Source organism: Rhinolophus ferrumequinum, chromosome 6 (assembly GCF_004115265.2).
Source record: "Rhinolophus ferrumequinum isolate MPI-CBG mRhiFer1 chromosome 6, mRhiFer1_v1.p, whole genome shotgun sequence".
NCBI lineage: Eukaryota > Metazoa > Chordata > Mammalia > Chiroptera > Rhinolophidae > Rhinolophus > Rhinolophus ferrumequinum.
In genome coordinates this window covers 97,436,649-97,508,190 of record NC_046289.1, presented here as the reverse complement: position 1 = coordinate 97,508,190, position 71,542 = coordinate 97,436,649, and the positions used below count along the sequence as shown (strand labels likewise).

Here is a 71,542-nt window from a genome sequence, read left to right as displayed (position 1 = left end):
AGGTGTGTGCAAAAATGGTCCCAAAGGAGCTCACCGATGAACAAAAGCAAAGGAGAGCCGAAGATTGCCAAGACCTTTGGAGAGGCAAGACGGTGTTTCAGGCCATGTTATCACTGGTGATGAAACCTGGGCGTACCAAGACGATCCTGAAACAAAGCGTCAAAGTGCACAATGGAAGTCAGCCAATTCTCTACCCCAAAAAAATTTCCCTCAGTCCAAATCAAGAGTCAAAACAATGTTGCTAACCTTTTTTTGATATCAGAGGTATTATTCATTATGAATTTGTACCAATTAGAAAAACTGTTAACCAAGTTTACTATTTGGAAATGCTGAAAAGTCTTTGTGAAAAAGTTAGTCAAAAATGACCTGAAATTTTCGCCAACAATTCATGGCTCTTGCATCATGTCAATGCATGATGACAGCTCTGATGGCCATTCCAGAAAGAGTTCCAAAATTGCTTTGAAGGGTGGACTAGGCGCTGGCATTGATGCATAGCTTTCCAAGGGGAATATTTCAAAGATGACCGTAGTGATATTCAGCAATGAGGTATGTAGCACTTTTTCTAGGATGAGTTCGTGAACTTAATTGTCATTCTTCATATCTAGTGTATTATAGATACTAGTCCTTTGTATTATATGTGGTTTGTAAATATTTTCTCCAAGTCATCTGTAGCTTGTTTTGTTTTTTGTCTTCTTAATGGAGACTTTCACGAGCAAAAGTTTTTTAAATTTTCATTAGATCCAATTTATCCGTTTTTCCTTTATTGATGCTTTTGGTGTCAAATCTAAGAACTCTACCTAACCCTAGGTCCCAGTTTATATCCTAAAAGCTTTATAGTTTTACAGTTCACATTTAAGTCCATGACCCATTTTGAGTCAATTTTTGTATAAGTTGTATAATTTAGGTCAAGGTTCATTGCTTTGGCTACGAGATGTCCAATGACTCCAGGACCATTTGTTGAAATGGCTATCCTTCCTCACTTAAATAGTCCTTGCACTTTAGTTGGGTGTATTTGTGTGCATCTGTGTCTGTGTTCTCTATTCTGTTTCACTGATCTATGTATCTATCCCTCCACTAATACCATGCTGCCTTTATTATGTCGCTCTGCAGCAAGACTTAATATTACATAGAGTGATTCCTCCCACTTTTTCTTTTTCAGTTTTTACTTTTCTTTATTCTTTGGTATTTTATTATTCTTTACTATTATGAACGTACTTTGTTATACTTCCTAATTGGTTATACTGCTGATTTTTAAATTAGCTGTTGATTTTTGAATGTTACTCTTTTATTCATCCTTATAACTCAAATTCTTTTGTTAGTTTTGATGGCAAGTTGGGGAGTGAGGCAGAAGAGGAGAATGGAACAACTGACACCCTGGAATCAGGGGTGCTTCTTGCTTAGACCTTACTCCAAATGCAGGCCCTTTGAACTAGCTCAGCCATCCAGGAAGGTCTGGGGAGAATCCAAAGTCACACCTCGAACAAGAAAGCAGTGGAGCAAATACCCGCTCTTAGGGTAGAAAAGCTTTCGTAATTTCTAAAAAGAATGAGAGAGAAGAGTATCACGATGAAATGCTGTGTTTTGTCTAGTCTTCTTCTCCTGTTGCAAAGGGAACCTCTTTGCAAAATACTGCAGAGAAAATGTAACTGAGAAAACTAAATGAAACTCTTCTATAATACTAGGGGATGGACCTTTTCTATAAACTACAGTTTTAAAAACAACATTTTGAAATAATTAGGTGAGCCCGTGGATCTCCACAGGGAGACCCAGAGATGATATTGGAAGTAAGGGATTGGAAAAAGGTGAAATTTCTGTGTGTAAGAAAATGTGAGGAAAATGGATATTGCTCTGAAAAAGAATTAGGCAGCAAAAAGTAAAAGAGGACAAAGGAAAGAAGAGAAATAGGAAAGCAGGAGTTTAACACACATCTGTTAATTCATATTTACCGTGAGGAATGTCTTTTAATGCTTCCTGTCCTGCGCATCCTCTACTGTCTCTTGGTTCTTTATCTAACATTCCAGAAATTAAAATATGTCTAATGGAGATGATATTAGTTGTTGAAACCACTTTTAAAGATGACAAATTAAGGACCAGAGACTTTTATCTAACTTGTTAGAGTTACAAGCCAGCAACAATAGTAAAATAGTACAAATAGACAAAATGCTAGAATTCAGGGAGAAAAGTGACTGAGGAAGTGTGCTTTTTACTTTTTAAGAACTAAGTTGTTTATTTATTTACTTAAACATCACTTTATTTTTAGATAATGTTTTACTTTTCAATTACAGTTGACATACAATATTATGTTAGTTTCAAGTGTATGACATGGTGATTAGACATTTATGTAACTTTTGAAGTGATCACCCCAATAAGTCTAGTGCCCATCTGATAACATACATAGTTATTACGATATTATTAACTATATTCCTTATACTGCACTTTACATCCTCATGACTATTTTGTAACTACCAATATGTACTTCTTCATCCCTTCACCTTTTCCACCCACCATCCCAACCCCACTCCCATCTGACACACATCAAAATGTAAGAACGAGCTTATTAAAATACAATTTTAAGCTGTTGTGTTGTAGCTATTACTCTGTTTCCCAGACTTCAACAAAGACTTAGTGATTTTCCCCCTAGATTAAGCCTACTCTATGTTATCATTTCCTCTTTGTCCAGAATGAGCTCATTTGCATTTTACCACATCTGAGCACCTTTCTCTTAAGCCTCTAGACTGAAGTGGGTTTGCCCTGCCTTTTGTGTGCTGTTAGAACTCCTCAACCCATACTTTACGTTTCTCTTATTGTCTTTATTCCCCACTACACAGTGAACTACTTGTTAACATTCCATAAATCTGTTTAATGTTTGATGGATGGATAACGCCTGGGAAGATGGGTATGAGTAGGACAAAATGGAGGGTACAGGTTTCCAAACCAGTCAAATGTCTGTTGCCTCCATGATTTTTGGCAAATGTATAAGGGAGTTGAAATTTGTCTTTATCAATCTCCCACATTTCTTTCTACTCTTTCAGGATCCCTGACCTCCAGGTAATCAGCCCCTGCATCCTGCCCGAAAACTCTCAAAATTCTCCTGCCATCTAGACCTTCCAGTTGCAGTTTCTTCTTCTTTCTCCTCTCTCTACTATTAAAGCATCTACTTAGTAGTACTTGGCTATGTGATTATCTGATCAAGTTAAGTAATCTGAATTAAGGGATGACTAAAATTTAACTATCCCGTTAGAAATTTGTATCTTAAAACACACATCTGTTAATTCATATTTACCCCGAGGAATGTCTTTTAATGCTTCCTGTCCTGTGTATCCTCTACTGTCTCTTGGTTCCTTATCTAACGTTCCAGAAATTAAAATATGTCTAATGGAGATGATATCATTTGTTGAAACCACTTTTAAAGATGATAAATTAAGGACCAGAGACTTTATCTAACTTGTTAGAGTTACAAGCCAGCAACAATAGTAAAATAGTGACTGTTTAAAGAATTAAGAGTGGATTTTCATGGTGAACTGCTCATATTGCCAACCAAAAAACTAACTTCTGCTGTCAAAGGCCACAGTCCCTTTTGTGAAACCGTTGAAGGCCTCACGGAAATTTTCTGAGTCTAGATGGTACAGTCTCTCTCAGCGAGTCTGGGTCCTTTTGCCTTTACCCTTTTCCTTCCTTTCTAGTTCCTGGAAATAGTATAACACAGTGAGAATAACTTACATTCTTTTGTAAGATATCTAAATAAAAACTAAGAAGTGACTTGCCAGAAGTAGCATTAGAGGTAGAGAAATGAATTTACTTACTCTGACTATATTAAGTTCCCTACTAAAATAATCTGGGGTTATGTGGGCCAATTGGAATAACGTCTCTATTATTTATCATCTGTGGCCAGAAACAGCACTAGAGGAAATCTCAAAGAGTCAAGCTGGTCAATGAAGGATCGTAGGCCCAAGAAAATTAAATGTTTGTCAGAAGTCAGCCTCATTAGGGGAGTGAGGACAAAACATGAGTTTGAATTTCCAAACTCAGTGCTCTTTCTGTTCTGCTGAGATGTTTCATTGTGTGATCATGGAAAACTGGAAAGGCTTGGTGGCCTGGACAACCCCCTCTATTGTCAGCCTTTCTCAGTCACCGCACACAACACTCAGGTGGAAACTTCCTTTAATTAGCTTTCATCACTTTCGTGTGATTCTAAAGTTGTTGGTGCCTTTGACCTAAACCATGCAAATGACTTTCTTTCATCCATAATATTGACTTGTTCAGTGACAGAGGCGTGTCTAGGGAGGGTTCCACTGAGTTATTATACTGTCATCTCAGAATTACCTCTGATTCTCCTCCTTCTCTTCATACAGACCCACAAAACATCTTCAACCCTCTCTGGGCAAAGTCTCTGCTAGGCCTTTTGTTTTAAAAATATTGCTGCCCTCTGTTATCTTATATCTAAGATTAATTTATGTCTTGCCATCATCGTTTTTCTCAGCTGAATCTCTGTCCCCATTAGTCTTGTCTTCTGTCACATTGCCTAGTGCTATCTCTGCCTCAGGCCTTGGCTCAACTGTGTCAATTGGTTTTATCTCAGTAGCTACCCTGCCTGAGTTATTAACCCATCCCTTACTATGATTCTTTTCCTATGTCTGGCTCTGTCTGAGTCTTTGACTCAGCCTGGGCCTCTGGTTCCTCCTGAGTTCCTAGCGCTTTGGGGGTCTCTGGCCCTGAGTCTCTTGCTGTTGTGTGGGCCCCTGCCTCTGTTTGGGTTCTTGATTGTGCCCCTGAACTTGCCTGCCTTTCAGGTGCCTAACTCATCCATGGAGAAACACCTACATTGTCTTGGTAGACGCAATTTTACTATGGTTGAATTTCCTATCCTTGTCTTGGAGATAGGGATCATAAAGAGCTTTTGATCTGAAACCCGAGATCTTATGTGATTACACACAGAGAAGAACCCTAAGAGAAAAAGAAAAGGTACGGTGTCAGCACTATCGATTAGTAATAGATAAAATTTGAAGTTATCCAACACCCTGAAGAGTAGCACTGGCTTAATTATAATGGAATTTGATTAACAATCCATTGCTGAATATCCTGTTCATTATCTTTAGGGGCCTGGGGTTCAAAACATTGACCCCAGCTTTTCTGTAGTAGTGTTTTCCAGAGTGTGTGCATTTCAATTCATTGGAGCAAAGGAAGAAAATAGTAGTTTCTTTTTGTATTTTTAGCAAATTGTTTTAAATTCTATACCTGAGTATATTTTACAACGTAATGAAAATATTAGTGACATAACACATGTACATATTTTATAAATAATCATATATCTTTTTGGAATGCTTTCTAAAAAGTGTTTTACTAATAGGATGTGTGATGTAATGGTTTGGACACCACTGTTGTAGTTAATTAATAAAAATAAGTATGTGGCTTAGAAGGATTAAAGGAGAAGTATACACAGGCAAAACTTCTACACGGTGTGACAATTAAATTCGCGAACTTGTTGCAATGATGTTGCTAACCTTTTTTTGATATCAGAGGGATTATTCATTATGAATTTGTACCAACTGGACAATTAACCAAGTTTACTATTTGGAAATGCTGAAAAGGCTGCTTGAAAAAGAGATGAAACGACGAACTTTTTGCCAACAATTCATGGCTGTTGCATCACGACAATGCACCAGCTCACACGGCACTGTCTGTGAGGGAGTTTTTGGCCAGTAAACAAATGACTGTATTGGAACACCCTCCCTACTCACCTGATCTGGCCCCCAATGACTTCTTTCTTTACCTGAAGATGAAAGAAATATTGAAAGGAAGACATTTTGATGACATTCAGGACATCAAGGGTAATACGATTACAGCTCTGATGGCCATTCCAGAAAAAGAGTTCCAAAATTGCTTTGAAAAGTGGACTAGGCGCTGATGTTGGTACATAGCTTCCCAAGAGGAGTACTTCAAAGGTGACCGTAGTGATGATATTCAGCAATGAGGAATGTAGCACTTTTTCTAGGGTGAGTTTGTGAACTTAATTGTCCAACCTCGAGAGTTATTGCTCTGCTTAATATTGGTAATGTTTGCCTGCGTAAGAAATGTCCAAACCTCTAGAGAAGTTTAATCAGTTTACTTGAGCCAAACTGACGAAAATTGCCTGGTAGCAAAGTCTTAACGGATTAAGAAAGTGCTCTGAAATACGGTGGTTTTGCAACTTATTTTATACATTAGAATCAAAGGAGGAGGGTTACATGAAATCCATTGGTGGTAGATTAAGGGGCGGGAGAAAGCAAAGTGGGGAAATCTCTGGGATTGAATAAAAAGTAAAATGGAGAGACAGGTACTTCTTTTATATTGATGGGTACAGAATAGCTAATAGTCAGCATTTCACAGCACATAGAGATGGGAATCAGAGGACAAGAATAACAATGAGGGACTCTGTGGGAAAGGGGATTACTCTGACATCCCAAGGGTATGTCATCTTAGATGTAAAAATACGACAGGCTCACTTAAGGTAAAGATTGACCTTTGTCAAGGAAGCTACAGGCCAAGAATGTGACTACCACCCTGACCTGCTTTTTGTTAGGAATTTTATGTTCAGACCATCCTGCGTGCTTAATTTCAGTCTCTGAGATTGTGGGGCCTGCCATGTGGGCCCTGAGCTCATCAGGTTTAGTATGTGGCCCCTTTTACATCCACATATTATAGAGGAACATATGTTGACTTTTTTTTCCCAAGGTCCATAAAGATGAAGAGGATGATATGATGAAAAAATAAAAAGAAAGAAAGGGAAGAATTTATGAACTTTCTTTTGGAAGGGCAGAAGAACTATGAATAATTCATTTATGTCTTTGCTTTCTTCCTCTACTTTCTGAACCTTGCTCTTGTCTGTGCAGGGTCAGGTATCATTAGAGAAAAAATATTTTCAGTAAATAGGAAGCACTTGCTATTAAGGATTGTTCACTAACATGAAATGACTTTTGAAGAGCCCTTCCAAATCACAAGATTCAAATATACCAGACAAACAACCAAAAGGAAGAAAACAAGAGAGAGGAAAGGGCCGGCCCTGTAGAATTGCCTTTTCTCTGCTGTCACTATTTAACAGGAGCATTAACTCACCAACTATCACATAGAAGATGCTGCCCCACCAATGGAGGTGGCAGACTAGCAGGAAATGGGGCTCCAAGACATTCTCGCTGTACAATTTCACTTGCATCAGAAACCAAATGAGGCCGAGGAGTAGACAGGTGCCTGGAATTAAAATAAAAGCTGTCACAAGCCATCAGAACTCTCCTTCCCTGTCCCTCCCATTCTACCCTCCTCCCTCTCTTTGCACTTCTTTGTCACCCTCAGCCATCTCAATTATGCTGTGGAGTCTATTACATGGCAGTGATCTTGGGAAGACCCATGTGGCAATTAACCAAGATGGAAGCATGAAGAGCCTCTGTTTAGACTGAAATAAGGTTGTCAAGGTGGAGCCTATAGATAAGATGGACAGGATTGGTAGCTAACTAGCTACATAGTAATTTTCTGGTGCCAAAATGGCCTGTAAAATCTCCCCACAACCCCATTAGATAACAACTCTTAGAGATATTTTCATTGGGTTAAGCACAATCTCTTCAGTTTCCCCTTTTTAAGAGGCAATAGCCCCAGAAAGAGTGAAAGTTTATTGAAAGCTTTCCTCCCTTTGGGAAGAGACAAGAGTCCTTTGATAGCAGTATCCCTGTGGGGCTGGGGGCAATTTGGTAAAGGAAGGAGAAATGGCACAGAAGGGGAAGAAATACAGAGACAAACGTTTCCCACCTTATCATGTTGTACCTGAGATGAAACAGATGATGGATATGCCCAGATCTTTACGGGTTTTGTCTCCGGGCCCTTGGGTGAGAGAAATGCTGAACCGTGTAACAGTAATGAGGATGATGAGGGCAGAGACGAGGAACAAGGCCCTGAAGTTCTGGAGGTAGTCTGCAAGGGGAAGGGGCAACGGAGAGGCTTGGCTGGAGCAGAGGGGTCCTGCCCTTAAAGGAGGCTACACAGTGTCTAGGAAAGTGAGTGAGGGGCAAAGGAGGATGGAATCAGGGCTTATCTCAGATGCAATGGAGTCCGAGTGAGGAGCCCCCAAGTGGGTGGGTGGCCTCACAGGCACCAGTAAGGACCCTCTTCCATCTCCTCGTTGGCATGTAGAATTCCTTTTACAAGGAAAGAAATAATTTATTCCACCATGAGAGAAAAGTTGAAATTATAACTATACCCTTGACAGGTATATTAGCAGGTAACTTGCATATTGAGGTGTAAATGACTAATATTTCTTTTTCTGAGGAAAGTTTGTGAGTGCAAAAGGAAGAAATAGCACAAGGTCCCTAGGCATTAGCTTCCAATAATTAAGGGGCCGTGGCTTTTAAGTCACTGGGGGAGTCTAGTCAAGACAAACTTGGGCAAATTTACCCTGTTGGAGGAGCTGTCCCTGCATGCTTGTGACTCAGGGGAGGAAAGGGGCGGGGTTGTGGGAAGGAACTTCGGAAAGTGGGGAGCTGTGGGGGATCCCAGCAGGCCTACCAAAGGAGGGGCTGCAGGATTTGGAAAGCACTCACAAGATGCCTCTGGTGTGTGGCTCAGCAGAGATCGCGGTGGCCCTCGGCCCCGAGATCCCCCCAAAGCTTCTTCTGGTCTTTCCGCACGGTCAGCGGCACCCAGCTTAGAGGGGACCAGCACAGCCGCAGGACCAGGCTGAAGCCAAGAGGCCGGCACAGAGCAGGCGGATGGATGCAGTGCCAGGTCCTCTGCAGGAGCTGCTGCTGGTGGGCTGCCGCTGTGTGCAAGCGGCAGGGAAGAACTGGCTGTGGGGAAGAAGGAGGAGGCATCAGGAAAGAAATCTTGTCTCAGGTGTCTCCATCTCCAGTCAGACAAAAGAAAAGCCGTGGGTCCTCTACTGGGGGAATCCCTCATGCCTCCATACTCAGATCTTTTTCTCCTCTGGCTCCTGAGCCTCCAGCAGGTTATTATTATTTAGTTAGTTAGTTATTTAGTTAGTTTCAGGCGTACAAAGCAACATAATATTGAGACATTTATACCCCTCACAAGGTGATAACCCTCTTCCCCCAAGCTGCTACCCCTCTGACACCGTATATAGCTGTTACACTTCCATCGACTAGCTTCCTTATGCTGTACTCCACATCCCGTGACCATATACATACGTATACATATATATATGGCCATATATATGTATATATACGTACAATATTATTCTACTTCATACAATATTATTCTACTTCAGCTTCAATTGTACAGTGCATTGTTCAGACATCTACACAGTCTATGAAACGATTTTTTTTTATTGTTTTAATTAAAGTTTACAGGGGTGACAATTGTTAGTAAAGTTACATAGGTTTCAGCTGTACAATCCTGTAATACATCATCTATATATCACATTGTGTGTTCACCACCCAGAGTCAGTTCTCCTTCCATCACCATATATTTGATCCCCCTTACCCTCATCTCCCACCCCCCACCCCCCTTACCCTCTGATAACCACTAAACTATTGTCTGTGTCTATGAGTTTTTGTTTCTTCATTTGTTTGTCTTGTTCTTTTGTTGTTTTCAGTTTTATATCCGACATATCAGTGAAAATCTCTCAATTTTTTTTTGTCTAACTTATTTTGTTTAGCATAATAATCTCAAGATCCATCCATGTTGTCACAAATGGTCCTATTTCATCTTTTCTTACTGCCAAATAGTATTCCATTGTGTATATATACCACAACTTCTTTATCCATTCACCTACTGAAGGACATTTAGGTTGTTTACATGTCTTGGTCACCATAAATTAAACTGCAATGAAAATCAGAGCACATATATCTTTATGGATAAATGTTTTCAGAATATTGCGGTAGATCCCCAGGAGAAGTATTGCTGGGTCATATGGTAATTCTTAATTTTTTGAGGAACCTCCACACTGCCTTCCATAGCGGCTGCACCAGTCTGCATTCCCACCAACAGTGTATGAGGGTTCCTTTTTCTCCACAGCCTCTCCAACACTTGTTACTATTTGTCTTGTTGATGATAGCCATTCTGACTGGGGTGAGGTGATATCTCATTGTGGTTTTTATTTGCATTTCTCTGTGATTAGCGATGTTGAACATTTTTTAAAATGTCTATTGGCCATTTGTATGTCCTGTTTGGAGAAATGTCTCTTCAGGTCCTCTGCCCATTTTTTTTTATTGGATTATTTGTTTTTTTGTTGTTGAGTTGTAAAAGTTTCTTACATATTTTGGATATTAGCCCCTATCGGAGGCATTGTTTGCGAAAATCTCCCATTCGCTTGGTTGCCTCTTTATTTTGTCAATGGTTTCTTTTGCTGTGCAGAAGCTTTTTAGTTTGATATAGTCCCATTCATTAATTCTGGCTTATACTTCCCTTCCCTTTGAAGTCAAATTCATAAAATCCTCTTTGAACCCAAGGTCCATAAGTTTAGTACCTACATTTTCTTCTATGCAGTTTATTGTTTCAGGTATTATGTTTAGGTCTTTGATTCATTTTGAGTTAATTTTGGTACATGGTGACAGATAGCAGTCTAGTTTTATTCTTTTGCACGTGGCTTTCCAATTCTCCCAGCACCATTTATTGAAGAAGCTGTCTTTTCTCCATTGTATTAATATGTTTTTGGCTTCTTTGTTGAAAATTATCTGTCCATATTTATGTGGGTTTATTTCTGGGTTCTCAATTCTATTCCATTCATCTGTGTGTCTGTTTTTCTGCCAATACTATACTGTTTTGATTATTGTTGCCCTATAGTACAAGCTGAAGTCAGGGAGTGTGATACCTCCAGCATTGATTGTTCTTTTTTCTTAAGATTGCTTTGGCTATTCGGGGTCTTTTGTGTTCCATACAAATCTGATGATTTTTTTGTTCTATTTCTTTAAAAAATGCCACTGGGGTTTTGATGAGGATTGCATTAAATCTGTATATTGCTTTGGGTAATATGGCCATTTTAACTATGTTGAGTCTTCCAATCCACGAACGCGGAATGTCTTTCCATTTCTTTGTGTCTTTGAAGTGACTTTTTAAATAATTAACTTTATCTTAATATATTCCTGTTTCACCTGTCCCCAGTTAAAAAAAAATAGGAGTGAACTGTGCTTCTCCCTTCTTAACATTTCCCCCATGTCGTACACAAGCTGCTTCCTCCAAAAGGACTACAGCCCCTCCACAGCCTACGAAAGGCTTTCCCACCCTGCATGTTGGGCAGCCAGGTATGCTGGCATTGTAAACACTGTCGAAGGTCATAGCATTTACTTCCCTTCTTTCCATCTTAGCTTCTGGCTCTAGAACCTAACCCTTTGCTGTAGACCCCAAACCAACTGCTGTGGAACCTAACCCTCTCTGCCCTGACACCCTTTCCTGCCCCTCCCCCCACCACAGAGCTAGAACCAAAAGGAGTCAGAACACATAACATGGGTACAGTGTCTAGATCTGATCCAATCCCTTCTTCCAGACCAGGTTTCTGCTGAACTCCAGACACTTAAAGACACCTGCCAGCCGAACCTGGGTTTCTCGCAAATTCACCACACCCGAGAGGTCTTCAAGAAATTCAGTCATCTTCTTTCTCTCCATCCTGTACCCCCATTCTGTGCTTTTTTCTTATCCCCCACCAGTCAATCACAATGTGTTCTGCCAATTCCACCTCTTTAATGGTCTCAAGCCAACCTTGTATTTCTGTGTCCACTTCCGTGTAGCATTGCTTTGTCATCTCTGTCCTAGATTTCTGCAACAGCTTTTTACTTGGTCTCTGCTATAAGTCTTGCTCTTGTTCAGTTTATTCTCCACAAAGTTATCAAGATTGATGCCTCTAAAACACAAATCTGATTTTATTTCTCCTGTGCTTAAAAGACTTTGATTGCACCCCACTGCTGTGAGGTAGAGTTCTAATGGGTTAGCATGAATTGGTTACACCCAGCAAGACTGGGTTTTCGCTTGTCTCACCAGTCTCATTCACTAATTCAATGCCTCCTCCATGCCAGGTGTTGTGTTAGGTACTGAGGGTGCAGTGCTGTGTTGGACTTCTTCCACATGTCCTTCTGGATCCACTCTCTGTCCTTGTTCAAGGAGGGTGACTATTATGGGCTACGTCAATGGGTTCCCTTGCCTTTCAGGTCTGACCAATGGCAGGCATGGGCAGAAGATCAGAGGTCCAGAGATCAGTGTGGTTATTCACTGGTTCTATCTTTACCCGCGTACTAAGGGTGGTCTGAATCCCTTCACCTAAGGTGGAGCTCCTGACAGGCAGCCCTCTCCTCTGAGGCACGCTTTTCTGTTCTGGTAACTGCTCCTTTTGCTTAGTGATCAGGTTTAGGAGTGGTAATGACTTCCCATTGATAGTTTCCCCCAAGCATTTTCAATGCAAAGGGGCTTTGTAACTAGTCCCTTAACTCTCCCAGATGAACCATTTTGAGCAAGTCATCTGTTCCCTGCTGCGTGTGCTCCTTATTGGCATGAAGCAGAAAGCCTAGTGACATCTAGACTCAGTCTCTCCCTCCTTCTCTCCTCATGCTCCAATTTTTTTTTTTTGCAGTTTCTTAAACTCATCATGGTCTTCCTTTGTACGTGGTGAAAAGGGTCCCTATCTTGCACATGCTATCTGTCACACTTCCTACCTCATCTTTGTCTGGATTAACATTAATCAAGATTCATTTCAGTCTAACATTTTTTGGGGAAGCCTTCCCTGAATCCAACCCTCAATCGCTGACTTTGTGCTCCTGTAGAACTTGTGCTTATTTCTTTATACATAGTGTGCCAATTTGTCTGTATTTCTTTCTGGACTGTGAATTCCTTCAGCGGCAAGGACATATCCTATTCAGCTGTGTCTATGCAACATCTAACACAGGTTTAGACCATAATAATGATTCAGAAAATGTTTCCTGTTTGCATAAAAATTAAAAATGTCAAAAGGAAAAAGTGGACTTCTGGTTTCCAGTGTGGCATGCAAGGAGCATGGAAGTTGTCACTCCATTATAACAACAAATAAAAATCTAAAAAACTGAAAAATCAACAACAATTCTGTTTAAATTCATCTGAGAAATGAGATCACGAGGTAAATGGTGGCCCCCCATATTGGAGAGCTGTAAAACAAATATAGAGAATCACAACTTACTAGAGCAGAAACCTCTGCAGGAACCAGTGCCAGGGTAGGAAAATCTGAAGCATAACTGAGGAATTGCTGGAGGTTCTGTGTGGATGAGTCTGAGGGAATAAAAACTCTGGAGGACCCAGTCACAGGGGGGGTCTCCCCACATTAGTGAATGTTACTCCAGCAGCTTGACCAGGTTCTCACAATGAATATCAGAAAAAAATCCCCTCCTGCTTCTAGCAGAAGGAGGAGAAAAGAAATCATTTTGAAATATACCAGAGCATTCTGCTAGTTTTCTTAACAAGGCCTTCCCTGAGAGAAACTGTCTTACCAGAGCCTAAACTATTGGGGTTTTATCAAAGCTTAACTGACCTGGGGAAAAGAAACACAACTCCAGCCTGCTCTAACCATTCATGTGGGAGGAAGGAAATACCCAACTCTAGCCCACTCTATCTATCCTATCCCACCTAAGGGGGTTGGGGGGTGAGGGGTGCTGAGAAACACTTGTGAAGTTCACAGTCCAGAGCGTCACCTCACTGAAACACTGAGACCAAATCACAGGACAGTACAAGGTCTGACAATTAGATTCGTGAACTCATCCTAGAAAAAGTGCTACACACCTCACTGCTGAATATCACTATGGTCACCTTCGAAGTACTCCCCTTGAGAAGCTATGCGCCAATGCCAGCGCCTATTTCACCCTTCAAAGCAATTTTGGAACTCTTTTTCTGGAATGGCCATCAGAGCTGTCGTCGTATTACCCTTGATGTCCTGAATGTCATCAAAATGTCTTCCTTTCAATATTTCCTTTGTCTTCGGGTAAAGAAAGAAGTCACTGGGGGCCAGATCAGGTGAGTAGGGAGGGTGTTCCAATACAGTAATTTGTTTACTGGCTGAAAACTCCCTCACAGACAGTGCCGTGTGAGCTGGTGCATTGTTGTGATGCAAGAGCCATGAATTGTTGATGGAAAGTTCAGGTCGTCTAACTTTTTCACACAGCCTTTTCAGCACTTCCAAATAGTAAACTTGGTTAACCATGTGTCCAGTTGGTACAAATTCCTAATGAATCATCCCTCTGATATCAAAAAAGGTTAGCAACAGTGTTGCAACATGTTCACGAACTTAATGGTCAGCCCTCGCATGTTCTGGAGGGGTATATCGGTCAGCCACTACTGCAACAATGCCACACAAATAAACACTTCCAGTGTTCTCAGTGGCTTTCAACAGTGGATTCTCACTCACAGGTCTGCAGATCAAATGAAACTTGGCTGCTTTTGACTGGGTTTGCCTGTGTTTGGCCAGGCTAGGCGGGACTGCAGGCTTCAGGTCAAGTTCAGGTCTACTTCACATGTCTTCACGATTCTGGGACAAATTGCCTGCCTGAGACACATCCTTCCCATGGTGGGTAACAGAAGCACAAGAGAGCAATGCCTTTTAAGTGTTCAACTCAGCACTGTCACAGTCTGTTTACATTCCATTAGCTAAAGCATCCACAAGCTACACCCAATGGAGCAGAATAGTATGAGGCTTTGCAGTCACATTGTGGGGGGGCGGGGGGGCCAGTAAAGAATTGAAAATGATGATTCAATCTACCATGAGGAAGGGTGGGAGACAGAAAGTAAATATGTGTATAGATATACACATACATATATATACGTATGTGTATATATATATATATATATATATGTATATATACGTATATATATGGCAAGTTAAGGGCAACAAGAATGAAGAGAAGGACTAATCTTTTAGATACGATGGTCAAGGAAAGCTTTTATGCAAAGGTGACATTTGAGCAGCATTCTGTAGGAAGTGAAGAAACCAGGTAGTGGATTGCTGGGGTGAGAACATTCTGGGGGAAGAGAGCAGTGAATGAAAAGTGGGTGCCCAAGGTGGGCACTTGCTTGAAAGGATCGAGAAACTGCCCGTGTGGCTGGAGTAGAATAAGCAAGAGGGAACACAGTGTAAAATGAGACCCATTCTTCTGTCGATGAATATTTAAATTGTTTCTAATTTTTCACTGTAACAAAAGTGCTATGCTGACTATCCTTATAGATACCTCTTTATGCATATGATAAAATCTTTCTTTAGGGTTTATATCTAGCAATACAATTACTGAATTCATTGGGTGCACATATCTTCCAGTTTAGTAAATATTAACAAATTGCTTCCCAAAGCATTTTTTACCAATTTATACTCCCCCAGCAGTGCATAAAATTCCAATTTGCAGTTGATAATGTCAGACTTTTTAATCTAACAATAATTTTATTATGGAATTTAATTATTCATTTTATTCTAACATCGTATTAATGATGCTATCATAGTATGTGTTAGTACTAATATAATAACATTCATTACAGCATTGCTGTTTTACTTTATATTCCCCTAATTACTGGTGCAGTTGAACATCTTTTTTATGTTATTGCCACTTAGGCTTCCTTTTGTAAACTGCTTATGCAAATCCTTTGCCAATTGTTCTATTGGGTTATTTGACCCCACCTTCCTTTTTCTTTGCATAGAATTTCTTTACATATTCTGGGTACTGACACTTTGTCAGATATATATAAAATATCTTCCTACAGGTGAACTTATCTCTTTGATGACCTTCTGTTATATTTTGTAGTACTTAAGTTTTAATTATAAAACAGTCAAATTTATCAGGATTTTTCTTTGTGGTTTATAAATGTTTTTATCTTAAGAACTCCAAAGTCATAAAGCTGTTTTAATATTTTTCTTTAAGTTTTTGCTTTTAAAAAATTAATCTTTTGGGGGCGGCCAGATGGCTCAGTTGGTTAGAGTGTGAGCTCTGAACAACAGGGTTGCTGGTTCGATTCCCACATGGGCCAGTGAGCTGTGCCCTCTACAACTAGGTTGAAGAACAACTACTTAGAGCTGATTGGCCCTGGAGAAACACACTGTTCCCCAATATTTCCCAATAAAATGTTTTAAAAAATTAATCTTTTTATTTTGCTAAATCTAAAACGCAGAGAAAATTTGAGGACTAGTAAAACATCCTTGACCTATATTTGCCAACTATTGACATCTTGACAGATTTATTTTATTATTTTCTGTATATATATATATTTTCTTTTTGACAAATCATCTGAAAGTAGGGTACAGAAATTATGATGCTTCACTTTAAAATATTTCAGCATATCTCCCAAAAAACAGGTATATTCTCTTACATATCTGCAGCATCAATACTACGCCTGAGAAAAGCGACATGAAATCAATACGACCCACAATATACTCTCTATATTCAAATTTCCCAAATCATCAAAAAATGTTTATACATTAAAAAAAAATCCAGAATCAATGATTTCATCTGACTATTTTATGTCTTTAGTCTTCTTTAGTTAGACCAATCCTCTCACCTCCCTCCCTTCTTCACGATTTGAATCCTTGAATATTTTGGGTCAGTTGTCATGGAGAATGCCCTACCTTTTGGATTAGTGTGACTCTTCACTATTAGACTCAAGTCAAGCGTTTCTAGCAAAAACATTGTAAGGTGATGGTGTTTACCTCCCACTGCATCACATCGAGAAGCATGTGATGTTAAGCCATCCTCCTGCTGACAAAGCCAAGTTTGATTACTCAAGATTGTGATTGCCAAAACTTTCCATTGTAAAGGTACATTTCCCCTTTGAAATTAATAAGTGTTCAATGGAGGGATAACTTGATATCCTGTTTCCCAATGATCTTTCGCACAATGATGATATTCTGGTGATCCTTATCTGAATTATATTGGGGATTATAAAATAACAATTTTCAATTTCTATCATCATCCCTTCTGTATTTATTAGTTGGCATTCTTCTATAAAGAAAATCTGCCTCTTCTTTTTTCTCCTTTCGCTGTTTCTCTCTTTTGCTGAGCGTCATACACTGTCACAGATTTTTTTAAAAATTTGAAGTGTTGGGGGCAACCGGGTGGCTCAGTGGGTTAGAGAGCGAGCTCTTAACAACAAGGTTGTGGGTTCAATTCCCACATGGGCCAGTGAGTTGCGCCCTCCACAACTAGATTGAAAGCAACGATTTGACTTGGAGCTGAGCTGCGCCCCCCACAACTAGATTGAAAAACAACGACTTGACATCCTGGAAAAACACACTGTTTGCTAATATTCCACAATTAAAAAAAAAAGAAAGAAAGAAAAATTTGAAGTATTATAATCTATTGCTATCATTCTTTTTGATGTTCAAATTTCCTCCAGATGGGCCAGTGGAGGTCTCTAGAGTTTTTTGCTTTTCACATTTGGGTCTTTAATCTATGTGGATTTCTCTTTTTAAAATACGATCATGGAAAAAGAATCTTTCTTCCCTATTTAACCAAAATACACCAGCCCTACTTAATGATTTCAACTACTAGTTGAACAGTCCGTAGTTTCGTCATTCATTTTTTTAATACTACCATTATCATACATCAAATTTCTACATATGCCTGTGTCTATTTTTAGATTTTCTATTCTGTTACATTTGTTTTTTTAAACGTGTGCCAATATCACATGTTTTGATTACAATAGCTTGACAAGTCAACTCCATATCAGTTAGGGTAAATGTCTCCATCTTCTTATTTTTCAAAATTATCTTGGCTCTTTGGCCTTTTGCAAAGAGAAAATAATGAATTGTCATAATTTTAAGACTGCTTGTCATTCTCCATAAAAAAACAAACAAACAAACAAAAGAAAACTGTTAGATTTTGTTTGGAATTACATTGAATCCGCAGATTAATTGGATATTTGATATCTTATTGGTTCAAAATATTAAGTAGACACTGATAAGAATACAAGGGAAAAAAATGAGAAAAATCTAAAGCCATTGTGGGTGATTTTAACAGAGAAACAAAGCACAAAGATGGTAAAGAAACACAAAATTTAAACAGTAAAATATATTCAAATAACACATATATGTATGTATATACATATGCATATAAGTAATATGTATTATATAAACTTTAGTATATATTCCTTCTCTCTTTTCTTTCTTAATTAGATTTGCTTGTAGTTTGTCTTTTATTTCATTTTTTCCCAAAGAATTAGATTTTAAGTTATTGTTGAACCTAAAGACATTTTCATATCTTACTAATGTTTACTTTAAATTTTTTTGTTTCTTCTCCTTTTGGTTTATCTAGTTATTCTTTTTCAGGTTCATTTGTTTTCAATAAATGCACTTATGGGTTTAGATTGTTACAATTCTTTTATTGTTGTTCAGTTCTAAATATTTGGTCATTTCCATTGTGATTTTCTTTTTACCCATGAATTTTAGGGAGCATTTTTTAGTTCTCAAAAATATAAAGAAGTTTTAAAAATTGTTCTCTTTTTATTGAATTCTAATTTAATTTCATTGTGGTCAAGAAACATAGGTTGATTGAGAGCCTTTATTGAACCTTTTTTAGTTTATTGAAACTTTCTTAACAGACATAGTATTTGGTCAATTTTTGCAAATATTCTATTTTCTCTTTGTTGAGTGTACTATCTAGATTTTATCCTATCAATTGTATTTTTTATTTCAATGGCTATATATTTTTGAAATAATTTTCATATTTTTCAATTACAGTTGACATACGAGATCCTACAATTAAGTTTGCGAACTTGTTGCAACAATGTTGCTAACCTTTTTTGATATCAGAGGGATTATTCATTATGAATTTGTACCAACTAGACAAACACCTAACCAAGTTAACTATTTGGAAGTGCTAGAAAGGCTGCGTGAAAAAGTTAGACGACCTGAACTTTTCGCCAACAATTCATGGCTCTTGCATCACGACAATGCACCAGCTCACAGGGCACTGTCTGTGAGGGAGTTTTTAGCCAGTAAACAAATAACTGTATTTGTCCCTACTCACCTGATCTGGCCCCCAATGACTTCTTTCTTTATCCTAACATAAAGGAAATCTTGAAAGGAAGACATTTTGATGACATTCAGGACATCAAGGGTAATATGATGATAGCTCTGATGGCCATTCCAGAAAAAGAGTTCCAAAATTGCTTTGAAAGATGGACTAGACGCTGGCTTGCGTGAAGAGCTTCCCAAGGGGAGTACTTTGAAGGTGACCATAGTGATATTCAGCAATGAGGTATGTAGCACCTTTTCTAGATTGAGTTCATGAATTTAATTGTCTGACCTCGTACAATATTATATTAAGTTCATGTGTACAGCATACTGATTAGACATTTATAGAACTTATGAAATGATCACCCCTGATAAGTCTAGTACCTATCTGACACCATACATAGTTATTACTATATTATTGACTATATTCCCTATGACAATAGCTATATTTTTTATTTCTGTGATATCTAATTGGGTCTTTTTCATTTAACCTTTTCTTGTTTTATTTCTGTTTTTTGTTTCATAGTTCTGGGGGGTTTTTTTTGTGGGTTTTTTTTTGCAATCTATGATTCCATCATATATCTCTTTGTGCATCCTAAGAATACTTATTCTTTATCATACTATAACCCAAGTAATCTGAAATAAATTTATTTTCTGATTGTTGACTTTGAGGTTTTTTCTGAACTTTTTTTTTTACATGTTTTGTATGCACAGATTTTTTGTTGTTGTTGCCTTTTTTGTTTCTTTCTCTCCATCTATGCTTATGCCATCCGGTAGTTTTGGGGTTTCCTTATTTTGGCCAAAGGCCCCAGTCCAGGGTCAAGTCTCATCATATGGTATTTCAGATTTCCTATTGAGTTATGCTATCAGGGACAGCATATGCTGTCACAGACCCAGTTCATGAGTCAATGAATTGCTTGGTTAAACAAGGTATTTGTCTCCTTTGGGTCTGTAGTTCCAAAGAAGCTACAGCCCCAGTCCGTGCTTGGCAGTAGGTTTTGTTACATTTCTTTTTGTAAGGCCCTAGTTTGAACTAGAGGTGTGAAGCTGGCTCTAGCCTATATCTTGAGAAGCACTGTTAATCCTTTCCACTCCACAGGAGCTGTCTTCTGTTCACCTCTGCTTGCCTTTCAACTCAGAGCCCATTAAGTTTATGGCTTACCTTGAATCATGGCCTTTTTGTTGTTTTTGTTATTTTTCTGGTCAGTGAAAATGCTTGTCTTGTTTTGACCTGGATTAATATAATACTCACTCCCTCTCCTCCAACTCATCTATCATGCACTGTATTTAGAGCAAAGGAGATGTATCAAAAGGTCATTTACTAAACTATCTTATTGGAAATCCACTTCAGCTTTTTAAGGAATTCTCTACAAGCAAAGAAAGAGAGAAAAAGAAAATGGAGGGAGCATTCAGTTTCTAAAGGAGCAATGAAAGGTTGTCTCTGCTTGTAAGATCATTCTCTGCTAGCAAAGTAGAAAACTTAGGTATAATTACTGACTGTTCTCCCCTAACAGCCAGGGTCTTTATCATTACTTCCTTATTATCTAGCATCTTCCACTCTTAGACCTGCTTCCTACTCACCGCACTTCAAACTTCCGTTTCCTGAAGAGTCATCAGGACTCAGCTCCCCATCAAATTAGTCATGTAATTAAAACATTCAAACTGAATTATAAACAAAGCTTATGAACCCAGTGAGTCCTTCATTAGTTAATATGTGGGCTATACTTCGTGTGTGAATGGTGACAGGAGGACAGGGAGTTAGACTTGACTTGACTACATGTCTATTCTTACAAGCAGAGAAAGGCCCAGGAACAGCCTCTGAAATGAAGCAGCTTGGAGTAAGGAGGCACCATTCATTCTGCCCTGGCTGGGATCTCCTGCTACGATGAGGAGCCAACATGGGGAGGAGGGTTTTCTCCAGCAGAGCCAAACGAGGTGCATGCACGTATGTGTGTCTCTGTGTGTGGGTGCACACATGCTTGTGCTTCAAAACTCCTCCCCTCAGGGATAAAAGCAGAAGTATTAATCTATTGGGCTTCCAGTTACCATCTGGAAATGTTTGGGAATTACTAATCAGGGACCGGGATTATAAGAACTACGTGATTGCTCCATTTCTGTTTTGTTTGTTTTCTCCAAAGGTTACCAGTGACTATTTAAACCCCAAAGACCCAAGGGCTTAACTTTAAGAACAGCAAGGGCTGAAGCTGGGCAATGTAGTCCATTCCATTGCCAGGCGTGAGGAAGAGAAGAATGGACCTCAACAGTAGTAGTGGCAATTATGAAAGGAGTAAAAGAGACAATCAATGTCAGGGACCTTCTGCATGGAGTCTGGTCTGGGTTTGAAAGGCGTCTTTAGCCATCAAAAGATCGATGTGATTGCCGTAACCCTGCCCCTGCCCCCACTTACTCCGTCAAACAGGGTGTATAAAACATGGACAAATCTTTCAACTTGGTCCACATATGTACCAAGGCTGAAGAAAGCCCTTTAGCCTCATTTGGCTCTAAAACATAATTGATGCCTAAGGAATCAAAGGAGTCACAGGCTTGTCAAGAATATGACGGAGGCTATGGCCCTGTTCACAGAAAAGTGCAAACACAAGTTTTGTGTAGCATTTCAGAGAGTTTGTGGATGTCTGGTAAAGGTATAGCCCAGCCAAGGTAGAAGCAATGGGTCACAAAATAGACTGTACGGGTTTCAAAGTACCAGTCCTCATAGGAAATGGGACCCCATGGATTTCCCAGGACCTCTCAGCACCTTTGGTATTATCTCCATTGGTGTTCATTCCATTTATGGTAATGATATCCAATTAAGATTAAGTACTATTGTCCAAGTACCTTCCATGCATGTGTAACAAAGGAAATTTCAGAATTAGGTGGCATTTTTCTCCATGACCATGAGATCCCTGTTGCCCAAAAAGATCTCGGATCAACACACGGCCTCTATTGCTAGTTTCTTTCATTCATGACCCTAAATACTGTTGTTTTCTTATAGATTTTTTTCTTCACTGAGTTTTCATTACTTTTTTTTATGACTATCATACATATTTTGGATCCAACACACACAAAGGACATTTCATCAGCTTTAATGCTGTCTCCTTCAGTAATATGGACATGATATTAGGAGGGTGTTTTTTTTAGAATCTGCACAATCATTTCCAACTCAGTTAGCTTCTCCCCAGTTGTTAAGGCAAGCAATAGTTGAGTTTCCTATCACCATCACATTTCTGCATCTGGTAGGTCTGCATCTGGTAGGTCTGCATTTGGTAGGTCTGTATCTGGTAGGTCTGCATCTGGTAGGTCTGCATCTGGTAGGTCTGCATTTGGTAGATTCTCCTCTCTGTCACTTGCATATTCCATGTCAGGCCTTGACCCTTCATCTTCAGCAGGTGAAACTGTAGTCACTGGACCAATCCCTAGCCTTGACCGCTCTGTGGGAATCACAGTGACGTTTTGATCAAGGGGAGGAGATCTGAAAGTTATGTAGTTGACAAAGGAGATGATCCCTAAGGGAAGAGAAGAATTTCAGGTTTGTTTCAACGGACACATGGTCTTTGGCTTTTAAAATTCTTACTCATCCTTTAAATACTCAGGTGAAAAGGCCTCTTTTCAGTGATGCCAACCCTTCTCTCCCCAGCAGGGTTCCTTACCCTCCCGTGTTCCCACTCCATTATAGTATTTCTCACATGGTTAGGACAAAGCTTGAACTTCCTGGATTCAAGTCAGAGCTCCACTACTTTCTGTATGGTCTTAGGCGAATCACTCAAGCTGTCTATGGCTCACTTAGTGGTGGAACAGATTACTAATTCCCGGTTCTCAGTGTCATACCATACTTCCTCTTGGTGTATAAATGTTCTATATAGGAACAGTCAGTGTTTCTATTTCTCCTAGATTCTACCTCCCTTTCAAGAAGTGATTTCCCCTCGGATCCTTCTAGCATAAGGCGGGGGACTGACTCACCAGAAAACATGTATAAGAAGTCACTCCACCAATTAATATGATAGGCCCATAGGAGAGCTGACTCCATGGCATTCCTGGTATGCCCGTGAACCTGTGCCAGAAATAGGATGAGGCAGAGGAGCAAGCAGATGGCTAGGACCAGAAGAAAAGATGTCACAACCCATCAGTGTCTTCAGTCTGCTTTGACTACCACCCCCAACTCTTTTTCTTCTTCTTCCAGATGCCATATGTATGGCAGGATCAGAATGTGGGGATTGACCAAAAGGGGAGAGAGAAAGGGGCTTTTACCTCTCCCCTGGTATAAGTTACCTAAAGTATGTTTTATATAATAAGACAGGGCCAGTAACTGGCAGCCTGATGTGGTACTAAAGAAAAGGGACCAAAAAAATATTGGGATGAAAGCGCCACAGAGAAGCTTTGTTCCCTTGACAATTTTACCCTGGCATCACCCTGCCTGTCTATGTTTGTACCTGAGATGAAGCTGAGCATGGAGACCTTCAGATCCAAGTTGGTGGTCACGCTTCCTCTTCTGGGGAGGCAAGCGCTGAAGAGCCAGCCAAGGCTGATGAGTATGGTGAGGACAGAGATGAGGTAGAAGGCCCTGGAATACTGGAGATAATCTGCCAAGGAGAAGGAGAAAGGAAAGGCTTGGTTAGTCCAGCAGGCAACCTCTCTCAAGACAACAGATAGAGTCTCCGAGAAGGCAGTGAAGACTAAGGAAGATGAAGCTGAACTTGTTATGTTGCATCCACAGCACAACTAAGGATTGTCTTTCTCAGCTCTTCACTGATACTTGGGATTTCTTTACTGTGAAGGCAAAGCCTTTACTGTAAAACCAAAGATAATATACACCTAGTTCTGGGTAGGTTAACATGTTAACGTAGATGTAAAGTAGCTTGTAAGAGGTATGACTCTAACATCACAACAAAGATTCAAATTTTTTCTTGTTCCTAATCCTAATTTTAATAAGTAATATATGTTCAATATATAAGCATTGGAAAGACTACAAAAGCATCAAAAATCAAGAAGAAAATCAGCCACAATCCCACTACCCAGAGGCAACCACTGTTAACATTTTATTTCTTTCTAGAATTTTCCTATTTTCTGTGCAGTAGATATGATACTCAGTATCATGTGATTTTTTTCTAAGATTATATAGTAAGATATTTCCCAGATCACACACTGTAAACATCATTTTGAATGGCTAGAAAACAGTATGTTAACACATTTTGCTGAATAATTAAACCATTGCTGGACTTGGAGTTTCTTTCTGTTCTTTTCTCTTTCAAACGTATCTGGCAGGTGTAGGCCTTTGTCAGCCTGTGACTACAAAATGAAGTCACATTTATTTTAACTCCTATATTATAATGATTTCAAGCCCTTGATTTACTGGATTTCAGGGATTTAACACCCCAAAAGTATCTCCCTTTCTCTTCCTGAAATTCCCTCTATGTCCTATCTCACAATTGTTCAAGGAGAGGCCTGCTAAAATTCGTTTGCTCCAAAGCCCTTGCCCAAGTGCCATATACTCCTTCTTCCCTCATCTCTTGGCTCCCGATCTCTGTTCTCTTTGGCTCTGGATGTTGGTAAGAGAGAAGAGGGGCCATGCTAAACCTTACTTTTTGCTGCCACACCCCTACCATGGAACAAATCCTTCCTGAGCTCACAGCAATGTTTTAAGAAATAGAGAGGTTAACTTGTCATTGCAAGTTGATATGGCTTTTCTGAGCTACCACAGACTCAGCAATTTCTTCAGCATCCTTGGAAGGGTGACTCCTTGTCTAGCTTCTTTCCTGTCTCAATGTAGCAGGGGCCAGCTCATCTCCACCACTGAAAGTTCTCTAAGCATTTGTACGCCTAAGAATCCCAATCCAGCTTCCAAGTAATACAGAGAGACAAAATTATGTACCAATGTTATCCCAGTGGAAGATCTGCCTCTAAAGTTTTATTTTGTTCTCTAGAACTTACCATCAATAACGGTGATGTCCATGAAACCACACCCCGACTCACAGAGGTGAGTTGTTCTGCAAGTTAGCCACATTGAAACATAATAACCTAAGAGCAGCACATTTTATGAAAACTGAGTCATTCAGAATTGGTAGTCATTCAGAATATGTAGCTAGTGAGAACCCCCAGCCCAGACTGAGCTGTGTGAAGCTCAGTGTCATAGGCATCTCAGCCCACAATCCCCCTCAGGCCCTAGCAGCCATTGTCTAGGCTCTGGACTCTGGCTGATTGGACCAAGGAAGGGGACCTGATTCATGCGGGACCAATCTGATTCTTATGGTTGGAAATTTGGATTTGGAACTGATTCATGTCAATTTCCTCTTTTGCTTGCTTGAATCAAGAAGATATAAAACTAGGGGCCGGCCTGGTGGCTCAGGCGGTTGGAGCTCCATGCTCCTAACTCTGAAGGCTGCCGGTTCGATTCCCACATGGGCCAGTGGGCTCTCTACCACAAGGTTGCTGGTTCAACTCCTCGAGTCCCACAAGGGATGGTGGGCAGTGCCCCCTGCAACTAGAAATGGCATCTGGACTTGGAGCTGAGCTGCGTCCTCCACAACCAAGACTGAAAGGACAACAACTTGAAGCTGAATGGCACCCTCCACAACTAAGATTGAAAGGACAACAACTTGACTTGGAAAAAAGGCCTGGAAGTACACACTGTTCCCCAATAAAGTCCTGTTCCCCTTCCCCAATAAAATCTTTTTTTAAAAAAAAAAAGAAGATATAAAACTAGACTGGGATATCACTTTTGGGGCACTTATACACTAATAAGCAGGGAAAAGTGAGCTGTAGAGATAAGACAAAGCTGAAACAAAGATGAGTGACAAAGCAAACCTAGAGACCCTGAGTGAGGTGGGCTTGTTTCCAGTCTCCTCTGGAATCCTCAAAGGTCCAGCAAACTTCCTGCCTTTGGGAGTCTGTGAGATTCTCCTGAATCTTTATAAATACATTTACTCTTTAGCTGACGCTAGTTCAAATTGGTTCTGATATTTAAAACACAAAACTGCATTGTCTGAGATAGCCAGTCCAACTCCTGTGTCAGGCATGTCACAGTACAATCTTTCTTCTACCCTGAGGGGAGACTGTGCCCTCATGTTCTTCATACCTTTTCTGTCTTAGTGCCTCATCTCCTGACAACTACATAAACAGGATCACTCACTACTCCAAATAAACAGCTAAACATTCACGCATAGAACTCTCTAACTTTTCAAAGGAATCAAGTCTACTAGTCATAACCATACACAACAAATTGCCCAACTAAACACTTTGCGTCAAAATCTAAAACAGCTGCATTTGGTTACCTTCATAGTTTTTAAAAATTCATTTAACAAAACAAAGGTCCCAAAGCTGCTATATCTCCTGTAAGACAAAAAGAAAAACCTATTTCACCTGTATCCAAATATTTCTGAAGCTTCCCTTAATGATATGCTGCGATGAGGACTTAGGGGGCAGGAATAGCAAGGCAAGCCTTTCCCAGTTTACTGAAGGTGACAAAGCTGACACACTGGCGAGACAGGGGCCGTCCCTCCCAACGGGAAGACAAAGAAGTCCGAATCACTTGAAAAACGTGGCAAGACCCTTGCTGGCATTCTCAGGACCATTGCATTCAGTGATTCTGCACTCCACAGCCGTCAGGTAAGAGGTCACTTTACCAGGCCTGGGAGGGACACTACCCAACCAGAAGACAGTAGTGCTTCTCAGCCAGTTGAGACCTCGTGGAGAACTCACACCGTTTGGCCGATTGTCACTGATGGGCAGGGTCCCCTACTGCTATGAAAGGAAAACTTTGCCTGGGAGGGTTTGGGAAGTGAGGGGGGCGCTGTAAGCCACCCACTCGTGTGAACAAATAGGCTCAGTTCACAGTAGATGCCCTCCTCCTTTCTAGCTGTCGACGGCCCTGGAAGGAAGCAGGGGGGAAGCCGAGATGACAGGAGAAGAAAGAAGCCATGAGAGGAGAGAAGCCAGCACGTGGTGCTCTCTGTTCCAAAGAAACGCGGTGGTGGGACTCCCTCTACACACCCTGCGTCCTCCAGCAGAAATCGCAGTCCGGGTAGTAGGCAGTGCTCCGCACGGATCTCGGCCTTTTTCACTGTGAAGGAGCTGGACTGGATGCGTGGGCGTGGGGTGTGGAGATGGGTTTTGAGGCTGAAGGCAGTACTGCTGGAGGCAAGCTGGGGAATCAGCCACTTACTCAGCCAAGTCTCAACCCCGACGCTGCTGCCACGGTGCCTTCACTCCAGGCACGCAAGGCCAAGGCAGAAGGTCCCCACACTCAGGGGAAGCGCACGGGACGTGGTTTGAGAATGGAAAAGATCCCGGATGGAGATGTAGCACCCTGGAGGGGAGGCAGTGAAATCCGCTCAGTAGTTGGGTTCCCTGGTGACCCAGTTGGAGGGCCAGAATAAAGCACTTCCCACAACTTGGTGATGTTTAATGCATGGTGGTTCCCGGGGCCCTGGCTCTGGAGTGCCCAGTGTCTGGAATAAAAGACCAAGCCTTTCTCTCCCACCCTCTACAAAACAGATCAAGTTACTGCCCGTGAGAACACATTCCTTCACACTACATTGCAATCCCACTTATGCTATGAGGGAATTAACAGAAAGGTCCGCTCCACACTTGAGACCTAGTGAAAGACGGGAAAGATGGTCTCCTCTACTCCCCGCCCCTTCCTTGTTCTGTCATCACCGGCTACAGCAGAGAGGCTTCCGTCATCTAGAACAAGGTGAAGTCAGAGGCAAGGCACAGTGGTCTGGAGTGGGTCCAGGGCCCAAGAACCTCAGCACACACGTTCCTGAGCCCACCTGAGACAGCCCCTGTGAAACGGTCAGAAACGACTGAGGATGGCATACGAGCAAGGCCCAAATTCTTGCAATCCAGTAGATAAAAGTTTAAAGTTCTTGAATTTGGGCAATAACAACCTATGATTGTCTCAGGCTGATAAAGCCTGTACTTACCGATTCCATTTTGGGAATTCCTTATGAGATCTGTATTACAGACTGATTACTGCACCTAGAATTAGCACGAGTTAGTGTTGGAAATCGGGTGGGTAATTAACTTACATTTGTGTACGTAGGGGACTCACGTAACTGACTCTCTCTAAACCATTAACAGTTGGCCTCATAGGTGAATACAAGGCTCCAAAAAAATAAACTATTTGCTATTTTAAGTGACAAAATTTCAAGGTTCTGACTCAAAGATTTAAATAATCTCAAGTCCTGAGTTTAAGCCCAGGAATAGAGTTTACATAAATATAATTACAGCTTAACTTGATGCCAATGTCTTTTATCTCATTTCTCTAGAAATGGAATTAGTGAGTGTAAATCTCTGGATCCACTTAAGCGTATTGCTCGGCTTATACCCATGTACATTGTCCTCAGTGCGTATGGAGGTGTGCAGCATTGTATATTACCATTTAAAAATCTGTTAATGTCATGGTTGAAAAATTCTTTCTCATTGTCATTTAATTTGCCTTTCTTTAATGACTGATTGAGGTTAAAATTGTTTTTCCTATGTTCACTAGACATTTGTCATTTCTCTTTTGTGAATTGTCTGTTTACAAAGAATTTATGTGGGTATTTATCTTTTTCTAATAATTTGAATACATTTTTATGTATCAAGGTCATTAATCTTTTATGTTTCATATTTGTTGCAAGTATTTTTCCTAGTTTTTCTTAGTTGAAGATGCAATTGATTTGTCTGCCTGCCTTTGATTTCAGTTTCTACCCACGATCTTGCAGTACCTTCCTGCCCCTTAGCTCCAAATGCCGCGGCCCATGGTCAAATAACAGATGCTCCACCTCAGCGTTGGGCCCAGGCGTCCCCATGCCCCCAGCATCTGGGGTGCCTCAGTCTCTGACAAGGAGAAATAAATGCTTTACTCATGTATGTTTTCTTTCACAATATCTTTGTGTAAATGTTATCTCTTGCGGATGAGAAGCAAAGTGTTTGGTTTAGTTATGTCTTTCCTCTAAGTCTTGGTTCTGATTGAAAAACTCATGCATATGGTATCTTCTAGCCTAGAAGCTTATTTTTAAGTTTTTTGTGTTGCATTTTCAGTTTACTTAAATTCACATAACATTGACATTAATAACTCACTCTAAATAGCTGGCATTTGTTAAACTACAGATCTGACATGCATTTAAGCTCTCTCCTACTGTTAGCAGACCAACAAGTTGACCTTGAAAGTTAAATCTGATGGAGGCTGAGATGCTTTGCTTTATCTCCCAGCTATGATCACTCATTTCTTTTCTGTTTCTGCATTAGAATACCAATCACAGTAACAGCTTGTAAATGACAAGAGTTCTTCCCAGAGAGTAAACAGGGTATCAACTCATAATTGGGAAAGGAAACAACCTGGAGTACGAGGGAGAAAGGACACCAAAGAAAAGGATGGCTATATTTACAATCTGGCCGAGATCCATCCTGGACTTGGAGACATGAAGGCCAAAGATCTTGGAGGAAGAAAGATGAAGGCCAGTGTGGCAGAAAGCTCTGGAACTGTGGGGCCTGCAGCATTTTAGTAGCACTCACAGGGTGGCTTGGGTGTGTGGCTCCAGCATAGCTCATGGCTGCATGAGATCCAGAGTCCTGCGTAGAGTTCAAGGCCATTCTTGATCACCAGGAACTGCACCCAATTCAGTGGGGACACGCAGATCAGCATTAGGAGGCTAAAACCACACAGGCTGCCACAGAACATTCGGATGTAGATGTGTGTCTGATCCACATGCTGCTGCCGCCTCTGGGGTGGCATCGAGGCACTCGGATGTTTGTTGGTGGGGAGGGTAGGCTACAAGGATGAGGGAAACATTGCCTACCCAAAAACATACCCCTACCCCCAGGGTCGCCTACTCTTCTCTACCTGGAGAGTCCCCATGTGGCTTTGATTTGTGGATATCTATCCCGACCCCTTCTACAAAACACAAAAGGGTGATCTTTTCTCTATCCTTACGAAACGCTGTCTGGGCCTGCCTTTCAGTCACGTCCTCTTCCTCCCATCTGACCTGCAATTAGGTACCTCCTCACCCTTTGGTATTTCCGGTTCCCCTTAAATTTGGGGACCTCAGGACTGTAGAAGGTCAAAACTAATTGGTCCCTCCTCTCCATCTCAGCAGCCAGTTCACCTTCTAACTGCCACGGAATTTGTCTCAGCACCTCCTCACACATGCAGGCAGAATCCAAAGGGACCCAGAGCCCAAGGCGCCGAGCCCATTTCTGTTTCATATTCCAGGTTTGGTCAGATCAGGAAGAGATCATTACATTTTAAGCAGGTGCCTGTATGTGTGAGGCTCCCCAGCCTTCTTCCTCCGACTCCACCCAACTCCTTTATTAAATAAATCCACAAGTGTTTCGTCAGCTGTTGTTGTGTGTCAGACTTTGTGTTAGGTCCTGAGACATAAAGATGAATAAGACACAGTTCCTTAATAGCAAATAAAAAAAGTGATGAGGTGGTGAGCACACAATGTGATATACAGATGATGTATTATAGAAATGTATGCTTGAAACCTATGTAATTTTACCAACCACTGTCACCCCAATAAATTTAATTTTAAAAAGTAAAAAAAAAAATTTTATATGATCGTGATTTACTGATATCTGCACACACACACACACACACACACACATCATTAGCCCAGAATTCATGCTCTTACCCTAGCTCTAAGTGGAAGGCCCCAGATGTATCTCAACAGGCTCATGAACCCGTCTGTCAGCCATAGTCCTTCATGCAACATCCACCCTTTTCTGGTTCCCTCTTGTGGGGACAGAGCCAGAAGTGCAGTTTCCAGACTCGGCCTCATGTGGAAAGCTGTTGGCTCGGGTAGTAAATGGGCATCAACTGTGATTGGATGGCCATCAGCTGTGGCTAGTTGGCCGTCAGCTGTAACCAGTGAGCCATTGGCCACTAATATAACTGCCGTGTCTACGCTAGCAGAAAATGGGGGCCAGCAAGAAGGTGGTGGCTGAGCTAGCAAGTGCGAATTGCAGTTAGCACGGCGGGTTGCAGATAGTAAGTGGGGTTGGTTGGCAGAGAAGCGGATGGCAGGTTGTGGATCGTGAGGCTCCTGCTTCCGGTGTCTCCAAACGAGCCACCAGTGAGACTGTAGTGGTATGACTCCCCTATCTATGGCTCCGTGGGTGTTCCTTTTTGTCCTCACCATGTCCTGTGTTCTTATGTGGGGAGCGGGAGCTGAGACCCCGCATGACACCCTGCATGACACCTCTCTTTAATTCCCTCTGCTCGTGAAGCCATTGAAGGGTGCTACCCCCCTGCCACTGCCACTGCCCACTGTGAAAATGCCAGTATCCTAGCCCAGGGGCTACTAGCCAATGCGCTGAAAGCTACCGTTGAATACACTGCAGCAGTGTTGGGCTTTGCGCGTACGTGAGAACGGCCTTCCCCTGCTTCCACAGCCAGCACTTGTGCACAGAGTATCTTAAAGCCTCCTTTTCAAACAACTCAGAGTTGGTCCTAACTCCTGTCCCTACAAAATCAGTCTAAGATGCTGAACAGATGCCATCCTGTTCCATCGCATGAATGTTTATTCAGATAAATACTCAGGTGGATCCCCAGCTCATTTTCTGCAAACAGTTAAACTTTGATTCCTAAGGGTGGGCTGACTCAGAATGCCCCTACCCCACCCACCCCAACTTGACACCTACTCTTTATTTCAGTGGTGGGAACTCCTGGAAGTTCAAAGTCTATAGAGTCCTCCTTCTGCAAAATGGTATTTAACCCTCTGTCTCTTCATATTTAGCCCAGTGCCTGGCAAAAACAGTATTTACTGTTGAATGAATGAGTGAGAGAGACATTTTTATGGAAAGGACAAAGGTAAATGGTTAACATTGTCAGAGGAAAATTAGGGAAGGTTTACTGGAAGAGATGATGTCTTGGCCGGATTTTAAAGGAATCTGCCAGGTAATCAAGGTAGAAGGAAATAAGACCTACCCTGAAAATAAGACCGGGTCTTATACTGTATTTCCCCGAAAATAAGACTGGGTCTTATATTAATTTTTGCTCCAAAAGACGCATTAGGATGTATTTTCAAGGGATGTCATATTTTTTAATGTACACAATCTACATTTATTCAAATATAGTCATGTCATCTTCTTCCGGAACATCGTCATAACGTACTAAATGCGTCCATCTGGCTGAGGATCTTAACTGGGGCTTATTTTCAGGGTAGGTCTTATTTTCGGGGAAACACGGTATGTGTCGAGGCCGGAAGCCATGAACAGCATGAGGTTCTCAGGGCACGAGAAGCAGTGTGGTTCTGCGAGGCACAAAATCAAAGGGAAGGGTTGAGGGTTGCCGATGTAGCTAAGGGTTAGGTCACAAAGAGTCTTTTATATCACACTACGCGATTATATTGTCAAGTTCAATTGCTGGAATACTCTAGCCCTACTGGCATGATTGCAGCAAACTGGCTTGTACAGCATAATGATTAGATACACATGTTGGCTACAGAGCTAGATATAGACTTTCAGTCAAGAGGCCAGCGTTTCAATCTTGGTTCTAATACTTACTTAGTTCCAACACTTATTAGCTAGGTTCCTTTGGGAAATTTCCTTAATCTCACTGACCCTCAGTTTCTTCATCTCTAAAACTGGGATAATAATCATTCCTGCCTCATAGAAGTTTTGTGAAGATTAAATAAGATAATACACATAAAGCTCTTAACACAGTGCCTTAAGTACTCAACAAATTCTATTATTGATGGATATTGATATTATTTATTTTTTTTAAAGATTTTATTGGGGAAGGGGAACAGGACTTTATTGGGGAACAGTGTGTACTTCCAGGCCTGTTTTCCAAGTCAAGTTGTTGTCCTTTCAATCTTAGTTGTGGAGGGTGCCGTTCAGCTTCAAGTTGTTGTCCTTTCAGTCTTAGTTGTGTCGGGCGCAGCTCAGCTCCAGGTCCAGTTGCTGTTGCTAGTTGCAGGGGGCGGAGCCCACCATCCCTTGCGGGAGTCGAGGAATCGAACTGGCAACCTTGTGGTTGAGAGCCCACTGGCCCATGTGGGAATCGAACCGGCAGCCTTCAGAGTTAGGAGCATGGAGCTCTAACCACCCGAGCCACCGGGCCGGCCCCAATATTGATATTATTGATAAATGTGTTATCTATAGCAACCAATGAATAAGTGCTCAGTAAATATTGTCTTATTATTTTTTAAACTGTCTTGCCAAGTTTGCTTGAGCATGGCCTTGGTACAGGCCACCTTGAGATCGATAAAGCACTAATGTGAATGGAAAGAATGTGTTACCCCTTCTCCCTTCAGTGGTGGCACTGATCAAGTACATTACCAAGGAGGTAATTTTGCTGTAAGGTGGGCTAACAAGTCATTTTGTGGACAGTGTCTGATTTGGTAAATGATGTAACCCTCTAGCTATTAAAGGAACAGGTCAGGCACCATTCAACTCTCAGACCTACCAAAAGGTAGGAGAGATGTCAGTCCTGCTGGGAACTTGCTAAGTCCTGTCCTGTAATACATATGACAAAACAAGCATTTATTCATACCTGGTGGTTGTGTATATTGCCATTCACCCACTTTAATAAGCAATCTGGGGTTCCCGGCAACCTGTGTAGTGACCCGGTACTTCCAGCGCTGAGCCGACACTGCCTGCAGCTGCTGCAGAAACGAGACTGTGACGGCTATTTATGCTCCCTGCAGAATCCCAGGGCTCTGCTTCTGCACTGAGGCCCTTCATGTGGAACTGGCTCAGGCTGGTTAAGGATTCGATCTCTGAGAAAACAACTGAACTGATGCAATTGCAGTTTGGGAAAAAAATGGTGGACAATATATACCGTAACAATACACCACGTCAGCCTGTGGCCATTGAACCATGGAATGTCTGTGCACCCCCAGAGCCTGGCCCTGTTTCTGGGCCCCAGATTGACATCCCCAGGGAGGATGAAAAGCCAAGCCCCTTATGCAGGGTACTGAGAAGAAAAAGTGAAAGGTAAACTTCTGTCAAAAGACATAATCTGACTAAAAGATGGCTCATGAAAAACACTGATGTAGGAGAAAAAAATTTGGATGACAAAGTATATCATAATATCCAGGAACTGGAAAGTTATGCTGAAAACACACAGAACTCTGTCCTTTATTTAACACTAGTAATATTGGGTATGAAGGATCTTCATGTAGGTGATGACACAAGTCACATTGGGAAAGCATGAGGCATGGCCCCATTCCCGAGAGCCATGCCCTATCACACTTGCAAACGGTGTTCCTTCCCTGGGATATTTGTATGTTTGACAAATACAACACCAGGTGTTTCACAAGAGGATTTTCTATGCAAGAACCAAGAATAAAATGTGAGCGACCCAATATATGTCATTGCAAGTTAGCTAGGCACACTTGCTCTTAAAGAAAATTCAACAAGTGGATTTTGATATATTCCATCCATCTTTACAGCAGAAGAAGACATTACTTCCATTATCTTTGTATATTCAGTCATGGAGAAAAAGATACTAAAATAATTTCATGGCACTGGGAAAAAAAACAATTTGGTTAGAAGAAAACAGAGTAACATCTTTATGATCTTGAAGTAGGACAAGATTTTTGTAATAACAGAATTTCTGTTCACCAGAAGATACCACTGAAAGAGTAAAAAGGCAATCCACAGAATGGGTAAGATATTTGTAATCTGTATCTAACAAAGGACTTGTAGCAAGAATATATAAAGAACTCATGAGTCAATGGGATAGACAACCTAACAGAAGAATGAGTAAAGAGAGGAGTGTCCACACGTCCACCAAAAGGCACGTACTACAATGCTCACAGCAGCAGTTTTCATAATAGCCCCAAATTGGAAACTACCCAGTTGCCCATCAACAAGAATGGAAAATTGTGGTACATTCATACAATGAAATACTAGACAGCAGTATGAATAATCTGCAAGCACACTAGCAATATGGATGATTCTCATAAACATAATGCTGAGCCAAAGAAGCCAGACGAAAAAGAGTACATATGCATGATTCCATTCATGCGGAATACAAAACAGGCAAAACCAATTTGTGTTGGCAGAAGACAGAAGACACCCTTGGGAGGAGATTACTAGGGATTGGGAGAGGACACACAAGGATTTCTTGGGTGCTGAAAGTGTTCTGTTTCTTGATCTAGGCACTGATTACCAGAGTTCTACATGTATATTATAACTTAATAAAAAGTTAAAAGATTAACCTGGATATATAAATCAAGAATCTTAAAATGTATCCTTTGTCTTGGTAATTTCACCTCTAGTTATCTATAAAATCAATATTATTATTACATCGTATTTATATAACCTCTTATCTATTAGGAATTGTGCTAAATGTTTTACATATATTAATTTGCTTTTGTGAATCAAATTTTTCCATTTCATTTTCTAATTTGTTATTGCTAACACAAATAAGCTATTTTTTTCTATGTATTTCTCTTTCATCTCGTTACTTGACTCCCTGTATTGCTTTTTGTTTCGTATGTATATTCATTTTTGTGTGGAAGAAGTTTCTTACTATTTCTATTTTATCAGGATTTTAAGTTTAGAATGGCTGTATCAAATTCCTTTCTAACCTCTACAATATGGGGTTACTCCTTTAATCTATTTAATGCAAACATTGCCCTAATACATTTGCTAATGTTTATTTAATTTTGCATTCCTGTAATAAAATGTATTTGGACAGAATACATTATTCTTCTGATACATTGTTAGGAGTACTTGTTTTTATAATTGACCCAAGAATTATTTAGAATTTTAAAAATTTATTCACATATTTAGATTTCCCCCCCAGTTTTGATAGATTATAGTCAAAGAACATGTCCTCTAAGAATTCTACTTTTTGCTTCTGATCACAAGAAAAAATAATTTTGTAACTATGTATGGTGATGGATGTTAGCAGAATTATTGTGGTGATCATTTTGTAATATGTGCAAGTATTGAATCATTATATTTTGCACCTAAATTAATATTATATACTATTCTATGTCAATTACCGCGTTTCCCTGAAAATAAGACCTAGCTGGACAATCAGCTCTGATGCATCTTTTGGAGCAAAAATTAATATAAGACCTGGTATTATATTATATTATATTATAGTATAGTATATTATATTATGTTATATTATATTATAAAGACCCAGTCTTATATAATGTTATATAATATAAGACCTAGTCTTATAGTAAAATAGTAAAATAAGACTGGGTCTTATATTAATTTTTGCTCCAAAAGACGCATTAGAGCTGATTGTCTGGCTAGGTCTTATTTTGGGGGAAACGGTATAACTCAATAAAAAGAAATTTATATTTTGGGATTTGGGAATATTTGTCTTTTTCCAGTTTTTCTCAATGTCCCATGGGCATTTAAAAACAATATATTCAAAGTTTTAAATATATTTGTGTAGGATATAAGATTATAAATCTATAATATTCAAATTATTAATTACATTATGCAAAATGTTCCTGTTCTTATTTATTTTTTTGCACTTGTTAAATTAGTCTCAGAGAAATGTTAATATTACTCACTATGATTATAATTTTTTCTTTTCCCTTACCTTTCTTCCAATTTTTGCTTTATATACATATATTTGTTTCTTTGTTGTTAGGTGGATAATGGTTCAGGATGTCTATCCTCTTTGTGAATTGTACCTTTTATCATTAAAAATATTCATCTTTGTTCCTCGTAAATTTTTTGCCTTGGGTTCTGCCATATGTTAATAAATGCTTCACTTGCTCTCTTTTTGTTTGCATCCTCCTGATATATCTTTGATATACCATTCTTTTACTGTCATCATTTTGCATCATTTTAAATGTTTTTTATGGACAACACTTAGACTGTTCTTTTGTCAATCTGACAGTCTTTGTCTTTTAATGGGGGAATTTAACCTATTTACATGTAGTGTGATAGTTCAGATAGACTGCGCTTATTCTTATACTCCTATTCTCTGTATTTTCTGTTAATTATATATCCTTGTTGCTTCCTCTCCTCTCCCTCTTATTTTGTCAGAATAATCCAGTTTTCTTTGGTCCTTTTCTTTTCTACGATGATGTGGAGGTCATGTATTCTGTTTCTGTCTTGCTGGAGCTTGTGCATCAATTTTATTAGCTATATCTTTTTAAAAATTAATTTCAAGGCATCAATAGTAGCAACGAAAAAATAATAGTAACGTTGAAGGAGAGTAATGAAATGGACATTTTCACACATTATTGGTGGGATTGTACATTTTTAACCTATGTTTCCAAGTGTTTAGATGGGTGAGGAAAATAGCCCTGATTACATGGCTTAAGCCAGGGAGGACCTGTGGCCATGGTCAATCTCATCCAAGCTACAAAACTAAAGGCTGAAATTTCCAAGTGAAAAACAAGGTATCAATGGTGAGGAAGGGTGAAAATAGATGCTACTGTGTGGCAACCAATATCCTCTATAATGGTCATTGTAGTATTGTTTATCACTGAGAAAATTTGGAAGAAACCTAAATGCACATTAATAGGGAATTGGGTGAATAAAAGATGGAACATCCACAATATTCCAGCTATCTATGTAATCTTGGGGCAAGTTAGTTAACCCCTCAATTCTGATTTCCTATTATCTAATAAATAGAAATAATAAGAGCACCTATATCGCTTATAAACTTATTGGGAGGCTTAAATAAATTAACATATGTAGAGCCCTCGTAATAGTATCTGGCACATGATAAGTGCACAATAAATGTTAGCTATCACTATTATTATTATTATTATTCAGCTTTTAAAAACAGAATATTATCGGGGAGGAGAGGAGCTAGGAGGAAGGTGGTCAAAAGGCACAAACTTCCAGTTACAAGACAAATAAGTACTAGGGATGTAATGTACAACATGATGACTATAGCTGACACTGCTGTATGATGTACATGAAAGTTGTTAAGAGTAGACCTTCAGAGTTCTAGTAACAAGGATACACAGAGGGTACCAAAAAAATGTATACACATTTTAAGAAAAGAAAACTATTAAAATTGTAATATTCAATATATACTGACAACAAAAGATGAATACAAATCCTATTTGACTTCTGAAATTATAAGAGGTGCTCAAAGTGGTTACCATCAGCATCCAGACATTTCTGATGATGGTGAACTACTGCTTGAGCAAAATTGACCCAAGTGTCCACTTGTATACATTTTTTGGCACCCCGGTATATATGTGTGTGTGTGTGTGTGTGTGTGTGTGTGTGTGTGTGTGTGTGTATTTGTATCTATATGAGATGACTGATGTTAATTAACTTATTGTGGTAATCATTGCATGATATATGTAAGTCAATCATTATGCTTATTTGACTTACATATACAATGCAATGATTGCCTAAACTTGCACAGTGCTGTATGTGAATTATATCTTTATAAAACTGGAAAAAATAGAATATTAACTTTTTTACACAATATGTTAACTGAAAAATTTGCAGAATACTGATTATTTCATCCTCTAAATTTTTGTTGTTAAAGATTATAGATGTGTGCATACTGACAACGGTCATACACAGAAATGACCATACATACTATGTCATACATACATCGTATTTATGCATAGAAAAATATGTGCTAAAGTGACAGTAGTCTATCTTTCTGCTTTTATGTGGTTCCTTGGCACTGTAAAAGGCTCAAAAGTGTGAAGGAAGCCCAGGGAAGGATGTAAACATCAGAAAGGACGATGGTGACGTTTCCTTGTAAACTCAGCAGATCAGGGGCTTGGGTCATGAAGGTAGAAAATATTCTGGAAAACAAAGTTGCAATTCCTGTATAGCCAAGTGAACTGGCATCATAACTTCTACATGCAAAATGGTGTTCTTTGACTTTTTCAAATCCAATATGTATTGATTTCATAATAAAGAAATGGCAGTCATTGACTCCCCACATATTCCCTTCTAAGTGAATCCATTCCCTCACTAGCAGCTGTTCCATCTCTTCTTAGCTGGGTTAATCATTCTCTCTCTGGAGACTTTGAAACTGGAATATGAAAGGACTAAATTAGGAAGAGCAAGAGAACAAAGCAGATGCAGGGGTGGGGATGAGAGACTAAGGAGTGACCTTGATTCCTAACACATATCCCAGCCCATTTGACCCTGGCTGTAATTAGCTTCTTGTGTCTAGATGCTTGTGAAGATGATAAACTCCCCACTCTTGAAGCTAATTGGGATTCTCTTCATAGTAACTAAGATGTCTCTGACAAGAGTATCGGGTGTTTAACCTTTTGCACCTAGAACATGAAGGATCTTTTTCATTTCTAAAGCATTTTTATCTTACATATAATCACTCAAAGTGAGAGGAAGGATCACTGTTTCTTTGTCCTTTATCTCCAGGGTTAGAGTTCTAATTACCTCATAATTATCTGTGTGTTCACTTGTTGGCTCTGAACAATTCTTTTTCCTTCTACTGGCCTCCTGCCACTATTTGGCTGATGTAGACTCAAGGAAGGTTAACAGATTTTAATATTTTCCTAAGCAAAATTTCTTTAGGAAGATTAGTCAGCTACTGCCAAGGGAGAAAAGCATAGGCCAAACACAGTGACTTTTAGATTATTTGCATCATTGCTTCATAGTTCTAAAGTTAATTGAGAGTTGGCCATGCACATTCAAATCCAGCGATCATTCCTTTCTAGAAGTCAGCAGGCTAAGAAAAAGATGTAGGCCCACTGGGCTCCATGATCAAACCCATGATCAATCTCAAAGAGACTAGATGACTGCAGGTATTTCCAGAAGCACAATCCAGTGAAACAGGGAAACTCCTGGTCAGGAAGGTCACACATCTGTAGTCTATTTCCAGCCTTACCTCTCTCTGGCTATAGTCACACTTGGTTGAATAACTTCAATGTCAAAATTTATCGGTGTGTCTACTGCATGCAAGGCACTGTTCTATGTGTAGCAAGGAATGAATTTAGTCATTTGACAATCATTTATCGAATACCCACTATGTACCTGGCACTATGCTCAATATTGGAAGTATCACAAAGAATAATATCCTATTCTTGCTTTTGAGGAACGCACTTCACTTCTCTTGTTCTCAGTTCTCTTATTTTAAATAAGAGAAGTGAACTACATAATTGCTAAGATCACATCTAGGTCTATACTCATATGATTCTCAAAAATTTCCCCTAGATTTTTGTACCCCTTTGGGGGAGGGGTGTTTTGTTGTGGTTTTAGTTCAAGCAGAAGTTTATAATAGAGGATCAAACAAAGTTTTCAAACATACATTACAAACAGCATATATTGGTTTGAGTTCAGTAGTATAATGTTTCTCCCTACATCTTTGTTAGAGGTTAATCCTTTCGCTATGGAATTTTATGGATGCTTGATCTTTATTCAGGATTGTATGAGGCCAGGAACAGAATCTTCAAACAATTGAATTCTGACCAACTGCCTAATGTGGCTATAACCCTGCCAGATTTTTGTGGGAGAGAGATGCTAAGGACAGTCCAGGCCAAAAAGCACTATAAAAGAGGTGATCAAACAATGTGTTTAAATAAAACATGAATGTTTAAATAAAAAAATGTATTACAGTAAAAGACACATTGCCATTAATCCCCCTCAAAATACTCCTCCTTGCTTCAAACACACTTATCCCATCATTCTTGCCACTTTCTGAAGCAGTTCTGGAATTCTTCTTTTGTGAATGTCTTTAGTTGAGCTGTCGTGGCTGCCTCGATGTTCTGAATCGATTCAAAGTGTTTATCTTTCATGGTCATTTTGACTTTGGGGAAGAGCCAAAAGTTACACAGTGCCTGATCCAGTGAATAAGGTGGATGAGGACACACCATAATGTTTTTATTTGACAGAAATTGCCGTACCAGAGGCAACATGTGACACGGAGCCTTTTCGTTGTAATCACAAAAATACAGTGAATGCTGCTGCCAAGGGCCATCCAGTGAAAAAGGAGGGATCTTCAATACAGGAAGCAGCGCGTCGAAACTTAGTAACAGTGTGTGACAAGTTTCAACTTGTTCAGTGCAGTCAGTGGGGTGTGAGCTACGATTGAGAGAAGATATGTTTTAAAAGTGTGCTGTAAATCATCCTCCATCATGACAACACTCCGTATCATACATCACTTCTAGTATATGGCAATTTCTGTCACATAAAAACATTACACTGTGTTCTCATCCACCTTATTCACTGGATCCCATGTGACTTCTGGCTCTTCCCCAGTCAAAATGATTCCAGGCATTGAGGCAGCCACGACAGTGCAACTAAAGACACACATGAAAGATAATTACCAGAACTGCTTCAGAAAGTGGCAAGAATAATGGGATAAGTGTGTTCAAAGCAAAGGGGAGTATTTTGAAGGGGATTAATGACAGTGTGTCTTTTACTGTAATAATTTTTTTAATTTAAACATTCACCATATTGTTTGATCACATCTCATAGCTGAGACCTTGACCCAGACCTCAAATGAATACTCTGTAGGGTGAGCTAGGTATCACCACACTGGGTGCCACAGGGACTCCTGCCTGGACTACATTTTGGTCCAGCCTCGCTTCTTCTGGACACCTCCTGCCTCCTCTCCCAAGTGGGAGGAAGCTCTGGGACATTTTCTTTGATACCACATGGGAAACAAGATGTAAGAGGGGTAGTCAACTCCAACATGAAGAAAAGGAGTCCAAGAGAAAGATCTAAAAGGTGCTGCCAATAGAAATAAGACATTTTAACTGGAGTTCTTAGCACCACGATGTCCAGCTGTAACATCAGTGAAATTGGACATTTTGGAAACCTGTTTCACAGTAATATGCCGCTAATGTTTCCTGAAGCCAAATGTTAACAGATGGCCAAAAACAAAAAAGCTGAAGGAATCTGTGCTCTGGTGTCCCTGGAGGCTGTAGCTTCATTATTAGTCATGGAAGGAAAGTAAGTATGGAGGACCCAGGCAGGAGGAGACTGGGAGGAAGGCAAGGAATGAGTGGTAAATCTTTCTGGGCCAACTGGGGAAATCTAGGGGCAATATTGCAGGGTCTGAATGATTTTCTGTAAAGGACTTACTTATATACTCAGATTAAGGTTTCATTGACGTTCCACCTCCCTTAAGGGGTTTCAAATTATTTCTGCAGTTTGGCCAGCGTGAGCATTTATAACCATTAAGGCTAAAGGCATGGAGGCCAAAGAGCTCAGACCAGAGCCCAGATAATCCTCGTCCAGAGCAGCCATCGGGATGTCTGCAGCAGGATGTAGTTTAAGGCCCTATGAAAAGGGCCTTAAACATACATAACTGTCCTAACTATCTATATAATTTTTCTCTTTTGTGGTCTAAAAATCCCAACATCAGAGGCCCTGGACTGATGGTCTAACCCTGGATAGGATTTCTCATGTTTTTCTACAAGTTTATCTGACTTAGATGTAAGCTTAAAGTAGGCAAGGGCCTTAATTAAACAGCTCTTATGGTAAAAAAGAGATATTAACATGATTTTCATCAGTATTTCTCTTCATGCACTATTGGTTCTAGACAAATAGAATTGCCCACTTCCCTGGTATAACTTCAGATTCTTCAGAGATCTGTGCCGAGTTTCGTTTGCCATTTCATTCTATTTATCCAAAAAGATTCACTGTCCGTGTGCCAGAAGACTAGGACCTGTGGATCCTAAAGTGAACAAGTTAGATGGAGGTTTCCTTCTGATTTGTAATCCTTCTCCATGGACCACTCTTTTCCTCCACACATTGAAATTCTGACTGTATTTAAAATTGTAATACAAACGCTTCCTCATTCATGCATTAGTTCAACAAATACTTGTTGGACTCTTACTGTGTGCAGAGTCCTGGCTCAGACAATAAGGATACAACTGTGAAACAAGATACTATTCATTCAGCATGTTGTCTGTGGGGGGGCGTAGACAGGTAAAGAGGCCACATGAGGGTGCCATGAAGAAGCACCCAAAAGGAGGTGACGTCTAAAGGCTTCTCAAAGTTGCTCACATCACAACAATTTAGGGGATTGCTGTTGGCTGGAGGTGGCTGGCCAGGATGTCTAGCTGCCCAGCCTCTGCCTGGTCACCCTAAGGATTAAGGGATCATTGTCTCAGCACACCTGGACTCCATTCTCAGCATACTTGTTGGTCTGCTTTGGGCTAAGACCTGAAGGATAAATATATGCTAACTAGGAGAAGAGATATTCAGAGCCCTTCACTCAGTCTTCACTTAGCAAGTCTTCATTGAGCGTCGACCATGCGCCAGATAGTGTGCCAGGGGTTAGGACTACTACAGTGAAGACAGAATCTGTCCTGAGGAGCTTTTACTCTAGTGGAGAAGACAGACAAATGGACAGGCAATTATGCTACTATGAGATAAGTGCTCTGATGGAGATAAACTCAAAGGAATATGTGATTTTATCCAAGTTTGAGAAATCAGGGATTTACAGGGTGGTAAAATAAAAGTTTAGGCTGTCAGGTATGTGGTGGGAATGGAAGTGGAGGTGGGAAAGGCATTCCAGGGAGAAGGGACTATGGTGAGATAATCATGGCACATCTCTTTGTGCTCTCCCATAAACCTTATGCTCATTATGCCATTTTCTTTCACACCTCTGTATTTCACCTGTGCTCCTCTTCCCTGACTGGTTAACAAAGCTCAAAAGTCACCTCCTTTGTGAAAGACTTCCCCAAGCAAAATTCGTCATTCCCTCTTCTCTGCATCTACAGTGATGACACATTATCTGACGGTGAATTCTTTTTCTGGTATGTACACCAATTTATTGGAAGCTATGGGAATTAGATCATGTTTTATTCATTTCATAAGCTCTTTAATAAAAGGAAAAATAGAGAAAACAATCAAATATTATATTCATTATTTTTGTTATTCATCATCCCTCAAATTTGATGGTAATGTTATGTAATACTAATTTAAAGAATTCTTATTGTTAAGTGTTTAATTTTAAAATGTCCTACTGTCTATGCTAGTCTCTGAATATTTATTTGGATTATGATGATTTTTTAAAAACTTTTAATGGTCATTCATTACTTTTCTGATTCTGTGATATACTGGTCAGAGAGGGTAATTGGAATAGTATGTTTGGAATAGTCTCTCATCGAAAATCTCTAAGAATTTTCATTAATAATTTCTCCAATCTCTTTATTCAAGCCCAGCTCCTTCATTAAGTAAATGACTCCCCTCCCCGTAATAGGGAGAGTATCCCATGAGGGGTGCCTGGGCGCATGCTCAGTCCTGAAACCCTACTTTGACATACTGCCTGACATACATCCCTTTGAACTGCTCTGAACCCTCCCAAAACTATTGGTCTCGTGGGACAGAACCCTGATTATAAATTGGCTCTTCTGACGATAATTCTTGGATCCTTTCCCTTGGTACCTTGGGTAATGTACCTCCCAAATGGGTGAGTACCCACTAACTGGTGCTGATACAATTTAGGTTTAAACAATGTAGGAATTAGTGTAAATATGCAATCTTAGGGTCTGAAACTGTGATTTTGAGATCTAATTTCTACTTTTTTTGTTATGAGCTCCATGCTAGCATAATCAACCTTCTAAGAGTAATTTGATGAATCCAGGGAAGTTACAGAAGTGAGAGATGATGTTTCTCTATCTGATTTCCCATTATGAGCCATGTATATACAACTATTAAATTAGGTACCTTAATATAAGTTACTGTGATTTTAGGAGGCTTTTATTTTTAAAAGTTAATTTTTCTGATCTTCACACTTAATACTAACATGTAATTTTATGTTTTAAAAAATTACCTACTAGTCAAATAATGCCACATGATGGCATTATTTTTATCTCCTTTTGCAGTCGGGGATTCAAGTACGCTCCGATAATACAGTGGTGACCAAGGAAAGAAGGGTCCCTGACTCAAGTATCTGTGGAGTTCTCATTGCTCAGCCCTCCAGTGTCTCTTATATAAACCCCGGTGCTTCTGGATACCCACTATTTCCTGGATCTACATACAGTTCTCTTCCTTCCCCACTGCTGTAGTTCCAGTTCTCATTATCTTCCACCTCCTAATTGATTTCTTATCCATTCAACTATTCAACATGAGATTTCTGAAATGCAAATATTTGGGGTGATTTTCAATTGCCCCCAGAATAAAGTCTTGGACTTCTATGCAAGCCTCCTGCAGGACCAAGTCTCTGTCTTATCTCTGAGCATTCTCCATCTTGCACTCAAAGTGCAATCAATGTCTTACTATTTGCAGTAGGTATATACCCCATTTTTTGAAGTTTTCCTCTCGGGGAGAGGATTTGGGGGCAGTTACCAGGAGTTTATCAACTATCAAGGGAAGAGCTCATAGCAGAAGCAGGAATTGGGAAAACTTGAACTTGCTCTGAAAGTACACATTTTTCCCCCAGCCGTAAGTAGATCACATTTTTCTGTGACCTTGTGATGCCCTCTGTGGAAGAGCCAGACGACCTACCCCTGGCCCTTCCCACCCCACAGCATTTCACATCACAGCGACCTGTGGCTTTAATCCCCTTCTTTCCTGCTTCTGAAAGTCCCGGGGCCTGGACGTCTGTTACCTCCCAGGCAGGCCTGACGAACTCTTATTCCCCGTTCAAGATTCAGCCCAGAAGTCCTCAGTCTGGGGACTTGCCCGCTCCCCACCGGGCGCTTCCAGTCTGGTGCGCTCACAGCTCTGCACTGGCAGGCATGGCATCTGCGGTGGGCATGAGCTCCTGGGCCACCAGGCCCGCGAGCGGCCCGCACCGGCCCCATCGCCGAGGCCCCGCACCCTGCGCCCCACGCGCAGGAGCTCCGGGTTCCCGCCCGCTCAGGAGGTCTGTGCTCCCGGGTCGCGGGCGGGGAGCCGCGCCGGGTCACGTGACCCGCCGGTTGTCACGCGGGCGCCGCTCAGCTGACCGGGCGGTCACGTGGCCCGGCCCACTGGGACGGGGGCGTCCGGCGGGCCATGGCAGGCTCCGGGCTCTGGTTTTCGCTGCTGCTGGCGGCAGCGTTCGCTGGGCGGGCCGTGGCCCTGTGGCCTTGGCCGCAGTCCATCCGGACCTCCAACTGGTTCTACACCATCTCCCCGCACAGCTTCCAGTTCAAGTACCACGCCAGTTCGGCAGCGCAGCCCGGCTGCTCCGTCCTGGACGAGGCTTTCCAGCGCTACCGTGGCGTGCTCTTCGGCTCCGAGGTCTGGCCCGGTCCTGCCCGCACAGGTGAGCCGGACGCGCCCCGCCTTGTTCCAGGCTCCGGGACAGCCGGCCTTGGGGCAACTCCCTAGACTTCCTGAGACGCCCTTCTTTCGGCGGAGCCGCACCCTCGTCTCACCACCCTCCCGTCTGTCTCCACTTCCCTCGGCCCTTTGACTCCGGCTGTTGTCTCAGCCTCCCCAGGGGTTAACGCCCGACCGCCATTCACTTCATGGAACTGACTCCTGGGGCCAGGATTTACGTGGAATCCTGGCCTCGGGCTCTATGTCACCCAAAATGCCTGCTATAGGACTGCAGTCCAGTCAGGATGTCTAATTAATGAAAATGCTGTGCCTAGAGGCCTCTACGGTGATCCCTCTTATCACGTTCAAGTGTCACAGGGTCCTAGTGAAGCTGTGACCCGGGCTGGGTAGAGGAGGGACAGCTAACACCCACAATTGGTTAAGACAAAACGTGAGAAATGCATTGACCTACGCAAAGTTACATGAAAGGATCTGACACCCTTAGTATGTTCCGTAAATGTTTCAACTGTGAGACAAATCATAGAACACTTTCCATAAAGAAAGGAGTTTTGAGCGGCCACTCACAGTGAGGTGGTGAACAGAAGGGGCCAGGATTGAAAGGCTCTTCCGGGAAAGACAAAAGACGTGAGCAGAGGCACGAAGGGTTATGATTGAGCTCAAAGTGCTGGGCTGGTGTGTGTGATGAGGACGGGGGCTAGAGAGAGGGGAGGGGAGAAGTTGGGGGCCGCGTAGGATTCAATGAAAAGCCTAGGTGCTTGGGATACTGGTTTCATCTAAATGAGCAGGGGCTGGCAATATTCTGTAAGGCAGCTGCTGGAAATGGTGTTTGACGATTGTTATTTCAAAGCAAATTGAGGAGTGGAGTCAGCAACACAGAGGAATAAAATTCTACTTGGAGTTTTCGTGCAAATCTGGAATCTAGTTCTCTGGTTATGATGTGTGGGTGTTTATGAGTGGAAGCCCTATTTATGGTTGGGCCAGATGATAACAGTTTCTATGATGTTTCAACTGCTTAAATTACTTTCACGAATGTTCTCATTTAATATATAGAATCAAAAGGATTTAATTAAACAGATGGCACTTAGAAAGTGACAGAGAGTCTCAGCATCAAGGTGGTTCTTAAGGTATAAAATGTATTAGGCTGGGAAGACAAAAAGCCTGCTATTGTGTGTGTGGTAGATCACATATTTCTCTGACTCCTTCATGACAAATAATAGAATACCTTATACCTGATTGATGCTCAGAATATGTTTATTTTGGTATAAAACAGTTAGGGCCTGGCTTGTGCAAAATAACAATCTATCATCTAATTGGTATGTGCCTATCCCTGTGCTGGGCGCTCTGGAGGTTACCTTAGCTACTGGAGATAACAAGAAAAGTATAAGACCTAGGCCCAAGCTTTGCAGTCCAATTTGGGAAATATGAAACAAAAGGACACAATGTATCATAAAATGCTTAAAAGATTATGAGAGTGTTTACTACCATTGTGTAAATTAGGATAATTCCCATACTTCTAAATTAAGTCTTTACCTCCGTTGCTGTAGGACTACAGTTTAATCAAGAAAATAGAAATGGGGTGGCTACGTGGCAGTGCGGTGCTATACATTCCTAATGAAAGATTTAGAGACAGATAAGAAACTAAATAAGATATTTATTGCAGATTATTACCTTCCTGTGAGTGAATTTGCTCTGTTAGTTGAGGGATTCTTGTCCATTGAAAAAGAACGACGACTGGTTTGGAGGAACACTGTCAAAGACGTACGAGTAACTTCCTTTTCTGTTCTTCCCATGGAGCTTTCCCTTAGGAACGCAGTTTTCTGGGGAGGCTTTCAGATGACTTGAGCTATAATCCTATTTCTGCAAAACAAACAAACAAAAGGATGAATTGACAGAGGGGAAAACAACATCAACAAGGCCCAAACCAGGGTATATTTCTCTATAGGGCTGATTTTAGTAAAGAAAACATATGCCAGTTAAATCTTAGCTGACAGCTTTTCGTCCCATTCCTCCAAGTAACTTCCGTATAGGTGCTGGGCCAGAGTTTTCCTTAATGCAGCATAACTTCTGCTTTTGAGCTGAACCTGGAATTCAGTGGAATTCATGTTTTCCTTTTCTGAGAAATAAATCTAGTACTGAGGTTCCATTCTATTCTGAATTCACCTTTAAGGTTTAGCCATAGTCCTACCAATCGCTAAATGGTCTGTGGAGGTGCTTCATATTTGCTCCCTTTCTCGGTCATTGAGATGTATTTCTGCCAACTGGAGGGTGTGTGTTACATGTTGTTAAACCTGTTAAATGGAATTATTTTAGGCTCTAGATATTTGAATGAACCTAGTTCTCTGTTTTGATTATTAAGCCACATCCTGTTTGCAAATCAAGGGTTTGATCATTTGGGATGGCACCCATCTAATGTGGCCCAAATACTTTTTGAGTGCTTGATGGAGCTGATGAAGCCCTGATTTTTCAGGTCAAGTGACTAAATCTGATTTTGTCGTTTGACTGCCTTCTTCTTGGCTTTTCCTGAAACTAGTTGATTGAAGCCGTAGTACTTAATGGCTATTACATGTTCCCATCCTGTTCTGATGTCCACACAAATAGCCCTACTGTATTTCCCTGAAAATAAGACCGGGTCTTATATTAATTTTTACTCCAAAAGATGCATTAGGGCTTATGTTCAGGGGATGTCATCCTGAAAATCACACTAGGGCTTATTTTCCAGTTATGAGTTACTTAGATTACACGGTATGAGTTGTTAAGGTTACCGTCATCCCTGAACAGAATAATCCCCACGCTTTTCCCAGTCCTTTTATTCTAGAATGGAAGGAAGGTTATTATATGAGAGTCTGGATTCTTCTGCAGTCGTTATCAATATTTGATTTGCTTGTCCTCAGATATCAAACAAGTGACTAAGTTAATAAGTGGCATAATTCATTATAATCTGAATCTCCTAAAATACCTCCTTTGGCTATTCCTTCTATAATTATGCCTGAGACATAGTAGATACTTAATTATGTGTTGGATATATTCACTTAAAAGGGTTACTTTGTATAAAAGTCTGAGCCCGGTTTATGAAAAATTGGAGTCTTATTTCCTTGAGCTGCTGTTGCTTCCCCCACCTTGGGCATTCTGGTTGGAGACCAGTATGCAATGGTGGACTCAGGGTCTGGGACATGGTGTCTTCAGGAGTCAGCCAGAGGATGTTTATTAGTCACTGGTTCAACTATGTGCCCTCAGGCAAATTGCCTAATTTTCAAGCAGCTCCTGCTGCTTTTTGTAAAAAAAAAAAATCTGTATTTCAAGCATTTCTGAAGATAACAAGGAGATGGTGATGAAAGTCTTTACAATCTTTGAAGGAGGGTATGTAGAAGGAAGAAGTTGGTGATTTAAAAGTTGAACAATAAAAATTAAAAGTCTGAGCCCCAGTGGCGTCCTTCCTTCCATCTTCCTCCACCCCCCACCCCGCTTCCTCACCGCCAAACAGAAGAGTAAAGCAGGGCAGTATAGGTTTTTGGTTGCTGATACCCTCTTTTTTGGTTTGTTTTTGGTTTTAATAGCAGGTGTGGGCTCCCCCCCCCATAGCTACACAGTCTCTTGCTGGGGCATGTTGTCCCTTTCTTAGCCTGTTAGAGGCATAAAATTCAATTCTTTTCCTGTTGTTATACAGAGGGAAAGTTTCACTGCCGAACCTCTACTTCTTTTAGAAATGGAGGAGGTCACCGTTATGTTTCTGCATTTTTGTAAATTTCCTCTGCTGGTCCTGGAAATACATGATAAGATTGAGTCCATGTGCATCCTCAAGAGGGTAGACCAGTTGGATTAGGTAGGACCTTTCTCCCACCTGTGAGGCCACTGACAGCAAGGTCAGCTGAAGAGAGGAGGTTGCGTCTCTAGAGGTCAGAACGACAAATGTGTGAAGGGTTTTCTGTGATTTGCCTTAAGGTTTACAGGTCTGTAGTCTGTTGTAATAGAGAAATGGATTTGCTTTGCTTCTCTATTCCTGGCTGTAGCGAAGAAGACCCATTACAGAGTCAGGAACTTCTCTCTTTCATTTCCCTTCTGCTTTAAGCTTCTGTTAAATTGCTTAAGCTTCCTGGCCGTGCGCTCAACCCTGATCTCTAGCCAATAACAATGTCCTTACTATCTTTGAGTCCACGTCTGAGGTTGGCTGGGGTTTGGCTATGGCACAGAGTGCTTTCCTCTGGAAGTGTGCACTCGGATGCAGAAGTCAGGGCGCTTGTCAGCTCGGGTGGTGGTCAGCAGCCTCCCCTTCTTTTGTGACACTTTGGGATCGGAAGGGAGATGGCTTACTAGGTACACTAGATGAAAAGTTTAAATTCTGTCCCATCGACCTTGTCCCAGTGGTAACTACTGGCACCCCACTTATGGCTTTGGTCTTTTGCCTGGGGCCACAATCCTAGTTTGAGGCAAATGCAGAGTTCTACGCTTATGTCCCTTTTATATGTTTGGTGTCAGCCTGCTTGCCATACAGGATGGTACCACACAGTAGTGGATTCTTCAGGCTCCAATCAGAAGTTCATGAAAAACCTCGGGGAAGCTGCCCCCATGGTGTTTATTCCACAAAGTCGCCACCCCTGGGCTCCTCCAGCCAAGTAGCCAAACTAAACTCGTAGGAAAAAGGAAGTGGAAAATGAAAGGAAACTAGCATTTATTGAGTGTCTGGCACTTGCTATATGTTATGCTCTATAATCTAAATAATAGCTCTGTGAAGTTGGTGTTGCCCCATCCTTCAGAACTGAGACTCACAGAGGCTAAGCCTCCTGTCCAGGTTTACACAGCCAGGGGTGGTGGAGCAGAAACTCCAGACAGGTCTGTTTGTCTACAGAGATTTTTATTGTGCCATCTTGAAGATAAGTATCTTCATCGAGCAATACACCAATTAGCGATTTGGAAACCACTGGCTGGTAGGGTTAAGCCCTGATCACACTTCAAGTGTTAATTACTTCAAATAATAACTTCTAACATCTAATTTCTTAATCAATAGCATTCAGGTTGGGAATATTTTGATACCTGGCCCATTGTTATCGGATTCCAGTAGTGTTTCTGGCTGGCTTCCTTCTTTCCATCCATTCTTAGTACAAGTAGTATTTATTAAGTAACTCTAATTTGTCAGTAGCACTGGTCCAAAGAATATTAATTGAACTGCTCCCATCCTTAAAGAATTTACACTCTCTGGAAGTGGAAATATAGACACACAATAAAGTGTGATTTTTGCTGGTAGTTGAAGTATAAGGTGTTTTGGGAGCACTTGACCCAAGTGTGTGCGTGTGCGTGTGCAGGGGTACATTTTGAGAGACTCCCATAAAGAGCTGTCTAGTCATGTCTGAAAGTAAGAGTTGGTGGGTATGGAGGTGGTGACCTGCATAGCAAGAGCTGCATGTGGGAAAGGCCTTTGGGGAAGAAGCCTCCATGCCATATTCAAGAAAGCCAAGGTCCATGTGGCTGACGCAGACAGCTCTAGGTTGGGTCAGCAAGTTCTGAAGCCAGAGAGGTAGTAGACCCGAGTCATCTGGGGGTGACTGCAAATTTATGACTTAGCAATTTGAATGTTTCCTGCAGCCATTCACACAGATAGGGAAAATAGCAGGAGAGGAAGGGAAGGAAGGGATGGAATGAAAAGAGAGAAAGATGGAGACATTAATTAAGAGGTTAGAGGTGGGATGAGAATTATAAAAAGTAAGTTTGATCGTGGACCTGCTGAGTGTGGTATCTAGTGTCTGGCAAACAGTTAGCTATATGGTGCTGAAGCTTGAGAGAATGAGTTTGAACACTTCCTGGGACAAGAAGGTCCAAGAGGTGAGCGTGGGAGGATGTTGAGGAGGAGGAAGATGAACTTGGATAACTGGTAAGCCAGAGCGTGGGCTACTTCTTCCTCTTGAGTGTTGAAACCATCTAGGACGGTAGCCAGCCTTGAGCTGGAGAGGAAGACAGGGAACAGGATCCAAAGTCTCGGGTAAATAACGAAGTGACCAGGAAGTTGCAAAGTGTTGTGACAAGGAGAGGCTCAAGATTTTACAGCTGGACAACATGAGCCACAGACGAGAGGACGTGGGAAGGAGCTGCCTCCCAGAGTATGTTTTAGGGGAAGTAGCATTCCTGGGGAGAGTCAGGCTTCAGTTAAGGAGGAAGTAGATGGGACTGAGGCTTTTCGTAGTTAAATAACCATAGAACAAGATTCCAGGCGGTTTGTGGGGGTGGGTGACTTATAGTACAGGTGGTTTGTGGAGGAGGGGAAACACTTACAGGAATGGGAGCGTGGGTCCAGAAATGAGCAGAGGCATTTATATATTGGACAGAGTGACAAAAGATGATAGAAATATGACATGGTAGATTTCCCTGACTGTAAGACTGCGAGGAAAATAAGTTCCAGAGATAAGCAAGAATTCATATACACATGAGAATTTAATATATGATGAAGTATTTCACATCAAAAGTGAGAAGATATATTAGTCAATATATTAGTCAGTGGGTAGGGATGGCTTGTTATCCATTTGGAAAAGATTTAAATTAAATCTTTACCTCATAGCAATCACAAAAGTAAATACCAGATGGATTAAAGATTTAAAGATAGAAGGTGTGCCATAAAAATATTAGAAAGAAATAAAGGAAACCGTGCCTATACCTAGGGGTAGAAGAGACCTTTCTAAGCCAGTAAATAAAGGAACCATAAAGGAAGAAACTAATAGATTTCACTTCATAAAAAGTAAAGTTTAAGAACCCATAGGTTCAAAAATAAAGGACAAAATGGGGCAAATATGTGCATCCTTAAAAAACAAGTTTAAAATCTAGAAAAAGCTCTACAAATCAATAAAAGAACATTAATCCCAAAAAAAGTACAAAGAATATAGCCAGTAAATGCAAAACAATGCTCAAATCCATTCATTATTAAAGAAGTATAAATTAAAACAATGGTATATTTCTTTATCAGGCTAGCACTGTTGAAAAAGAATTGAGGTGGTCTAGTTTTAGAAGCATGTGGAGAGATGGGTCCATGTATGTTGGTTCAGATGACAATCAGTGCAATAATTTGGAAGAGTAATTTCGCAGTGTCAAAACCCAAAATTTTCTTCTTTGGCTAGGCATTTCCACCTCTTGGAATTTTTCTACAGAAATCTCTCGCAACTGCTTAAAAAAAATCTCTCCCAGCATATATGTATATGTATATATACTCATATATGACTATTTACTAGAGAATTGTTTATAATATCAGAAAGAAGTATTTCCAAATGTCAACAGAGAAGAGAAAAGTTAGGACTTTTAACTCTTTAAAGTATATCTCAAAAATGGAATTCTATGTAACACTCATAAATGATGTAGTCTGTATATATTGCCATTAAAAGATCTGCAAATCGTTTTGGGACGTGGGAAAAACTTACCAACTGATATGTATCAGGATCTCATTTTTGTTTTAAAAATTAATAATAAATCTGTATTTACAAAAAAATTGAAAGACTGCAAAACGTTAACCAAGGTTATCTGTTGGGATCTGTAATTATAGGGAGATGTTTTCTTTCCAGTGGGGGTGCAGGGGGAGAGGAGGAGACTAGATCAAGTTTTAAAAGTAGGGTGGAAAAAGAAAACTTTTAACTACAACTTGTGCAAAAGAAGATTGAAGGGAGAGCATTCAGGATTTATGTATGGGCTGGATCAGTTGCACTTCTGATTAGGTATTAGTCATTTCTAGAGGATGAAAAATCTTGGGACTCATGGCACGCCATGACCCAAACTGAATTCAGCAGCAGTGTGGAGGGGCTCCAGACTCTGGGCTCCAGGCTCCAGGCTCCAGGCGCGGGGCAGCTGGGTTCTCAGACTCCTGCTTTACTCGGATAAGGACTTTGACAGAGGTGACCTTCCTCTTCCCCTCCCCACAGCACTGTACTTGGGCACTGCCTGCTTCCCAGGCTTTGGAATGCCTTTTCCCCTCTTGGTAGTAGCCTGGCACCCACCAACTCAGGGTTCAAGGTTCTGCTCAGAGGTCCCCTCCGAGGTTAAGCCTGCCTCCCTCTGTGGAGGTAGCTATAATATGACTGTAGCCCTATTAGGCTGTCTTGTAATGTTTGTATTTGTCTTTCTCATTAGACTGTGAGCTCCTCAAGGGCAGGGATCAGGGCTTCTTTTTCTTTCTAACTGCCGCAGCACTTAGCACAGTTCCTGATACACAGTAAATGCTCAACATATCCTGGGTGGAATGAAGAAATGAGTGGGAAGTGAATGATTTCAAGGGTCTTTATTAGGCTGAGTATGGGGAGAGGAAGCCCGGATGTGTTGTATACAAACATGGGAGGGAGAGGGAAGAGAGTGGGCGTGGAGAAGCACAACACTGGCACGAGCCAAGGAGAGATCCAGGACGAAGGGGCCAGGCAGACCTGAAAGAGTGGGACGCTACCAAAGGCTGGGTTGACTTTCCTAGTTTCCACTCCAGAAACCAAACCCAATGGCACGTTATAACCAAACGAATATGTTTTCTCCATGCTGTTTAGATTCTGTGACTTAAACACATTGATACGGTAGAAATGTTTTGATTCGAGGAGGAGCAGGGCTGGTGGAGGGAGAGGCAATTGTGCGCTGAGGTGAAGACATCGTTTCCAGTACCCTAATGCAGCAGTGAGTTGTCCCTTCCAGAGAAGTGGAAAGACCTGAACCTTTAGATTTATGGACCCAGAGGTCTTCAGAGCAGTGCCTGAAAAGGCACTTTCTATATGCCTGGGTGTCTTCTTACCATCCCCATCCCAATCCCAGGACTTCAGAAATACTAGGTCTGGGTATATAAAAGTAATCTCTACATTAACTGTTTGCCATTAATGCCTGATTATCATGTAGCACAATCATTATGCATACATACCATTAAATATGCATTTTTTTAATTCTAGCATCATTCATTTTTTCAGCAAACATTTATTGAATGACACCGTGTGTCAGGCACTGGGAAACAAAGACACTGAGATTGGTCCCTGCTGTTGAGGAACTCACAGCCTCGGTGAGGAGATAGACAAAAACGTATATTAAAATAAATGTTACGAAAAATGTATGTATGTGTTCCTTCATGATCACATAGGATGGTCTCTTAGGAAACAGTGGGGCAAAGTTTAATGAAAGGAAAACCGGAGTTGTTTCTTAATCAGGTGAGGTGTGGAAGCAACGCAAAGTTTGTTTCAATTGGAGGAAGGAGTATGTGCAAAGAGAAGAATGGATAATGTGGCCTTTTCAGGGTTCTGTAGAGAGTTCATTGTGCTACTGTGAGAGTTCCTACATGGAACAGAGGGAGACAAGGCTGGAGTTCTTGTAATCATCCAGTGCAGGGGGGTCCAAACTGTTTTCAACGTTTTTCACCAAGGGCCATATGCGGTAAAACACACAAACAGCCGGGCCACTCACTCGAGGTGAAGTACGTATTGCCTCACCTGGTTTATTTAAGTAAACGAAATATATTTTTGGAATTTGCTGCGGGCCAATTCACAATGGATCGCGGGCCGCAGTTGGCCCGCAGGCCGCATTTTGGACACCCCTGGTCCAGTGGATCCTGGACTTTCTCCTGAAAGCTACGGGCAGACTTTGGAGGACTTTGAGCAGAGATTGTCATTACCTGATTTCCGTATTGAAAGATCACAAAGGATAGTAGATTGGGACGGAGTCTATATGGAGGCAGGGAGAGATCGGCTGGGAGACGCTGAATCAAGGCATTAACTAACCCATGGAGTGCGGACATGGTGGTGATGTTAGGAGAGAATAAGGGTTTTGTAGTTATAAGACTTAATTGGGTCTTTCTTTATTACTGTTGTAATCTCAGTGCTTGGCACGGTGTTTGACACATAGTGGACAGTCAATAAATATTGAGCAAATCAACTTGTGGGCTACTCAGAAAGGTGGGAGAAGGAGGAAGTTTCTTGTCTGGGTAAATCAATAGGTGATATGTTATCCAACTGAGAGAGAAGATCAGCCATGAAGAGGAATGAAGACTTGGTTCAGATTTGTATTTAAGATTTGACATGCTTTTGAGACATTTCAGGGGAGGTGTATGAGTCTAGAGCTCCAGAAGAAGATTTGGCATGAAAAGTTAGGTCTGAGAGTTATCAGCCTACGTGGGAGTGGGTGACAGTGTCCAGAGAGAGTGTAAGTGAGGAGAAAAAGAGAAGTTTGTGACCCTGGGGAACACCAGCACGTAGGGGTTGGTATAGGGAAAGCAGAATGAGAAAACATATTCAAGGAGTTACAAGGAAAACCAAGAGACAGCAGTGTTCCCTAAGCCAGGGGTGTTTAGTTTCAAGAAGATCTGGGATGTCAGATGCTGCCAAGGGGTCTCAGAAGGAGTGAGTGGTCGCTCGAATATTAGCTCTGTGACAGCAGGAAATTTCGTCTGTTTTGATCACTGCTGTATCCCTCGCACTTAGAACACCCAGTACACAGTAAGTGTTCAATAAATAACTGTTGTGTGAATGAACGAATGAATGAATTGAAAAGGGTCCCTTGAATTTAGTTACAGAGCCACAGGACCTTGGGGAAGGCATTTTCAGAGAAGTGGTGGAAGGAAACCAGACTGACGAGTAGATAGGATGTCAGGAAGTGGCTTCAAAGAGAGAACTAAGTATAGCCAGCTCCACAAGCACTTATCACGTGCTGGGTACTGAGCCACGCACTTCACATGCATTAACTCTTCTAATCTTCCCAATAGCCCAGAAGGTGGGCACTGCCACTGTCCCCATTTTACAGATGAGGAAACTGCAGCTCTGAGAGGGAAAAGATCTTGCCTAGGGTCCCACCGCTAGCACAAAGTGTTAGAAAGAATCAAGATTGGAACCCAGATCTGTCAGACTCTGCTCAGGTTACATTTCCTCGAGAGTTGCTTTGTAACTGGAAGGCAAATGAAAGAGTGACTGTTTGAGATGACATACAGTTGAGACTTGCAAATATTTTAATGCTGATGGGAAAGAATCACCAGAAAGAAATAATTTGAAGACTTTGGGGGAAAGGTAAATAAGTAACTTATACAAGAAGAGCCTGAGGAGAGTTGCAGAGCACAGGTGAATGGAACCCCCTCCACTGAGGTAGGAAGAGGAAAAGGTAAAGATCAGACATGTGCTGTAGGTATTTTTGTCAGAGAGGTAGAGGAAGGTGGGGATGGATGTGAGTTCCAATTGTCTGCTGAGAGTGAGGGAGGTGGTGATCAAGCTATAGACGTGAAGAAAGTGATAGAAGTTTGAACTAGCTGTTGCAGAGATTAGGGAAAAAGCAATAGTGGAGATAGAAGATTTTCAGGGCCGCATTGAGGGCCAGCCGAGATGCGAGAGCATGATTTTGTCAGTGGCACAGTCCCGCTGTTCCGTGACTTTCCCCTTTCCCTGCAGCAGAGAGGGAAGTAGTCAGGCTTGGGTGCACAGAAGGCAGATGTTAGCTTGAATTAGGATCGGGAGTTTTGCCCACTGGATGCAACAGAAGAAAAAAGAGACAGGTTGTGGAGAGTACAGAGTGTATCTGAAGTGATGGACCACATCTGGGGCTGGAGGGAAGGAAGTGAAGGTGGGAGAGGAAGGAAATGGAAGAGTTCTGGTACTGGCATCTGGGGAAGGTTCCACAGTGGGACTGGGGTGCTCAGGCTTCTCAGAGGTCCCCGTCCAGCAGATGTATCTGTGATGAATACAGCTAATTATGCTGCAGGCGCACACAAGAGTAGAAAACTTCAGAGAGGGGGTAAAGGAGGGATACCTAAGTTCTGTTTGAAGTTCTTCAACTTTTTAAATTAGAAAAAAACCAAAAAGCTTTTTAGTGGCCCCAAGAAGATCAACTTCACATGAAAGCAGGGAGTGAGGGAACTGCGGAGACAGGAGGCCGTCATGGAGGGGCCTGACTACACGGTCTGCGCTGTGTGTGGGCCACACCGTGCCAGCTCAGAGGAGGGAGGACGGAGGACAGCTCGGAGGAGGGAGGATGGAGGACAGAGGATGAGCGGCCACCTCGCCACTGTTTGCCGGGGAGAAAAAGGGAGCCTGTGACTGCCTCAGCTTGGCACCAGCAGAACCAGAACCAACCTTTCCTGCTTTGCCAGCTCAGTGCTGTTTATCGTGCTGCTTCCTGAGCACTTGAGGCTTCAGAATTTCCTGGTGTCCCGCCGGGCGTATTGTGAGTGTGCCTCGGAGATGGCTGCCTGATGGGTTGTTCCCTCGCACACGTCAGTGCTTCTCTGTGCAGCGTGTGTGTGTGTGTGTGTGTGTGTGTGTGTGTGCAGAAGTGGTGGGCCTGGCCCCTGCCTGTTTCCTGCTCTCTTCAGACTACCAACTTGGGAGGCAGAAAACCAGTGAGCCTCTGTTTGCATCCTTTTAAGTGATCCAGGATCCCTCCTGTTTTGCCAGCTCTCACTTCACCACCTCCCCCAGACTTTTCCTCCCCTCATAGTGTGTTTAAGCAGCAGCCCAAACCCAGATGAGTCACTGAGCACACTTAGGACAGTGATTCTTTACCATAAGATTGGTGGCAGGAGTGGAGGGAAGAGCCCTTGAATCAGGGGCACTGTTCTGGGGGGGAGGAAATCCTTTTATTTTCATCAGCGCTTCAAAGGAGTCTGTGACCCACCCCTCTAAAAGACTGGAGTGCGGGTGTGTTTCAGAAAAACAAGATGGAATAGCGATAACAGCAAAAATTTGTTGTTTTCTTGTCTTCCAAGTAACAGTTCAGAGAAGCCTGGTGTTTGTGCAGCCTCTCGTCATCAGGACAGTGACGGTGGCAGCTGCGTGTGGATTAGTCGTGGTGTCTCCTCAGTTCCTAGATGAGCAGCGAGGTCCCCAGGCCTCGTGCCTCTCCTGGATGGCCGTCTGCGTAGACGTGCACCTGAGTGGCGCTGATTGGCACTGAGCTCTGTGCTGTGCAGGCACGGGGTGGGCGCACAGGGGGCGGAAGGCCTCGCTTAAGGAGGGGTGTTCTTCTAGTTTCCCTGACCCCCCTCCTCCCTTAAGTCCTTCTTGCTCTTTTTTTTAAAGATTTTTAATACACTATAGAAATGAATATGATATTAGTTTCAGGTGTACATCATGCTTATTCAGTAGTACCCACCTGGCACTACACAGAGTTATCACATTTTTTATTATATTCCCTATGCTAAAGAAGTAATCGCCACGATAAATCCAGCCTTCCTTGCTCTTTGTTTTTGTAGAGATGGCCGATCTGCTTGGGGAGCTTGGGCTGACCCTCCAGGTTCTGCTTTGAGAGTGGTCCCTGCCCCGAAAGCCTGTCCTTCTGTGCTACGAGGATAAGTTTTTAGGGTTTAGAATGCAGTTGTGAGTGGCTGGCCCAGACTAGCCTCACGTTCCCTTCTCCCTGCAAGGTTTAGGCACGTATTAGGGTGAGGGCGCAGAGTGTTTACTGGGAGGGGAAAGAATGTTTGCTCAGAATGATAGGAAACGCTTATTGTTCCTTCTCGGCAGACCTGAGAGCTGAGATGCAGCCAGGAGGCCGTGCTCAGGGTGGGTAGGCAGGCTTCTGTGAGACGGCTCACGGCTCTTGGATTCCTTCTGTCTAGAGGTGGAGAACATTTGGGATTCTGGTTTGGTTCTCAATCCTCTGTCCCGGCCTTTGTCGTTCCACAGGAAGTCGTGGGTGTGTGGTGCCCCTGGGGACACGTGCGGATCCAGGAAGAGTTGGGGGGGAGTTCACTGAGGTTAGGGCTGGGACAGTACAGTCACAACCACCTGAAGGTCACAGAGAAGAACCGGCAGGAGGGTGGGAAGACAGCACATTTGTGTTGGGCTTTTTTCCAGCATAGACTAGGCTCTGTAGGGCTACATTAGATAGTATGTCGGCTTACTGGGTGGCTTTCCGCTGATGGGAGAAGTCTTGGACAGAGAGCCTGTTTGGGAAGAGGAGGGAAGGAAGGAGGATGGGCTAGTGACACGTGCCTGCTCCGGGGCACCAGCTCCGTCCTCGCAGGCCTCCCGCGCAGGAGACCCCTGTCATCTGCTTCATCTGCTCACATTAGCTCCTGGGCTTTTACGAGGTTGGAAACCCTTCGTCTGGAGCCCTCGAAAGCAGTGCTCCTTCAAGCGCCAGTTTGCAGTGAGGGGAGAAGCGCACACACCAGAATGTGAAACTGTCCCCTTCATCAAGAAGACCTTGTTGTGGAAAAATGTTAGAACTAAACAGTGTGTTTATTCTGACATAATTGGTGTACATTCTGGCATCAGACAAGCTTCCTGTCTGGTGACCAGTGACACCGTTTACAGATCAGCAGCCAATCCACAGACCACGCTTTGAGCCTCGGCGCTCTACAGGCGCTCTACCTTTAGTTTCAAAGCAATGGCTGAGGTCTTGGAGTCTGGTGCTTGGACTGGACCAAGCCAGAGATACAGAGTCCTGGTTACTAAGGGCTGCCGCCCAATCATTCGTCTGTGGGGGGCGGGGGGAACCAAGCACAGGAGAAAGTTGGACAGATGAGTAGGCAGTGCCTGTGCCAAGAGCATGTGCTCTGTCCTCCCTCCCTTTGTGACACAGGCATGTGACCTGAGGGACTAGAGCTAGGGGCCCTCCTGTAGGGCTTAGGTTTTGCCCGGTACTTGTGGTGGCCAGTCAGCCACGCCGCGCTCCCACTGTCCTTGCAGGAAAACAGCCTATGTCGGAGAAGACTTCATTGATTGTCCTTGTGGTCACTCCTGGATGTGAGGAGCTTCCTTCTTTGGAGTCAGTGGAGAATTGTAAGTTCCACCCTGTTCCCGCCTGGAGCCCTCCATGACTGTGGGGACCAAGGGCCACCAAAGCCAAGGGCCACAGAAGGCTTTTTTCCTCTGTGCTGTCACCAGTGTCGCGTTGACATTTCACTGAGTCCCACAGGACCCCTGCCTTCTGCACTGAGCATAATTCCATTGCCATTGTCGGAATGTGTACACTTTGCTGATTTTCTTTAAGAACTACTCTGGGGTTTTTGATCCTTTGTACTGAGGTGAGGTCAGGGTCTGTGACTGCCTCCTCTCTTCCCTGAGCAGCCGCGTTTGCGGACTTCCCAGGCAGCAGAGAGAACATTCAAATCGGGGCTTCTTCCTCATATCCTTAGATGTGATAGCTAAAGCCTGGGGGAAAGGGAAAGGAGGGTGCTTACAAAGGCCCTAGGAATGTGGGAACCCGGCCCCACCCCTCCAAGCATCACCGTCCCCTTTGCCAGTAGGACGCTTCGTACTTTCAGCTGCAGGCTGGCGGGGATTCGTGTTTCTTGGGGGAGCAACTGACCCATAAGCGGGTGGTGCTTTGCAGAGGACTCTGCTGCAGGATGCCCCGCATCACGCGTCATCTTCTAGGGCCTGCAGCCCCTGGGTGACCACCCTCCTCCTCTGGCCCAGGCCTGGCTGACCTGCAGCTGCCCTGCTCTGAGGACGTCTCCTCTTTGAAAGAAAAACAAAATGTGATCTTGCTGTTGTTTTTTAATCCAAGGATTTATCCTGAACATGTGGTCTGTAATCTGAGAGTAGAAATCCTTAACCAAATGGGGTCGTTGCTGTCATTCCAGACACCCTGACTGTGAGTGATGAGCAGTGTTTCCTCCTCTCTGCAACCGTCTGGGGAGCCCTCCGAGGTAACGGGGGGGAGGGGGGCTCATGCTCGGGAAGAGACCGAAGGCTGATGGGGTGGTTGGCATTGGTGGGCGGGAGGACAGGACGGGGGGCCCAGTGGTACCCCCACTTTAGGAAACTTTCTTTATGGAGACCAAGCAAAGTGTTTCCACAGCCCCCTGGAAGGAGGGTTCACGTACACCTTCCCTGGGCGTTAGCAGTTTTCGCCTGTGCACTGGCGGTGGTCCCCCTGGGCGGGTGCTCGGGGACGCAGTGGGAGAGCCTGCGGGCTGCTGCTGGTTGCCGGCGGGACAGGGGCGACTCGGCCACTGGTGCTGTCTGTTCGGCTCTCACTAAAGCCACTAATCGGCCAGGTTTCATTAAAAAGGAAAACTATATCAAAAGAAATAGATAAATGTGAAAAAGAGAGATAAGTAGTAGGAAAATATGTAGAATTATGTTATTTGGGAGAAAATGAGGCCTTGACTAGGTGCCAGGTAAGAGGCCTGTGCCGTTCCTCTTGATTTCCTGCAAAGGTTTTTGGTCCCTAGATACAGACTTAGCCAAACACCTGCTTTTGGTAACACTTCCACAGGTGAAGGATGAGGGAAATTCTCACAGAACTCAAAACCTTGGTTTGGTTTGTCATTATTCCCTTGCCCTTCACAGCATGCCACCTCCCCTTTCTTCCCTCTTGTACCTTTTGTGCAAGTGCTAATGATTACTCTGGTTGGGTGGGGGAAACCTGCGACTCCAGAATGCTGGGCGTCAGTCGGGGGAGATAAACCAAACAGTATCCTAGTGGTCTGTCTCACATTAGGTGCTGAGTGGCCACTAAGGTCTCACAGATTGATTCATTCTGAAAATTTGGGACTCTGGGAATCCTTCCTGGGCCTTCTGCTGGGTTTTCAGAGGTGCGGCTCCAGCTGTTGAGAACACAGAAAGCTCTGGACTCCTCGTGCCTGCCCTTGGGCCAAGCTGGAATCTAGGAGCCTGTGTACTGTGGACTGAGACAGTGCTGGGCCGGCTGCTGCCTGCTGCACCTCAGCTCCCTACAGCTGGGTCTCTTCTCAAGCTCTGAAGAGGAAAAGTGGACGATTCTTTGTCTTGTAGGTCCAGCTGTGGACCCAGGCTCTTTGGAAACTCAAGCTATGATCACTTTTGCATGGTCCAATCTGGGAGAAGTGAAGGGGGCAGCAGACGGGGGACTGTTTCCTCCGCTCCCTTAGCTCCAGTGGGTTCTGTCCCTGGAAAGCCTTAGCCCCATGCAGGCTGATTGTCCGTGTACCTGTCCTACAGGCACACATCTGGGCCTCTCTTAATATTCTTGTGAGTTCACACCTTTGGAAATATGGGTAAGAGGTATGTGGGTTTTGAGGGTTAGTGTCTTCCGAGGAGGGGCACCAAAACCCCTTACACTACCCCCTCCCAAATAACACACAGAGCAAAACTTGACACCAGCTTCCTGGCATCACATTTCATGGTGCTGAGAATCCTCACGCCTACTACGCTATGTCCCCTTTCACTGTGTGTCAACGCGTTACCTTCGGCACACTGGGAGCCTCCCAGATGGATGCATGTCTTCCCCCACCACCCCCCGAATCTTTACTCTGCTTCTCTATTTCCCTATAGGGCTGGAGACTTTTAGCCAGCTTGTTTGGAGATCCCCCGAAGGCACGGTGAGTGTGGGCCCTCAAAAAGGGCTCCTTTTAAGTCTCTAGAGTTTACTCCCCACGTTGAGAGTCTTGAAAATATATAATGTTGCTTTAGAGTCCTGGTGGCTTGAAATGGCCCCAACAAGGGTATACAAGGAGACATGGGTGGAAACTAGTTAGGTAGACTCGGCCTGTTTGGAAACACTGTAATTTAGTCCCCTGAGTCATTATTTAGTAATGATCTTGAGACCACACTGCTTTGAAGAAAACAGACATGTTAACAGTCAGTAAAAATCCAGAATCTGTAGGCTGAGTGTGTGTGGGACAGCTGTGTTTGGCTAGCATGGGGCAGTTGCTCTCTAGACAGGGTCCTGCTTATGGTCATTGAGATGGAGGTGTGGGGTGTGTGGGGAGACAGTTACCCTGCAAAACAGTCACAGAGCGGCTTTTCAGGGATCTTGGGAGACTTTTCCTCATCCCCCACCCCACCCTCACCCCCATGGTGAGTTCCCTTTGAGTCCTGACATGGTCAGTGTTTGGTCCACACAGCTCTTTATCAACAAGACGGAAATTGAGGACTTTCCCCGCTTCCCTCACCGGGGCTTGTTGTTGGATACGTCTCGCCATTACCTGCCACTGCCTAGCATCCTGGACACTCTGGTACTCAGGCCTCACGGCCTTCTTTACCTGTAGGGTTCTCGGGTGATGGGGCAAGGGATAGCACGGCTGCATGTTCCTAGAGAGTTACAGAGAGAGTGTAAGTAACTTCAGGGGCGCCTAGGAAAAATGTAAAGGATGACCTGCCTTGCAACTGAAAAAAGTAACAAGAGCATTTTAAATCTACCCCCTGACCCCTGTGGACACAGGTCCAGGCTGTCTCTAGGGACACAGAAGGTGGTTTGGGGAGTGGCTTCTTTGACCAGCAGAGCTAACTCTAGTTTAGTTAGGACATTCCTGTCCTGAGTTCAGTGGGCAGGCTGATCTGACAGTTGCTGACCCAGCTCGGGTGTCTGCCTTTGCATTTGTTCCTCTGGCGGAACCAAAGGAGTGGAGACAGCCCTCATCTTGGCTTCTGAGATTTGCGGGTTATGGGACTACTAAATTCACAACAGGCTCACAGTCTGGATAAACACGAGTCAGGCTACCCGAAACAAATGGCAGGAAGAAGTGTTCGTCGTCAGGGTATTTGAGGGCTTTTGGAAAACTCCAGGGTACCACATAGCTGCAACCCTCCTCTCCGTGTGGCTAGACCTCATCTCAAAAAGAGGAGACACCACTTCCGTCAGCCGCCTTTGGATGGGGATCCTACAGGGGTCCTACAATCCTGCCACCCACATCTAACAGCACAGGATGTGAAGGAGGTGATTGAATACGCCCTGGGGAAAGAAGAAATGTGCTGGGCCTTCCCTGCATGGCAGGCACGCCTGTCGGGACGGTTTGATAGACCCTGTAAACACTCAACAGGAAGCTGGGCAGGCTGGGTCTGTTCGGGTATGTGGAGCAGCCTAGAGCTCTCCCCAGCTTCCCAAGTCTGAAGCTGAAGCTGGAGAACCTGCAATGGGTCCACAGTGTGTCCTCTGCCCTACAGGATGTCATGGCATACAATAAATTCAACGTGTTCCACTGGCATCTGGTGGATGACCCTTCCTTTCCATATGAGAGCTTCAGTTTTCCAGAACTCAGCAGAAAGGTATGTCTCGATTTTGCCCTAAGTTTATGGGTCGATGTCTGAGCCTAGCTATGGCCTCACTGGCAAGTATAACAGCTCTCCTCCTAACCAGCCAGTTTTAGGGACACACCGACACTGGATCTGGATTCAGGAGACCCGAGTTCAAGTCCAGAGTTTGCCATTAATTCACTCTGTGACCTTTAGGAGATATTCTCTCCCGGTCTCGTTTTCTTTCTTTCTTTCTTTTTTCTTTTTTCTTTTTTTTTTTTGTAGTTGTTATTCTCTCATTTTCTTTTTGTTTGTTTATTTATATTCTGTTAGGTGGGTGTAATACCTACCTTGTTCATCTCACTGGCATTATGATACACAGATAAACAGTAGATGTGATAGCTTATGACAAGTTCTGATTAAGTTCCTTAAAGATAGTCCCTGATGCCCAAATGCTGTGGGTAGATTTTCTGATATCCAGGGAGTCCTGCAGGCATTTTGAGTATCCTCTACTCTGCTAGCCTTCAGGAAATAAGATCCTTAAGGATGTCTTGTGCCTTTCAGGGGTCCTACGACCCTGCCACCCACATCTACACAGCACAGGATGTGAAGGAGGTGATTGAATATGCACGGCTTCGGGGGATCCGTGTGTTGGCCGAATTTGACACTCCTGGCCACACTCTGTCCTGGGGACCAGGTAAAACCATGTCAGAGGTAGGAGGAAGTCTCCTGAGCCCCCTCCGTGGGGCTTTAGCGCATTGGCGCTGGACGTGCCATGCCCCGGCCATCGGCGTCCTCCACCTGGGAATTCACATAGGCAGAACTTACTTTGGGTGAAGGAGGCCACTTCTTACTATTAAAATATGGGCAAGTTCTTTTCATATGTCCTTGTCTTAGTGATGCTCTTGTAGGGTGTTGTGCCCTAGAGTGGAAGAAAGATCGTGCCAATTTGGCTGAACGGGGCTCTCTCTGCTTCTCTGCCCAAAGGCAAGGTGAGCAGAACAGCCGTTAGGAGCAAGGGTGACCCCTGCTGGAAGCCATGTGTCAGGGCAATAGTGCCTGTGCTGACTGTTGTCGGGCTGTAACCCAGCCTCTGACTGTCTCCCATTAGGATGTATTTGAGTTTCTTTGATTAAACCCTCACGATGTCCAATGTCTGTGATCCCAGCGTGTTTCTGCCTGTGTGCGTGGAATGTTTCTGAGCGCCTTACTGTCTGTGTGTATGACTGCATGGGGTCTGTGTGTTTGTGATACTTGCGTGGGGTTCTCTACTGGCTTAGGTGTCTCTGGATTACTGACTCCTTGCTACTCTGGGTCTCAGCCCTCTGGCACCTTTGGACCAGTGAATCCCATTCTCAACAGCACCTATGAGTTCATGAGCTCGTTCTTCCTGGAGGTCAGCTCTGTCTTCCCGGATTTTTATCTTCACCTTGGAGGAGATGAGGTGGATTTCACCTGCTGGTACGAGCCCTTGCACCTTCCCATCCCATCCTGATGAACTGCTTACTCGCAATAGAGGTTAGCGCCCGACAGGCTGCCTGTCAAATGTGCTCCTCAGGGGCCACCCTCCGGGAGCAGCTGTCTCCGTGCAGATGACTCAGGTCTTGGGCCTTTCCTTGCTCCAGCTACGGAGAGGTCCTACCTGATTTTGGCAAGGCTGTGAATTCAGGCTCTCCCTTCTTGTCATATCCTTAAGTGACTTATGGAAAAACCAGTTCTGGGCACAGAATTGTCTGGAAAAATCCAGAATAGGGAAAAATAATCTCTTGCTTTTAAAGGCTTAAAGTAGTCTGGTGGAAGACTCGACACAGATGAGTTTGAGACTGATCTATGACAGGCCACTTAGTATTAAACTGTAAAATCCAAACCTTCGGATCTACTTAGCTCAGAAAAGGTGGATGGGCTCCTTCAAGAAGTGGGCACTTGAGCTGGATCTGGGGAAATAGTTGGCTTTTCTGAGACATGGAGGAGGGGAAAACATTCCAGGAAGAAAGGTGAGCAAAATACATTGTGGGGCAACGGAGCTGCGGCCATGCTCGTATCCAGCTGGAATAAAGGATGAATATTAAGGGAAACGCAGAACATGCCCGGGTGGGGGTTAGAGAGAAGCCAGATCCAGCGTGCCGCAGCCCCAGGGCCAGGCTCCGAGCCACGTGGCTAGTCCAGAGACGTTCATGCGTGTTCTGAGAGTTGAACTTAAAGCTCTTCAGGTCTGGGCTCCAACTTTCTCAGCCTGTGTCAGTGGCCTCTCCATACAGCTTTGTTAGGCCACACCTTCCATATCTGGGGCCCCTGAGATCCTCAGCTGATTGTGTTTCAAGGTGGAAAAGGGAAGTTGTGGGAGGCGGTGGGACTAATCCCCAATTAGTATTACAGAGTGGGTCCCCTGGCTTTGGGCTATGAGGATGTGGAAAGAATTAATCTTCATTTTCTCGGGATTCAGGAAGTCCAACCCCGATATCCAGGCCTTTATGAAGAAGAAAGGCTTTGGTGATGACTTCAAACAGCTGGAGTCCTACTACATCCAGACGTGAGGAAGGAAGGGGGGTGGCCAGGGTCCCTCGAGTCACCTCCTAGGGGGTCCTCACTTTCCATACCAGGGCCAGGCCCTGCTTGACCACTCTCTGGCCCTTTGAAAAGGGTCCTTAGCCCTGGATTTTCAGGTTTGGAGTGGTCAGTTCCCAAGTGGGGAAGACACTGCTCAATGGGGAATGGCCTGTGGGCACCGACGGCCTGGAGCCAGTCTGAACTGAGCAGACCCTGTCTTTACCCTCCAGGCTCCTCAACATCGTCTCTGCCCTTGGCAAGGGCTACGTGGTGTGGCAGGAGGTGTTTGATAATAAAGTAAAGGTAAGCCAGAGGCAGAGAGAGGGGGCGTCACACCCAGTGCCCCCCGCTGGTTCCCCAGCCCTTCCTGCCTCTGTACGGACTGGGCCTCCCGGTTTGCATTAGGCTCTCATGTTCAGAGCCCTGGGCCCATGTCCTTTCCCTTCAGAAAGGTCGCAGAGGTCTGCGTGTGGGTGTCGGAGCCTCTCTGTCTCCCCTCCTTACACACTGATCAGGAGTCATTTCTGCTGCTAGGGAGTTCGGGATTCCCGAGACTCGCATGTGAGTTGGGTTTTCCTTCCTGAGTCATAGACTCGGGTCGTGCAGGTCGATGGGAGCAGGGTTTCCTTCTCCTTCACTAATGACCAGTACGATCCTGGTTCCTGCCACATGCCGGGGCTCTGCAGGAACCTTGTCCCGTCCTCAGAAACATCTGGAGCCTTGGACATGCGGGGTCCCGGGAAGTCTCCTGGGCTCCACTGCTTGCCTCCCTTAGCTCCCAGCAGCATTACATCTCAGTGTGGACAAAGGGGGCTGCAGAAGGCCGGGGGGACGAAGCAGCGGGGAGCTCTCCTACGGCCTGTGGAACCCTTGACCTCTGCACCGGGCTAGGAGCTCAGTGGTCAGGAGTCACAGAGAGCTACTTTGCTACTGGAGAGCAGAGGGGATTCACAGCCCTTGACCTGGGTCGCCTGCATGATAATGTGTTCCAGGAATCCTGTCAGCTGTGTGCCTTTGCTGCCCTTTGACCTTTGTGACAGGTTCGGCCAGACACAATCATCCAGGTTTGGCGAGAAGAGTTACCGGTAAACTACCTGAAGGAGATGGCGCTGATCACCAGTGCTGGCTTCCGGGCCCTGCTCTCTGCCCCCTGGTACCTGAATCGCATAACTTACGGCCAGGACTGGAAGGTGTATTACCTGGTGGATCCCCTAGAATTTGAAGGTGAAAGCAGGGAGCTTCCATGCTGATCAAAGGAGGCTGGGCGAGCGCACAGGGGGGAGGCAGGAGGGCCTGGGCTGAATATTTCACGTGAGGAGATGAAACAACCTATTTGTGGAGAAGGGGCGTGAAGGGAAGCCCTAGAGTTGTCTGTTGTTGCGTGTTTTCCTGCAGGGAGTGCTGAGCAGAAGGCTCTGGTGATTGGTGGAGAGGCCTGTATGTGGGGAGAGTATGTGGACACCACAAACCTGGTCCCCAGGCTCTGGTAAGGGTTTTCTGAGGGTGGACAGGGTTGGGCTTGTGGGCATGGGGTCTCCCTTCCAGACTCAATCCCATCTAGCCATCCCCAGACTAGTGCCCTCCTTCAGGCCTGAGAGAGAAGGGGCCTTGTAGTAATCCTTCTGTTTGTATGGCATTCATCTCCCACCCGACTTCCATCTACACTTCTCCAACAACCCAGCAGGTATGTACGATAGAGGGTGTTAGCCTGACTTCACAAATAATGAGGCCCCGGGAGTGCAGATGACTTGCTCAGGCTCCAACCTGAAGTCCATGATTCCTCTAGTAAGACTCCCCCAGGCTGTCTCCTCAGTAGCCGCCCCTGGCCTGGGGGCGGGGGCGGAGCTGACATTTTGAGGACACCTGCTGCTGCCGCTGCTGTCAGGAACAGTGCCTGCTGCCTTCAAGACTGTGCTTCCCATGCCTGTGGGAGAGGAGAAGAGTGGGACACTGTCCACGTTTTCATGAAGATGGAGCTGAGTCCTTGAGGGCCCTGGGAGCCCTCCAGCCAGGCTGTGACCCTGAATCAGGGGTTGATCATATCCCTTGGCCCTGAGCCTGTGCAAGAGGCAGTGGCCTGTGGGTGTCCCACGCCCTTGCAGGGAATCCCGGGTCCAACCTGCTGTGTGCCCCCTTTCCTCCAGGCCCAGAGCAGGGGCTGTTGCCGAGAGGCTGTGGAGCAACAAGGGGGTGACTGATTTGGATTTTGCCTTTAAGCGTTTGTCACACTTCCGCTGTGAGCTGCTGAGGTAGGTTGGCTGTGGGGCCTTCCCAAGGAAGTGGGAAGGTGAGGGGCTCGGGACCCCTTGCTGACAGGAAAAGAATACTAATAATACTATGCTTAGCCCTTTAGGCATTATTTCATTGAATCTTCACCACAACTCTATATAATAGGTAGTTTTTTCCTCATTTCAGAGATAGGCAACTGAACCACAGAGAAGTTAAGTAATATGCTCAAAGTCGCTTAGAACCAGGATTTGAACCTGTCCAACTTCAGAGTCTGTACTCAGCCATAGCCGTGCTTTTCTGGGCTCTCGTGACACTTGTGCCCATGCTGGGGATAGAACTATATAAGGTGGTCATTTCCACGATTCTCCCACTGCCTGAGTCTCAAGGACCTGAGGGACGCAGCCCAGTGCAGCTCAGGGTCCCAGCTGTCTGTAACTCACTGGGTGCCTCGCCTCGGAGCTAGCTCCTTACCATCTGTGAGCACACTGGATAATGCAGGAGATGTGCCTAGAGGTGAGGCTGAGACCTAAGGACGGGATTTCCTGTCTGCACAGGTGGATGGTCCCTCACCGCCTCCGCATTTATAGCCTTTTAGAGCCATTAATGGGGGGCTCAGTGGGCCAGGAGCACTGGGCATCTACCCCTCAGGCGTCGACCTCTTTTCTAAAGCGACTGAGTATTTGGGGCTGGGGTACAGAGACAGGCAGGTTAGAAATAGGTCAGTGCTCCCCAAAGTTCCTGGGTGTCTCTATATCGAAATCACCTGGGCTACCCATTCAGAATGTAGATTCTTGCCAACACATGGCCCCACCCCAAGTGAGAATCTCTGGAAGTGAGATTCCCCGGTAACTTCGGTGGATAGTCACAGTTTGCGACGCACTGAAACGGGGGAAGGGGAGACTGTCGGTTGTGGTGAAGCTGTTGCTGGGCCTAAGACCGACCCCCTTCTGAGTGGCTCATCTCACGCTGTTTCTTCGTGTCCTGCAGGCGAGGTGTCCAGGCCCAGCCCCTCAGTGTAGGCTACTGTGAACAGGAGTTTGAACAAACCTGAGCAAGCAGCCCCAGACATGGAGGAGGACGCTGGCCCTAGAAGAGTGGTCATGGGGCCAGGCTTCCACTGCATCCCGGCCGGGGGACCGAGCCCCTTGCCCACGTGCCCCTGTGCCCGGAGAGAAGGGGGCTGGCGCTGGTGTCCAATAAAGAGCAATCTGGCACTTTACTACATGCACATGGATTACCTGTGTGAAAAATGTGAGTGGCCCTGGGGTAGGGGAGCTGCCAGGCTTGGCCTGTGCTCCTCAGAGTGATGGGCTCAGCGGGCCCAGCCAGGGTGGGCTCAGTACCTGCCCCTGGAGGCATCTTACAAGTCGAGGGCTGGGAAAGAAACCCACAGCCTTTGTGCTGCCCTGCTCAGCCGCATTAGGAGTCACCTCTCGCACCCCACACAGCCCGGACACATACCCCCATCCTCCAGTCACTGCCCTCCAAGTGGGGAGGTCACTCAGACCTCCAAGGATTCCATCTACAGAAGAAGACATTATAGATGTTCCAAGAAGTTCTGGGCGGTGGCAAGGGCTCCAGACCCAACCTAGTCACAGAATAGCCTCCCGGCTGCATGCTCACACACTTTCTTCCCCTAGAGCTTCTCTTCTGCTTTGGGTTTCTTCCTATGTCAATTTCATGCGACCATTATTTGACTATTATAGAACAAATACTGTGGTCGGTGTTGAATTTGAAGGAATTGTTCCCTAGAGGCCCTGCTCAACTCCCCAAAATACCAGCAACTTCCACCCCCACTCCTCCTGCCCGTTTCCAGCCCAATAGCATCCTTTCAATCCATGGCACAGCCCAAACCCTGAAGGGAAAGCTCCTAGGTGGCTGTGTGGAGGAAGTAACTCATCGTGGGCTCAGG

At 43.4% G+C, this 71,542-nt stretch overlaps 2 protein-coding genes and 1 pseudogene across 2 annotated transcripts; 2 read left to right on the top strand and 1 right to left on the bottom strand.

The window, feature by feature from the left end:
* Positions 1–22,138: 22,138 nt before the first annotated feature.
* On the bottom strand, positions 22,139–30,009 carry TMEM202 (transmembrane protein 202). The gene is made up of 5 exons (XM_033107657.1): positions 29,909–30,009; positions 29,417–29,672; positions 23,350–23,499; positions 22,880–23,011; positions 22,139–22,425 (listed from the first exon to the last, which is right to left on the bottom strand). Exons 1-5 carry the CDS (start codon positions 29,987–29,989, stop codon positions 22,139–22,141), a joined length of 906 nt encoding a protein of 301 aa, XP_032963548.1. The 5' UTR covers positions 29,990–30,009.
* Positions 30,010–33,498: 3,489 nt separating this feature from the next.
* On the top strand, positions 33,499–34,359 carry LOC117023979 (NADH dehydrogenase (ubiquinone) complex I, assembly factor 6-like; annotated as a pseudogene).
* Positions 34,360–45,674: 11,315 nt separating this feature from the next.
* On the top strand, positions 45,675–70,858 carry HEXA (hexosaminidase subunit alpha). The gene is made up of 14 exons (XM_033108665.1): positions 45,675–45,983; positions 60,601–60,693; positions 61,500–61,565; positions 63,175–63,221; positions 63,747–63,857; positions 64,786–64,887; positions 65,419–65,551; positions 66,135–66,315; positions 67,298–67,384; positions 67,632–67,704; positions 68,442–68,625; positions 68,797–68,887; positions 69,546–69,650; positions 70,618–70,858. The coding sequence occupies exons 1-14, from the start codon at positions 45,731–45,733 to the stop codon at positions 70,679–70,681; spliced, it is 1,590 nt and encodes a 529-aa protein (XP_032964556.1). The 5' UTR covers positions 45,675–45,730; the 3' UTR covers positions 70,682–70,858.
* The last annotated feature ends 684 nt before the right edge of the window (positions 70,859–71,542 follow it).

Bases quoted from the DNA above. Each gene is read 5' to 3' on its own strand.
- TMEM202 (XM_033107657.1), bottom strand. From the start codon at position 29,989: ATGGAGAGGAGGGACCAATTAGTTTTGACCTTCTACAGTCCTGAGGTC. The intron at 29,673-29,908 runs GTGAGGAGGTAC...TCATCCTTGTAG, and splicing joins GGAACCGGAAATACCAAAGG to CCTACCCTCCCCACCAACAA. The intron at 22,426-22,879 runs GTGAGTCAGTCC...CTCTTCCCTTAG, and splicing joins CTTCTTATACATGTTTTCTG to GGATCATCTCCTTTGTCAAC.
- HEXA (XM_033108665.1), top strand. From the start codon at position 45,731: ATGGCAGGCTCCGGGCTCTGGTTTTCGCTGCTGCTGGCGGCAGCGTTC. The intron at 64,888-65,418 runs GTATGTCTCGAT...TGTGCCTTTCAG, and splicing joins TTCCAGAACTCAGCAGAAAG to GGGTCCTACGACCCTGCCAC. The intron at 65,552-66,134 runs GTAAAACCATGT...CTACTGGCTTAG, and splicing joins CACTCTGTCCTGGGGACCAG to GTGTCTCTGGATTACTGACT.